General features: G+C 34.2%; 5 protein-coding genes and 1 long non-coding RNA gene across 6 annotated transcripts; 4 read left to right on the top strand and 2 right to left on the bottom strand.

Moving 5' to 3' along the window:
- Positions 1 to 9,366: 9,366 nt before the first annotated feature.
- LOC144424568 (uncharacterized) lies at positions 9,367 to 13,783 on the bottom strand. The gene is made up of 3 exons (XM_078113981.1): positions 13,739 to 13,783; positions 10,652 to 10,818; positions 9,367 to 10,379 (listed from the first exon to the last, which is right to left on the bottom strand). Exons 1-3 carry the CDS (start codon positions 13,780 to 13,782, stop codon positions 10,207 to 10,209), a joined length of 384 nt encoding a protein of 127 aa, XP_077970107.1. The 5' UTR covers position 13,783; the 3' UTR covers positions 9,367 to 10,206.
- Positions 13,784 to 19,098: 5,315 nt separating this feature from the next.
- Positions 19,099 to 25,749, top strand: LOC120330824 (uncharacterized). The gene is made up of 7 exons (XM_039397769.2): positions 19,099 to 19,325; positions 19,646 to 19,698; positions 19,769 to 19,950; positions 20,272 to 23,573; positions 24,322 to 24,453; positions 24,716 to 24,951; positions 25,132 to 25,749. The coding sequence occupies exons 1-7, from the start codon at positions 19,124 to 19,126 to the stop codon at positions 25,225 to 25,227; spliced, it is 4,203 nt and encodes a 1,400-aa protein (XP_039253703.2). The 5' UTR covers positions 19,099 to 19,123; the 3' UTR covers positions 25,228 to 25,749.
- An 18,565-nt stretch (positions 25,750 to 44,314) lies between these two features.
- Positions 44,315 to 51,798, top strand: LOC120331887 (uncharacterized). Its single transcript, XM_039399055.2, has 7 exons — positions 44,315 to 44,566; positions 44,880 to 44,938; positions 47,361 to 47,545; positions 47,722 to 47,843; positions 48,726 to 48,857; positions 49,639 to 49,916; positions 51,167 to 51,798. Exons 1-7 carry the CDS (start codon positions 44,371 to 44,373, stop codon positions 51,281 to 51,283), a joined length of 1,089 nt encoding a protein of 362 aa, XP_039254989.2. The 5' UTR covers positions 44,315 to 44,370; the 3' UTR covers positions 51,284 to 51,798.
- Positions 51,799 to 55,897: 4,099 nt separating this feature from the next.
- On the top strand, positions 55,898 to 58,247 carry LOC144424473 (MAM domain-containing glycosylphosphatidylinositol anchor protein 1-like). Its single transcript, XM_078113814.1, has 2 exons — positions 55,898 to 56,190; positions 57,442 to 58,247. Exons 1-2 carry the CDS (start codon positions 55,927 to 55,929, stop codon positions 57,556 to 57,558), a joined length of 381 nt encoding a protein of 126 aa, XP_077969940.1. The 5' UTR covers positions 55,898 to 55,926; the 3' UTR covers positions 57,559 to 58,247.
- A 4,432-nt stretch (positions 58,248 to 62,679) lies between these two features.
- LOC120331081 (uncharacterized) lies at positions 62,680 to 64,287 on the top strand. The gene is made up of 2 exons (XR_005567925.2): positions 62,680 to 62,740; positions 63,032 to 64,287. It is a non-coding gene; the product is annotated as an uncharacterized LOC120331081 (long non-coding RNA).
- On the bottom strand, positions 64,229 to 71,015 carry LOC120331080 (uncharacterized). Its single transcript, XM_039398109.2, has 8 exons — positions 70,763 to 71,015; positions 70,261 to 70,316; positions 68,984 to 69,132; positions 68,447 to 68,527; positions 67,556 to 67,722; positions 66,923 to 67,063; positions 65,733 to 65,974; positions 64,229 to 64,914 (listed from the first exon to the last, which is right to left on the bottom strand). The coding sequence occupies exons 1-8, from the start codon at positions 70,953 to 70,955 to the stop codon at positions 64,828 to 64,830; spliced, it is 1,116 nt and encodes a 371-aa protein (XP_039254043.1). The 5' UTR covers positions 70,956 to 71,015; the 3' UTR covers positions 64,229 to 64,827.
- Between the last annotated feature and the right edge of the window lie 1,074 nt (positions 71,016 to 72,089).

The raw sequence follows: 72,089 nt of genomic DNA, 5'->3' as shown, positions 1-72,089 counted from the left end.
AACGGTATTAAGTTGATATAAATATGTCATCTATGATGTTTCATGCCGAGCGTGAATTTGAGGGGGAAAGTGATGGGAGGGGTAATGAACCGCAACCTAGACGGTTGACTTTTTCCAAAACTTGACTTTTTAAAATACTACAATTTTAACTATCAATGCGATACAGTATACAAGATTTAGTATCGTAACAAGAGTTTCTTTTATGTGACATGGAGCGGACAGTATGGGGTTTGAGTCGATCATGAGCAGTAATCATGGCTTGAGAACAGGATCGAACGCATTGAACAGGAGTGATTCAGCGATATGAGTGTACATGAGCTCGATATACATTCTTGGCGTTTCACTAATGTCATCAGTTGCTTTTTCAGGAACGTTTTCACTGTAAAGATTTCACAATGAAATTATTGTAAGTATTAGATTGGAATTGTTGGTTTTGTCATACCATAAAATTTCTCTTAAATATTCGATTGTAATCAACACACCATTTCTTCTGTTATTGCTCATATTATTTATAAGATATATAGTGAATTTGCATCCATGTTGCCCTGGCGTGTCTACAATTTAAAACAATTCCAATCGTACCCTTTTTTGGAATGCAGAACAACGGATGTTCAATAACATTTATATTCAAAACGAATATAAATGGAACCATATTAGATTCGGGTTCATTCATTGTGATGAATAAAAATCATAAATCCTTTTTCAATATGGCTGTGTATAAAGCATTCGCTTTTAACTAACGTACATCAAATGCCTAATTCGGATCAGTGACAGTGTTAGCTGAAGAGTGATTTCTCATATTTCTCACGCGCCACCAGTCTTAAACGCTAAGCAATAATAATTTTCTATATCAAATGAGCTAGGGGAACCCGGAAAAATACTATTTAGTTTGCAAATATGTATTCTGTATTCTATTTCCTACGATCTAGTTGGCGTATATATAATTCCGTGAAATTTAGAATCATAACAGTGTAAGTTTCGAAGAATAGTGCATGTTTGTAATTAACGTTCGTGTGATCATCAATATATATTTTTCAATATTTTCTCATTTATAGCATTTAAAAATACTTTCTAAGCTTTCCTTAGGGCGAGGTTTATTTAGGTCCTCATATTTGTTGGCTTTGTCTTGTTCTGGACTGACTTCCGGCTCCGTATCCCATTTAATTTTGTTCTTACCTCAACGACATCCATTATCAATTTTCACCTTCAAGATTCAAAGCGAACTGTATTAAGTTAGTATAAATATGTCATCTAGAATTGTTCATGACTATTGCCGAGCGTGAATTTGAAAAGGCAAGTGATGGAAGGTGAAAATGAAACGCAACCAAATTATTTTTAGATCATGTGAGCAAAGGGCTTACTACGACTATGGTACTTATAAAATCCAGGAACTAGCTCACATACACACTAGGAGAGTGGAAGCAAATTTGAAAACTACAAATAAAGCGGTGTCGGAAATTAGGAGATGATCCAGCCAAGGACCACTCGGAGACTCATGAAATGCAGCTTCGCCACACCCTACGCCTACACCATGCAGGTAAAACTTCTCCACGTCCACATCCAAACGAGTACAAGCAAGCAAACGGACCTAATAAGTTATAGGTCGGAGGGTTTAATGCGAATATACAACCAATGTTAAGATTAATCAGAGTCTAGCATTGCATATTATAGTATAAAAGGTTTTCGAATTTGAGCGCAAACGTCCTACTACTATTTTAACCACCAAGGCACCAAAAAATTTATTGGCGAGAGTAATCAGTTCTATCAACAACGGTAATTAGTCGAATTAAAAAAATATATATTTTATTGAACAAAAAGGATGATGATGATAATTATTTTATGTGTTGGTGAAATGTTAACTTAAACAGATTTTTGTGATTTATCTTGTATTTATCATTGGCTTCTACGCACCTGTACATGTATGACCATACATGGATAGGTGTAAACGGGGAATATACTTTGAAACACTGTTGGAAAACGTTTAGGTGAAATTAATCGGTTTACGTCAATGGGGAAAACGAATAGTATGGTTCTTTCATTGCGCATAATTCTATACAAGTTTGTACAATATTTGGGTATATCTAACTAATAGTAATCGCAAAAATCATTTTTCAAATTTGCATTATTCACTATACTTTTCAATCTTTTGCTTTCGATTTTTTGTTGTTGTCAAAATTACAATTATTCAGTAAGTTATTCAACTCTAGTTTGTAATTTGCAAATAAATTTACACTGCTACACCTCTTCTTCCAAATGAATCATTAGTGTGTATGTGTACCAGGTTAGGGCGAGGCCTTACTTTTATTTTGATTTTCCTTATTTAACATTTTTACCAGTTCTGCAGCTGTCTGTATTTAATCAAATATACCCATGTCTATGGGTTTCTTTGCACAACTTGATGGATAATATGCGAACAAAATGAATTACCTCTTTATCGGTACACACACTCCAGAAACGCCATCCAAACCTTCAAATCAGCACCCGCAATAAACACGTTGGAAAGCAACAGTTAATAAATAGGCAATAAATAGCACTAGAGTAATTTAAATTTTACATATTCTAAGATATCAATCTACTGAGTTTAATATTTGAAAACAAAGCCGGACTTCAGTGATTGGTCGAACAAGTGCTTGCTTAACCGTATACTACTAATTTTATACCACACCAATGCTTGCTTGCTTTTTGTCTGATACAGGACTGGAAACATTAAAACGAAGAAAAGAAATTTTACATTAAATTCAACTTTACACTAATATAGCAAAACCCTGACGAATTTTCACACTTTTCTAGAATTATTGGATCGAGTTGATATTTAATCTTACGCTCATGTTTATAACATGGGAAAATTTATAAGAGCGTTAGCTAGGAACAAGACCTGAATATCTGAGTCGCGAATTCAGCTGAATCACGAGTTACCTCGTCTCGAGTCAGGTCAAGTCCAAGTTGATTTTTAATTTCTGGCCGTAAATCGAGTCTTTGCGCTCCCGAGTATCTGCCATGCCATCCAGATCGGTCCATGTTTGTTTGGCTTCGGTTCCGGAAAGGACGTTTCTTTTTTACGCCTCGGATTTATTTTTTACTAATTGACGTTTTTGCTATGTACGCCTGTAAAGCGCAGTACAAAAATATATTTGGTAAAAATTATGTGTTAGAGTATATAATTAGAAAAAAATTCACTGCTGTTATCATTAACTATGCTGTAACAAGTAAACTACTATGAATTTCATTAATTCATAATTCAATGTTGTATTTACGCAAACACTGCCAATCTGGTAATGAAACCTGTACCGTATACTTTTCGAGGTATGAACTAACAACCCGCTAGTAGTTACATGACACTACATAGATGCGCGAATCTAATACCGCGAACCGCAGTCACTATTTTAGTTATACGTACGTGCCCCTGGATTCAATAGAAAATTATATATGCAAATTCTCTCAAAACCGCAAAGCCACAGACAATAATATTATTTAGTGTATTGCTTCCACGGAATTCTGTGACTGGTGATTACTGTTTCAATCAAATATTCCGATTATACAAAGATTCACAATATGGTTTATTATATCATTGGTTTATAAATTCGGTGTAACGTTGAATTCAATAGAAAGTAAATTATTTAAATTTTGTGAGAGATGATTCCTGTTATAACAAAGTATTCTAATACAACGTTCAGTTTCAAATTGAATTTGAAAATTTTTTTTTTTTTTAGATTTTCCTAATAGAATGATTTTAACCTACTTGAATCAGCATCACTCTACTCAGAATATTAATACCATATCATCTTACATCTATAAAATCGCCCTAACCGAAGATAAATGCAGCAACCACCCACCCAATAAAACTTGTTTTGAAAACGGTAGTTTCGACTTAAAATTCATCGTTTCAGACAAATATAACCCTCGTTGCATCCCAATTCGCTGATGTTTCGAATCACATATTTTTTGAGGCAATGTGATTCTTGAATAAGTCTGAATTAAATGTGTCTTTAGTATCATTTGCCACTAAGTGACGGCCAATCCACAGCCTTGTTTACTTCACAAATCGGTGTAAACAATCACTGTGGTCCAAAACTAACTCTAGGCCAATCATGAATAAATAGAGAGATGAAAAAATACATAAGTTGAAATATCATGAGTTCACTTCACGAGTGAACTTATACGGAGAGATAATAGAATCAAGACCACGAACGGACCATCCTGGTAGCACAAAGTTCAAGTCGTAATCCGGGCTGAGCCATTGCACATCCAAGTATTAATCCACCTCAATTTCACTAATGTTTCGAACAGGATCGTAATGAATTTTATTTTATAAGCAATTGCAACATTAGATGAATATAATTTTCCCCATTTACCAATCAATGCTATTTTAAAATTTGCATCAGGATTTAATCTACAATTTCGAGGCGTTAAATTTATTTCCGAATAAACTTCGGCTAAATAAGCATGCGGTTAGTATTCGAAAGCTAAAACCTGGAATATGTTTGGAGGGCTTATGCACAATTAAGAATAACTAGAAAAAACAATCCATTATGTGTAATTAGTTCCGTTATATTCCTGGTTAGTTGAAATGCAGTCTATTGTAATACATATATCATAAGATACATATATCATTAGTCATATCGCAACTGTTTCACTTTTCAGAATCCAATTATACATCGGATTATATACTGTCAGATTCCTGCTTCTCTGAAATAAAGTATTTTCACTTGAGGTTGGATAACGTGCAGGTTGCTTCCGAGGTCGTTACTATATATAAGTTTAGGGGCCGCTCACAAAATAAATTTATCGACTTTTCAAAAGATGTTTGAAATTGGGTCTATTTTAAATATTTCGATCTGAACACGTATATTATTAACTATTCAAAAATAAGCTGACTGCATTAAGGACGGGCGCTGAGACAACACGGAAGCGGCAAAATCTGAAAAATCAACTGATAAATTATGTTTTCAGATTGACTGGATTTACCTAATTTCATTGAGTTTGAGCACGTTTAGTGTGGTCCAATATCGTCACGCTAATAACCGAATTGCGTTAGTCATTTTTAGCAGTTTTGAGAAAAACGTAAAAAACTTCCTAATAATATTTTTGTGCCATTGAGAGTCAATAATTTGCCATGGTTAAATTTTTTGGTGGTAGCCGGATTTAATTTAATTTGTATGACGCCGTTATGTGACGTCATAATGGCGCACTGTGACTTAGGCAGAAATGTGGGTATGGCTTGGGGACATACGCAATTTTGCACCAGTCCTGAAAACCAAACAATCCAAAAACGATTGTAATTCCCAGTATCTAGGATGTCTAATCCCCAAAATTGCTAATCTGTTTCAGGTCCATTTTTTATGTTTAAAAATATATATTTCATCAATATAACACGCTCTGCAAACCCACCGAAATTTGACTTAGATTAAAGAATAAAGAATAAAACAGCAACGCATCCAATATAAAAGCCAACCAAGGTGAATTGGACTCGGACAGTGAATATCACAAGTGCATACCTCCTTATACTATAGAATGAATTCAAATTTATAAGCGCTGAGTTAGAATCTGATATGCAAAAACTAGAAAATCTTTCAGGCGAGGTTATTTTGCCTTTGTGACGTCACAGTTGTCCTGCGGTAACAACGATAATTCATTATGACGAAACAATTGCACAAGTGTGCATGTCATACCAAATCTCCATTTTTATGAGTTTCGGAAATCCTAGAATAAAATCTGAGTTAACAGACATGTGCGCCGCAGCATTACATAAATACCTATTTTATAAAAAAACTCAAAACCCTCCAAAAATGACTTACGCAATTCGGTTATTAGCGTGACGATATAGTAGCATCTATTCAAATGTGAGCTGATTCCACAGATGCTAGGCGATGATTTAAACGCGGAAGTGCCAAAATACCAATCGACTAATTGTTTTGCAAAGTATTTGTAGAAATAAATTGACGTAATACAATGTTAAAATGATGGACAATTCCACTCGAATAATATCCATGCATGTCGAAGTTGTGCCTTTAATATTTCAATCAATTTTTTCTTTAAATAGAGATTTTCTTTGTGTTATTAAAATGCTTAAACTTGCTAAAAAAAAATAAATTTAAAAAAATTGTCGCGAAAGGCTGGTCTACGCAGTTGGGTTCAAAATAAGACGGGAAAACACTGAATTCGATTACCAATTGTCTTTTATATCGACCCTGAGTGAAATAGTGAATAATTTCTAATCAAGCTAATAATCCCTGTGAAAGTGATGAAATAACTGCAATGGATAATGTATAAGGCGAACGGTATTAAGTTAATATAAATATGTCATCTATGATGGCTCATGCCTATCGCCAGCGTGAATTTGAGGGGGAAAGTGATGGGAGGGGTAATGAACCGCAACCTAGACGGTTGACTTTTTCCAAAACTTGACTTTTTAAAATACTACAATTTTAACTATCAATGCGATACAGTATACAAGATTTAGTATCGTAACAAGAGTTTCTTTTATGTGACATGGAGCGGACAGTATGGGGTTTGAGTCGATCATGAGCAGTAATCGTGGCTTGAGAACAGGATCGAACGCATTGAACAGGAGTGATTCAGCGATATGAGTGTACATGAGCTCGATATACATTCTTGGCGTTTCACTAATGTCATCAGTTGCTTTTTCATGAACGTTTTCACTGTAAAGATTTCACATTGAAATTATTGTAAGTATTAGATTGGAATTGTTGGTTTTGTCATACCATAAAATTTCTCTTAAATATCGGATTGTAATCAACACACCATTTCTTCTGTTATCGCTCATATTATTTATAAGATATATAGTGAATATGCGTCCATGTTGCCCTGGCGTGTCTACAGTTTGAAACAATTCCAGTCATACCGTTCATGAAAAATTTTTGGAATGCAGAACAACGGATGTTCAATAACATTTATATTCAAAACGAATATAAATAGAACCATATTAAATTCGGGTTCATTCATTGTGATGAATAAAAATCATAAATCCTTTTTCAATATGGCTGTGTATAAAGCATTCGCTTTTACCTATCGTCCATCAAATGCCTAATTCGGATCAGTGACAGTGTTAGCTGAAGAGTGATTTCTCATATTTCTCACGCGCCACCAGTCTTAAACGCTAAGCAATAATAATTTTCTATATCAAATGAGCTAGTGGAACCCGGAAAAATACTATTTAGTTTGCAAATATGTATTCTGTATTCTATTTCCTACGATCTAGTTGGCGTAGATTTAATTCCGTGAAATTTTGAATCAGAACAGTGTAAGTTTCGAAGAATAGTGCATGTTTGTAATTAACGTTCGTGTGATCATCAATATATATTTTTCAATATTTTCTCATTTATAGCATTTAAAAATACTTTCTCGGCTTTCCTTAGGGCGAGGTTTATTTAAGCCCTCATATTTGTTGGCTTTGTCTTGTTCTGGACTGATTCCGGCTCCGTATCCTATGTAATTTTGTTCTTACCTCAACGACATCCATTATCAATTTTCACCTTCAAGATTCAATGGGTTTGTTTGCGAAACAAGCTCATTATTCACCATTTTCTAAAATCCCTTTCGCCACCTAAAAGAATTTCGTCTAGTCTGTTATGTTGGTACTGACTCAATTATTTTTGGGTTCCGATTTATGATGTTGCCCAGTTAAGATGTTAAGACAATTTCGAGTCGGCAAATTCCCAGTTTTCGGTCAATCTGGGGAATTAAACTCATTTAAGAACTAATCATGCATGTTTTCATGTTTTGAATACAATGCATTTTTTATGCCAATCATTTAATTTATAATTAATTTCACTGATTCAAGAATTTCTTTTGTAATCTCCGTTGTTTATTTCACTAGTCTGCGGAAGAGATGGTCGTACAATGTTCGCATCTAGGCAACGAGTCACTTAGTTGCGAGTTTAGTAGGTACATAAAAACGGTACTTTGATGTACATATTATACGCTAAAATGATGAGAAAGCGCAAGATTAGTATTCCAAAGTTGGATCGGAAGATACAATAGATGTTAGTAATATCGGCATTTTGATATAAAAAAGATAACGATATGACTGGGAAAAAGTAATTTTTCAGTTTAATTCTATAAATCGACTTTTCAAAGACAAATATATATCGGTCTTCAACACGATTATCCAGTCCTTTTCAAAATGGCATTATCGTTTTTGATATGCATTCAACTAATTACTGCGAAGTAGTAAAATAAAATATCAAAACAAGCTTGTGATTATAGACGACGCTGTCCTTCGTCCACTTTGCCTAGGTTTGATTGCTCGATATCGCAGAAAGGGTGCCCGCCACCTTTATAAGTAGATAGAATTAGGATGATGATCCTTATGGTTTTGGATTTTTGAGTTATTGTTGCTAATAAATTTGATAAAGTACTCGCTGGAATTTTTATGAAAGATGTAATTGAGTTTATGGTACTTTGATTTAGATGTCCGCCTAACAATTTTGAAAAGTTTTCTTTAATTAATCGTTTACCAGGTGAAATTCACCGGTGAACCGTTGTTGTTATATTAGTGCACCACGAGTCAACATCGCTCTGTGCTTGTTTACACTTCTACAAAAAAATTAACATGCTTTGGATATCAAGAAGTATGTTAATGTTACCGTTTCGATGGGGCCGACAGGACTAGGATTTAGGACTGTGAGCTAGATCAGTCTCGCAGCCAGTTGGTGTTTCAAAATATTTAAAAAATGCCTTGTTTTCTTGGAGCTAGTTTTGTTATAGTCGTCAATTGGTTTTGTCAGGGTGGCAGATATTCAATTGGACATCGGAAATATTTATGTTGGTTCTGAAGTATCTGTCGACTTACTCGGATCTGTGCTACGAAGATATCGATAATTATTTTTCTTTCTTGCGGAGTTGGTCGTATGGCGGCGTGACGTTGAAGATTAAACGAATACCAATTGAGGAACAATGACATTGAAAAACGAAGTTTAAAATTCTTCTAATCTCTGGTGCCGACTGACCGACTCATCTCAGCTCATAAATCTACGATTCTAAAGCAAAGTGAACAAACGAACGACTGCGGGGTTTTGGATTTTCTTGACGACGACGAAAGATATGTTGAAATTCTCTCTACACAATGTTCTCATTTACAAAATGAAATGACATTATGTACACTGAATACGAAAGAAAAAGGCACTATTATTTTGTTCTGAGAGCATTGCGAAAGATAGAAAATGTTATCTTAATGATGATTTGGATAATGTGAATTGCAAAAATTTCGCTTTAAGCTCATTTACCAACAGAAACGACACTCATTTCGAATGCTACATGCCATTTTATCCGCTATTGGTTTCTATCTAATTAAGGTAACACTGGTTAAACAAGAAACACTTAAATCAAAATAAATTTTAATCAGCCGACCGGTAATGGCACGAAATAATAAAAAAACAAAAATGAGAAAAAAACACAAAACTGATAAAAGGCTTTGTTTACGCCGATATTCCTGTCAACGAAGAGATGATGAAATTTCCCAATTAACGAGAGTCGTCAAAATAAACCTGGGTCAAATACAAAGTCTATCTCCTCATTGCTAGCTATCTTGCATTCACTGACGATATGGTAACGTACAAACACACAATCTATGATTTTGACCAAAATATATTTAGAAATAAACAAAGAACCTATTTTATCAGGACTATTTCACGACTTAAGAAACTTATACATACACAAGCATTCGAGATAAATGTGACGCAAAATAGTCGGTGCAATAACAACGTGGACATAATATGTCGTTTTTGTAGATTGTGAGAAACCCAAAACTATACTTAACCATGGTTTCATTGAACATAAATTCAAAAAATAATCTTTTTCAGGCATCATTGCTTCCTAAATCTCATGATTGCTTCCTAAAACTAATATGGATTCAGCGCTCAAATGAAGACAAGTTTGCATTCTAACGTCTAAGTTCATGCAAATGAAGAATCAAATTAGATATAGTTTGAAATACTCATATTATGGAAGATTCAAGTATTTAGGTCAAAGCATTCAGAACTTGTCATTTAAAATATTGCTGATATCAAATAAAATATAGTTGAAACACTGGTAACTGCATTACGTAACATAGTTGTGTCGGTTCATGGTTCGTAAAATTTATTAACATGTGGCGTGGCTTGATCACAAATTAAACGACGTAGATTCAATGTTAGTAAGTGTTGTCTTTACATATCCTCAATTCACATTCCGGGTGTTGCTCTGATTTTATGCCCTCGAAATGTTGTTCCCTCTGTTGCAACAATTTCGATCTGATTTTTTTGGATCGACCATCATGTGGCAAGCGGAACGAATACAAAAGCATTCACGCAAGCATTTGGGCCCTCTCAGAATTGCTTTAAGTCTTTGCTGGTCTGCTCCCTTCCATGTAGCGGTAATCTCTGTTAACGATATAAAAATAAGTTAAGTTTATAGGATAACTTGGATGCCAAACTTAGGTAAATTTACGACACCGTGCATTTATAACTATGTTAGATGCCTAATATATTGGGAGAGATAAGAGCAACTCAGAAGAGCAGCACTTTCACGGAGAAAACGAGGAAACGAAATATAATTTGAATCGGATGTTCTGAGATATGATTTTGATACTAAATAATTATAACAAACAAGATTTTAACTCCTATAAGTTTGAAATACTTTCCTTTTAACTTACGTCCATCAAGCGCCCAACCTGGACCAGTATTAGGTGAAGGTGTTTTTTCCATATTGGGCAGCCACATCAGGTCGCCGCTTGTATTATTCCGCCAATAACCAAAATCATGCCTTTCAAATGAGGTCGTGACTCTTGGAAAAATAATTATTGTCGCAAAGTTTTGATCTCTGAAAAAAAGTAAACAGGTTCCATTAACATATGATATCCTAGCTTGAAACAATATTCAAAATGTCAAGCTTTCCTACATGTCGTAGGGAGTTGAAAGACAAGTGAGGTTTAAACAACATATTAACGACATCTAATGAACTAACGAAAGTTTAACAGTAAAACGTATTTGTGACAGAACTGAGATGAAGAGAGAGATAGAGGAGGGTGGGGAGTGGTTCGTCAAACTATAAAAATCATCACAGGAGATCATAACTATAATATCAAGTTGAAAATTAACATAAATCAGATGATGGAAGATGTTGCTTCAGCCTGGACAATTGGATCTGAATGGTTGGTTTAGGTGAAATATATTGTCCTGATGAAAATAATGTTGATTATTTTAAGACATTGGATGTACAGATAGAAAGAAAATACTCTAATTTGTAATTTAATTCCTGATAAAGTACAATTAATTCTTCTGATAGGTAATTTTTCTGTTGAAACAAACGATTTTTTTATTCTTATCTTTCTTTCGGAATATCAGCAGTTACGAATTAATCAAATAGCAACAGCTACTCATAAGTTAAAGAGAAATGACTGAAACATGAGCCGTCGCCAAATCCTTACATATAAATATGCTTTGCGTTAAATGATAATAGATAAGTTCCCTCGGCAGTGTATTAGATAATTATTTATTATAACTTCATTCACATTCTGATTATTTGATTATTTAAAAAAAACGAGATATTCTAGGATCAATAATAAAATAATATTAACTTTTTTGGCCGGTTTTAGCAATCCCCTAACCAGAGCTCAACAAAAAGCATTCGTTGCAAGAAAATGGATTTCTTAAAATCCGAAGTCAAAAATATTCAAAAATAAAAAACTTTGTCGTTAGGTGTCTGTAACAGGTAGATATTTTGAGAGATAAAGCACGTGAATTTTACTAGGTTAATTTGGGGTATAATTACCATTGAAGATGCCGACGTATTTGCAAAATAAGAGAGCGATGCTCAAATATATGGGCACGGAGTCTGTCATACCGGTACCCGCAGTGTTCACGACTTCGCTGGACCACAAGATCGCACAAGCAAACGCGGATTCGCCACAAGTAGCGCTATTCCTAACTGTAATGACAGAAACGAATCTCTCGGAGCCCACAGAAATTTTTAAAATAAATAAAAGTCTTCTAGAGAAAAATACAATCTTCAACCACTGAACATTTCAGAGCAATTGGTGCAGCAATTTAAAAGGAAGGCGATTTTTTTTAAAAGGATAAGACAGAAAAATTCTAACAACAAAAACAACAACAGCAAAAAAACTATCCATAGGTCCACTATGTGTCCAGTAAGAGCAGCAAATAATCCCTACAAGAATACGCAACATGGGAGATAGCAGGAGGTGATATCGTGGTAATAAGCGTGACTAACAATTAGTAGTACTTATTATAAAACGCTGATGTTGTACTTAAACGTCATGTGCGTTCTTGGATATTTTAATACGGTAAATTTCCGATGTTCCAGTTTAGAACTTGTTACAGCCTCGGGCTATGAAATATGCAAGTCACCGTGCCTATGAATAAATGCCTCGTATTTTACGCAAATACCCTGGTTATTTACCTGATACAAGTTTCTTATAATCGATTTTACAATTTTGGATCTCAAATATGTTTTGCTGTTTAATTGTTTATTTTCGTGATGTTTTTGTTACTGTTACGGAAGGATAATTTATTTGAACTTTTATGAAATATCAATTCAAATTATTACGAGCTATTGATGACTTGATGGATAAAGCAAACAAAATTTTTATATAGCGTCACTTGCCAAAAAATCGCATTAACGATACTTCAAGTGAATATAACAACTGAGTGTCCTAGATTTTGTTAGGAATACAAATAAAACAAGATAGTAATTTCCAAGTGAAACAGCAGAAAGGGCTCCCGTATGCCATATAAAAGTGCTTCTATATGCCGTATGAAATTGTTCTCATAAATTTGATCAAATATAGGAGCAAATTGTTGTTCCATGAGACTTGGAGACAATTTGTACTAATGTGTACATTTTTCGTATTGAAAATTTTTTTTTGAGCTCCCGAAGTATGTGCACCAAGATGGCGAACAACCTGGAGTAATCTGGTACACAAACTATGTTCAAGGTGTGCGTTATCTTGGTGCACATATTTGGGGAGCACTCATTTTTAAAGCTCTAACAACAATTAGCAACACCAACACAACGATGACAACAATGATTTGTTAAAAAATGTATACGTTTTCTTTTTGCATCCACTCATGAAAATTATGGACATAATACGATAACACAAAATAAAGTATCATGATAAATGTTCGTCTGTGCTATTTTGTTTAGTAAAGATAAAATTCTCAGCGCGTGGTCACAACACAATATTCTCGTAATTTTCATGAAGCGCTAAATGCCAAGCACTGGCCATGGCCCACTGCTGGGCAGCAGAAATATTTTCAGGTGGGCCACAAACTTATTGAAAATTGCTGTTGTATATTGGAGTTGTATATTCAATTTAATTATTAAAGTCAAGTGTCAAATGAATTTTTGTTTAGTAGTAGTTTTTCCCTTGCATGGAATAGTTAATAGGCCAAAGAATTTTTGAGCAACAGAAATGGGCCACGAAAGCAAAGTGTTAATATTTGGTAAGACTGTTGAATATGAATATAAAAATAAAATTAGTTGTAAAACACTTCATTCTATGATGCACAAAAGGACGCAAGATGTAATGACCAGTGAATAAATCCGAATAAATCTAGTACTTGATAGTAAATCATAGTCGCGTAGCAAGCCCTCAAATTTTGAAAAAAACATTTTTTGTATAATGACGTAATATGATGCTTACTAGTGCTCCGAAAAAGGCTTGATAAAAGCAGCCACTGATATCTAACCATATCTCAAAGAATCTCTCTACAAGACTTACTTTGTTGTTGAAGTCATCCAAGGTGTATAAGCGTGCATTATCATATATCTCGTTTGGTTTATTTGGAGTGAGAATGATTGATACCAAGCCTGAAAACTTCCGGTTTTTGATAAATCGTTTCGGAATATAGCAAAATTGTATTGGAAAATGCGTACAAATCTATGTCTCACTTCAAATGCCCCCAATTTTTTTTTTGGGGGGGGGGGGGCGGCGGCGTTATATACGCGTAATTCACACTGAGAAGATCACAATGTATCCATAGCTCTATAGGCACAGTGGTCGCTGTCAAAACATCTCATGTGTTGTCAATTGCATAGCTGGTCGCACGGGCGGTCAACTGTAAACCGAAAATAACAACTTATGTTTTCAAGGTCGCCTCATATTTGACCTGAGATTAAGTTTAATATAGTAGTCACCGATTGCATGACCTGATAAAATTATTTCTCTCTTTATTTAATCGACCACGAACTGCTAGTCATGCTGTCACTGCAAAATCGTGCGTAATTAAAGTATATTTATTTTGTTGGACACAAACTCAATTCAAGTTTAGTTAATCTGAAAGCCTTAGCTCGAAAAGAGAAGCAACGCAAAAGAAACCTTGTGTTGCAACTTCAAATAGAGTTTTGTCTGCAAATTCAAATATATGTCGGTATTGAATATATTGTTTAATCAGACTGGAATTTTGATCATTTTATGTCCACTATAAAAATAAAAAACAACTTGGAATTAATTACTATTGACGATAGGGAAGAAAATTTTAATTATACCCCGCGAGGGTTCAATAAACTATAATTATAATTCCACGCTTCATCGTTGTTTAAAATTAAACTCATTTACATCGATTATGTCATAATCCAAAGTTTTGTCAAACCTGTCAGCGTTCATGACCTTATCGTGAAATTGATCTTTATCAGCGGCCCAAACTTGGATTTATAATAAAGTAAAATGTAAATTTACATCATAGCAATAAATTGAGCCCGCAAGCCATGATGACTTGCATATATTATTATAAATTAATTAACGTCATATTATTGCAAGCGATTGAATGAAAAACATCCGCTGTATTGTTTGCATTCTTCTCTATACGTTTTTGTAGGAAACAATGAAGTGCAGTATTACGATATGCTGCAATTCAACTTATTAGTATGAAATTACCACTATTTATTATATATCGACTGGTTTTAAAGTGATATTTATCACTCCATACATAGGTCAGCATTGAACTTATAAAATGCTCGCGCTGGTTATTTACATTATATTTTCCATGTCCTTAAAATTGTCGTTAGAGAGACCAGACTTCGAAATCTCAAACGTGGATTCCACGTCTGCTTTTAAAGCAAAGTATTCTAGATAGAAAACTACAACGTAACGGCAATTTAGAAAGCTTTTTTATAAAATTAGGTGCACGACTACATTATTTGAATATGCAAAGTATAAAAAATATTCTGAAAATATACGTGTATCAATATGCCAGCAAATTTCATCGTAGTCTCTTCGTCAAAGGAAAGTAAATTTAATACTTAGCAAAAAGCCAACAAGGACAACAGAAACTGCGAATCATGCCTACCAGAACATATATGTCCCCGGGCATTTAGATAGATGACTTGCTAAAATTTAACTTTCGTTTCCAAATATCTACATTTTTTGTAATTCATTTTCCACGCCTTTTTTAAAGGTAAAAAAAGTTTGAAAAATGAGAAATAGATTAGCAGAATTTGGTAGATTAATGTCGGGCACTTTAATCTGTGTGTTGGATATTTTAGAGAAGTATCTATTGTTTGTTATGTACTTCAAAATTGTAAGCAAAGTCAGCGTTGTACCAAACACACAGAATGAAGCTTCAGTTCGCAATTTATTTTTTCTAGAAATTCACACTTTACTTGGTCATGCCGCCTGACTTAAAACAACTTTTACTGTCACTGTACTTACGGTCTGGTAACAAGGTACGACGAAACAGTATGTTAATGCATATGTGTTGATGTACATCAGGATGAAAGGCCATAGCATAGGAGAGTGGAGATTGGATGTTAGTTGTGCGTATCCCACCCGATTTCGACAGCAAAACTGGTTAGTTATGGTTGTAATAAACATAACATAAACCAAGTCTGGATATGAATGAATGCAGAAATTATTCCCGAGAATTAACGCTTTAACAAGATCGTAAAAGGATTAAAATTAATTGCGGGAATCATCCCTGGTTCTAATGTCATTATACATCAGTGTTTAAGATTCTCGTTTCCTAAACTCGAGTCACATTTTTGAAGACCCAAATTGTTTTCTAAAAAAACTAGTCACCTAAATTAGCACTTGACTAAACACCATATAGACTTTTACACTTGGAAGATATTTTAAGAGATTCTTCGTAATATCAAAAATGTCGCATTGACAGAAATTGAAAAATCACCACTTTGTTAGCACGAATTGATGCCAAAGTAAAGGTTGTCAGCGCCTAATCAGATTCTAGTTTGATCTTTAAAATAACGTTGGTTGAACTCCTAGGGCGCGTCAAGAAGGGGCCATAGGGTAGCCACGCCGGGTGGAACGTTATACGAGTGAGTTCATTGTTTAGTTTGATGACATAAATGATAAGAACGATACAAACATTGAGATCATATTTTACCTTTATTTATTAATCCTCATGCTGAAAATATCTATAATTTGTTTATACGCATAATTATTTTTGAAGCTAGTTATGGCATCATTATCAGAAACTCGCTCCGGCGGCAGGAAAGTTTAAAACGCATCTAATTGTATTCTAAACTAATCAGGCTGGGCCTTCAATTATCCGGCACATAAATCTTGGTTTTAAAATCTAGAATTGGATTGCATCAGAAACTCGACCCTGGCAGCAGACAAGTGTGACACTCCCCTGTTTAACACTACATGGAAGTTTAACAACAAAATAACATTGAACTTCGTGCATGCGGTTAATTGTATTTCCTGGTTTACATAATTCAGTTCATCGATCGACGTATTGGTCATGTAATTAGTTTTTATAACAGCTTGCGCCGATAAGATCAATTCCAATTACGTATGCAGCACTAAATTCAATAACATCTCATTATAATGTGAAGAAGTCAGTGCACTGCAAAGTACCTCAAGGCGTATCTTTACAGCATTCCATGGCAAAAGTACCGAAAGATAGAAAAACATGAAAGGAATTTGGTATAAATCTTATTTTATGATTTGGGTTGCTTCATATTTATATTCCCGTTACAGCCTAGTTGTATACGGTGAAGCGAGCAAAGGCTTGACGAGGTAGTTTTATTTTTAACACAGAATGCCGTAAAAAATAAAGAGAAACGTCCCCGTTTGTCTGATTTGTTTGCCGGCATATATTGTACGTTTTGTCTTAGATACTTTATTATAACCGTCCATTCAAGTATTTTCATCAAACATGTGTTCTCGCACTAGTTTAGACCAAGCAGATACAAAAATTTTAGAAATAAATATAATTCTCTGGTTATCTATCTATAAATTGATCCGTAGTGCATTGATTTGATTTCGGATATATGTATGGCTTTAATTTTGTCAAATCCATTCAAAACCCTAATTTGTTATCGCTAGGCATGGATAAATAAATGTTCATGCATATTCATGTGCTAATCAGAATTTTATTTTAGCATGGAGAGAGTATAATTATGAAAAAACGTGTCCATGCATTCGCGTTTAGATAAAACGTATGTTGAATAAAATTAACATTTGAACGCTTTCATTTTTTTTTCATTCAGCGCTTTTTATTGAACAACGATATTCTCATAATGCTTTTGAATACTTTAATAACACAGAGACATTTAACTCGATAATATAGAGGCATAACCTTCACAGCGGTAATTCGAGACACTCGTCTACATTTTTTTAAGCGCGATGAAATTTTTTTTTGCTGTTGATAAATTCGATAAATTTAGCCCGCAGCATTGGTAGAGTAAATTCTTATAAGCAATGTTAACGTTTGACTTAGCTATTAAGCCTGGTGTTGCTGCTAGCGGTAACGAGTGATAGAACATATAGAGAGAACATGCTCAGAGCCATATGTGTAGATAATATACAGGGTGTACATAAAGTCCCTTTACAATTTGAATTTTGTTATGAAGACAGTTCTCGATATACCTTAATCAGGTTTGTTGTATTTCAATCAGTAATTGTTCAAATACATTTATTTCATTTAATACAATTGTGAGGGTCAAGGCAATATATGTATATATCTTTAATTTCACTTTCAATTTAAAAAAGATTTAATATTTCATGGACATCCATATACTTGTTGGTAATCTACTGCAAATAAGATAGAGTTCATTTAAACATAAAGATTTGGCGTTGGTTAACATCATCGACGTCTTGAAATACAAAGCCCATAACATGTGGTTGAGTGTGTAACATAAGAGCTGCTGGTATCATTACAAAAATTGAAAGCAAGGCTAATGCAGATTTCAAAAGTGCCTGCGATTTTCGAACTGGTTTAAGTTTTCTAATTTACTCTCAACATATGAGCGCTCTAGATATAGATGTGAATTCATACTTCAGGCAGTTTAAGAATTAGACAATGGTGACTACCTCAAATTAAAAGCAGAAAGATATCGACCGACACCAAATCCGTCGCCGCAATACGGCTAAATCGAACCAAGCAGCCTAGTTTTTTTCATAAATAAACATAATTGCACAATATATTAGAGAACACTGTTAATTAAACCCCATTCCAATCGTTTGTGTAACTCAGTGCACACTCAATGGCAATTTGTTGTCGTGTTACGTTATTTTCAAAAGCACGTCAGTTTCGAAATTTCAATGGGTAATGGGTAATCGAGAATTTCCCTTTATATGGAACAGCAATTACTTCCTGAAATAGATTATAAACGATGTTTAAATTAGCTAATCTAATTCTCGACTTCGACTAGATGGTTTCGGGTCTAGTGCAGTTGTCAAAAAATCACAAGTCGTCTTATATCGCACGTGATGTCTGTGAAAGAACTCCTTCAAAAAGATAGTTTCAGGCAAGATTGTAATTATCCATCAAATAAAATTAACTTACCTGACCAGACGACATGACTTGAAATCATGTGACAACTCAATATCAATATTTAGTTATGAGCTATAATGACAGCCATTGCAATTTGTGTCTAATTGTGATGATTGAAAACTGGGCTTTGGGCTTGTGAGACTTGAGTAGTTTACAAAATCAAAAGTATATTGGTTCATCTGGAAGTTATTATCTCTCAACCCTTTGCTATATCCATAAATAAAAACATTGTGATGTTTTAAAGATATGAAACATCGACTCAATCTATTCTATTTTAAACTTGATAACCATAATATTTCACGCAAAGAATTGTTGATAACGCGTAACCGATTATTTTTCACAGTTGAAATTGAGAAGTCTGGTCCATAATGACAAAGGCTTCTGCATTTATTGCCCTTGTAGCTTTAGCGGTTTCTGTTGGCGGACAACAAACATATCCATGGGTTAACGACTTTATTGCTTGCGTTGCAAAAATGCCAATTTTTGATGAAGAACCTATATTGTTGGAGTCTGGAACGTATATGGTTGGAGCAGATAAAACAGAGTTTAGATCTGGAGAAATGATGACATGTGAGTATTTGTGAATGGGTTGCAATGCTTACAAATGTAAAGTTGTCGTTGCTATACAGGGTGTACTGAAAGTCCATTTTGTAAAGAAGTCCGTTATCAATATATCATAATGAGGTTCATGTATTTTTATTCCATTTAACACATGTGAGAGGGACAAAATATTTTATGGTATCGATATATCCCTCTACAGTTTTAAAAAAAAATTCAAGACTTTAATGACACCCTTCAATTTAAGAGAGCATTAGAGATGTGGAGAATGCATTCAATGCTTATGAATCGCATGTTACATTACGTTCTAACTTTCTTCACACTTTTTTCAGTCTTCGTTGACGGCAAGGAACCGACCGAAAAATTCCGTGGACTTTTCATATCGGTAAATATCTGTTATGGTTCATCCATACTGTCAAATAATCGAAATAATCAATTGCCTAATTTCACCTTAGGTTTTGGAAAATGGTCGAGCAGTCGGCGAATGGATGCCTTCCAATAAGTTCATGATGAGAGGCTGCGATGGAGCACAGAATAGTGCTATGACGGAAAGAAATACAGAAGAAAAGTTTGTCAAGAATGACATGCTCAAATGGAAAGCCCCAAATTGCAAAGAGGATAAGAATTATAAAATAAGGTATTGCAATTCCATTCAACTCTTATGTCCTACTCATAGGCCAAGCACCTTGGAGCAAAAAGAAAACAATATTTAGGCGTCGGCATTCGCCGAATTGTCCTCCGTGTTAAATATTTGTCAGTATACGTATTCACGTCTTACTATTCTCATTTACACTGTTTTAAAGTTAGGTATTAAACTTAACATATATTAAAAAGATGTCAGAAAAATACATAATGTGACAAAGTCACCAAACCTAAACAGAGTTAATATGCCGATGATATTCAACAGAGTTAATATGCTGATGATATTCCATTTACAGCGTTATATTCAATTTTACAGCGCAACAGTAATCAAAAGCTCAAATATCTTTGAACGTGGAATCACAATGAACCTTAAATGCATGGCTTCAAAGCCGGTTCCTATGTCAAAACAAGAAGATTTATCGGAATCGAAGCACAAGCCAGCGCCTGAATTTAAACCGGTAGGAGAACCCAAACCCGAAGGCGAACAGGCTGATAAATATCGTGAAAACAAGCCAAAAATGGAGTCAAAACCGAAAGGAGATCCAAAACCCGAAGGTGAACATGATGGTAAATACAATAAAAACAAGCCAGAACCGGAATCAAAACAGGAAGGAGATCCGAAACCCGAAGGCGAACATGATGATAAATACAATAAAAACAAGCCAGAACCGGAGTCAAAACCGGGAGGAGAGCCTACACCCGAAAGCGAACATGATGATAAATACAATAAAAACAAGCCAGAACAGAAGTCAAAACCGGAAGGAGAGCCTAAACCCGAAGGCGAACATGATGATAAATATCGTAAGAACAAGCCAGAGCCGGAGTCCAATCCAGAAGGAGAGCCCAGACCTGAAGGCGAACATGCTGATAAATACAATAAAAACAAGCCAGAACCGGAGTCCAATCCAGAAGGAGAGCCCAAACCCGAAAGCGAACATGCTGGTAAATACAATAAAAACAAGCCAGAACCGGAGTCCAATCCAGAAGGAGAGCCCAAACCCGAAAGCGAACATGCTGGTAAATACAATAAAAACAAGCCAGAAGCGGAGTCCAATCCAGAAGGAGAGCCCAAACCCGAAAGCGAACATGCTGGTAAATACAATAAAAACAAGCCAGAACCGGAGTCAAAACCAGAAGGAGAGCCCAAACCCGAAGGCGAACATGAGGCTGAATATCGTAAGAACAAGCCAGAACCGGATTACAATCCAGAAGGAGAGCCCAGACCTGAAGGCGAACATGCTGATAAATACAATAAAAACAAGCCAGAACCGGAGTCCAATCCAGAAGGAGAGCCCAAACCCGAAAGCGAACATGCTGGTAAATACAATAAAAACAAGCCAGAACCGGAGTCCAATCCAGAAGGAGAGCCCAAACCCGAAAGCGAACATGCTGGTAAATACAATAAAAACAAGCCAGAACCGGAGTCAAAACCAGAAGGAGAGCCCAAACCCGAAGGCGAACATGAAGCTAAATATCGTAAGAACAAGCCAGAACCGGATTACAATCCAGAAGGAGAGCCCAAACCCGAAGGCGGTCATGCTGATAAATATCGTAAGAACAAGCCAGAACCAGAGTCAAAACCGGAAGGAGAGCCCAAACCCGAAGGCGAACATGATGCTAAATATCGTAAGAATAAGCAAGAACTGGAGTCAAAACCGGAAGGAGAACCCAAACCCGAAGGCGAACATGCGGATAAATATCGTAAGAACAAGCCAGAGCCGGAGTCCAATCCAGAAAGAGAGCCCAAACCCGAAGGCGAACATGCTGGTAAATACAATAAAAACAAACCAGAACCGGAGTCAAAACCAGAAGGAGAGCCCAAACCTGAAGGCGAACATGCTGATAAATATAATAAAAACAAGCCAGAACCGGAGGAAACTAAACCAGAAAAAATGCCAACTTCTGAACGAAGTACCGGATTTGATGGTATTCTTTTTGGTGAGGACGAAGACATAATTTTTGGTGGAGGTTTCAATTTGTTTCCCGGACGCACACCATCTGGAGAGCCTACCTCAAAACCCAAACCTGAAGATAGCGATGGAGAATGGCTATTGGATGGAGATGGGTATGAAAAAAATGTTGAACCTGAAGGAGAGCCGAAACCAAAAGGTGAAAATTGGGATGAAACAGATGAAGAATATACAATGAAGAAAACCATGACAAATCCTACAGCAGAAAAAAGTATGCTTCCCGAAATGGGGTTATTATTTCCCGATGACGAAGAAGAAGGGCTTCTTTTTGGAGATGAATCACTTATTCCAAAAATGCAACCATTTGCAAAAATGACACATACGGGGGAACCTGCTTTAGATACTAATTTTGGATTAGATAATGATGATGATGATGATGATGATGATGATGATTGGCTGCTTGGGGATTGGTATAATGTAGCTCCGAGTTCGGAAGGCGAACCAAAGCCAGAGGAAGAACCCAAGTCTAAAGGAGAGGACTGGGCCGAACACGATGGTGGCGGATATGACAAAAAAGGCAAATCTAAGCCAGAACCCGAAAAACAATCCAAGTCTGTTAGTGTCCCAGAAGTAGGAGGTGAACCGAAGCCTGAAGTAGAACCAAAACCGAAAACCAAACCACAGCCAAAGTCTGGAGACGACGAATATATATTGGAAGATGTTCAAAACTCTAATCCAGAACCACAGCCTGAAAAACCAATCCTTTCAACTGGTTTATTATTCCTCGATGACGATGAAGAACTTTTGATTAGTGATTCACTTATTCCCAGCATGCAAACATTTGCTAAAATGACTCCGGAAGGCGAACCAACTCCTGGTCCAATTTTGTTTGGATTTGAAGACGATGATTGGTTGCTAGGTGATGCGTACGACGTGGATACAAAACCGAGAGGTGACGCAATACCGGAGGGTGAGCCAAAACCGGAGGGTGAGCAAAAACCGGTAGGCGAGGCCTGGAATGATCATGACAATAATTATGACAAGAAAGACAAGTCAAAACATATTTCTGAAAACAAAAATAAAGACAGCGAGATGAAAGAAAAATCAAAACCAGAACCAGAGCCAGAAAAAAATACAAAATTAAAAATACCAGAAAATCCGGCTCCAGAATCGGAAGACATATATAAAGGAGGCGACAATAAACACACCGGCGGCCCTGAACCTGAACCAGACACAAAAATAAAACCAAAGAAAGATCCTGAACCGGCAGGCGAAGTTTGGAAAGAGCACGGCGATATTGAAAAATCGAAACCTGATACAAAGCCTCACGAGAAATCAAAACCTGAGCCCGCGATTACTGCGGAGCCCGAAGACAAAGATGATAAAAAGTATCCAGGCATGTCTAAAGTAGATGGAGGTATGAAAACTGATCCAGAACCAGAACCAGAGGACAAAATGCAAAAAGATTATGAAAACAATAGCGATATGATGAAATCACATGAATATGTGGATTCTGACTCAAGGCCCGAACCAGATATGGACAAAATGAAATCAGATACGGAAGCAAAGGCAAACACAGAACAAGACAAAACTAACAAATATGATGGTGTAAATAAACCCTCGCCCGAAGGAAGGCCGAGGCATCTAAAGCCACTCGGATTAAACGCTTTGAAAAAATGCAAGAATCCAATGTTTGATATACCTATGGGTAAGATGTTGTTTATATTTTCCATACGTAATTCTATGCAAGAATTTCCAAGTATATGAATAAGAAAATTGAAGAGGTATACTATTTGAAATTGTATTTTGAGTTATATAAACTGTGAATGTAAGTTGCAATTAGAATGAGTATATTAATTCTAAAAAAGATCAACGTCTGCTAGATTGTAAGCATTTCTATATTTTAAAGTATTACTTTACGATTTGATTTTTCAACAAGCGCCGTGCTAAAAATAACCATTAATATGCTTATTTTCCCTCTCCATATAAACACATACAGATTAAAACCATAATACAAACCCTCACACCGAATGAGAGGGTGTGTACTGTGTAGCCCACCGGTTCACAACCAGCCATAGCCAACGATTGGGCACCAGAAACAATTTCAGTTGGGTCGTAAACTCGTTAAAGTTTACTAGAGTTATTGATAAATTAGTTAAGAGTTGATTGTAGTAGCAATGAATCATGATGCTGTTTTTGCTACTAACTGGTAATTATCAATAAAGTGAAGGAATCTACTTTATAAAAAGATATTTTTTATTGTTTATTTTTGTAGTTTTTTCATTGTATGAGAAAGTTAATGGGCTACAACATATCTTGGGCAACAAAAGTGGGCCACAACGTTATTAACGCTATTTTCTTAAATATCCTCATAGCCTTTAGGGCTTGGATATCCTATGTTACTTGGACATGTTTTACTAAGATCAAAACTTTTCATCAAAAAATTATTTTTTCAGGTGCCACAACCTCATTTGAAAGACATGATTTTGGAGCTTGGCGGAATAATACAAGCGGCGACCTGATGTGGCTGCCCAATATGGGGAAAACACCTTCACCAAATACCGGCCCGGATTGGGCATTTGATGGACGTAAGTTAAACAGAAATGATTTCAAACTTAACGATTTAAAATATCCTGTTTGTTTTATTATTTAGCCCAGAACTTCATATTTTCATTATATTACGTCCCCTCATTTTCTCAATGGAAGCGCTGCTCTTTTGTGTTGGTCTTAACTCTCCCAAGATATTCCCAAGTCATTTAACATTGTTATCAATTTACGGTGTCGTAAATTTACCTAAGTTCGGCATCCAAGTTGTCTTATGCACTCAAATTATTTTTACATCGTTAACAGAGAATTATCTCTACATGGAAGGGAGCAGACCAGCAAAGTATGGACACAAAGCGATTCTGAAAGGACCCAAAGGCTTGCGTGGTTGCTTTTGTATTCGTTTCGCGTGCCACATGATGGTCGATCCCAAAACAACCATCGCACTGCTTGTGAACAGCGAAACTGTAAATTCTAACGGATTTTCTCATATGGGATGGCAGGAAATGGTTGAAACAGTGGATATGCCAGGGGAATCTATGGTAAGATCTTTTTTTGGACATCATACCATATAATGCTTATTTTATAAATAATATAGGAAGACAAAACTTAAAAATACTGATCTAAATACAACTAAAAAATCAAATAGAGGAATAATTATATATGAATTTTACTAATCATAATCCCAATTTCTGACATATTTTGAATTTTAATAATTTCAGATTGAAATCGTTGCCACAAGGGGAACAACATTTCGGGGGGATGTAGCAATTGATAACATCAGGGTAACGCCAGGAATGTGCATCGAGGACATGTAAAGACAACACTTACTATTGTTAAATCAACAATGTACGTCGTTCAATTTGTGATTAAGCCACGTCACATGTTTATAATTTTTACAAACCATGACCTGGCCAAACTATGTCACATAAGGCGATTTTTATTTTCACCCGTTTTTTTCAATGATATTCTGTTTGATAGCGGAAATATGACCTAAATATCTTCCAAACCACAACGATTTTGGAATATAACAAATCCGATTCTTTATTTGCATAAATTTGGACGTCCAAGTACACACTTGTTGTTATTGCGGCGCTGAATCCTCATTAGATTTTGGAAACAAGGGTGCCCGAACAAGAGCAACTTTAGAGTTTATGAAATTAAAATATGATTACGTATAGTATTAGTTTTCACACAATCTTCGCAAAAACAGCATATTATGTCCGCATTTTTCTAGCACCAGCTATTTTGCGTCGTATTTACATCGAATCCTTGTGTACGGGATTTGTGTGATAAAATAAGTTCTTTGTTTATTTCTAAATATATTCTACTCGAAATTATCGATTGTGTGCTTCGTACGTTAACATATAATCAGTGATTCCAAGATAGCTAGCTCTGACGGGAGATATTGACATTGTAGACACAGAGGTCGGGAATATTTTTGGTCAAGAGAGCCATAAAAAGAAGGCATATTCTCAGTTGCATTTCCGTTTGAGCCATATAACGTTTTTTATCACCTAATCATGTTTTAAATTGATTTACTCAAAATTCAACACATACAATGTCTCAATATTTATTTAATGTGACTTCTGATGCTGCATATTGTCGCTGCGGGACCTGAAATCTAGTTGATACTAAGTGAGGTTAAGTTTCATCAGGTGTTGACTGTACGGTTTCATCTGTTGAACGAAATCGTTGGTAGAACAAGACTGAGTTGTGTCCATATTTTGAGATTTCCATTTTTTAATGTTTTAAGGTTTTAAACTACGCTCTTTCAGATGCACATAACCTTTTCTCTTGAAACTGTTTAGTTTAGAACAAGGCTGGCCAATAATTTTTGCTATCGGGCCACTTTGAATATTCCAAATGCAGGGACGGCGGGCTCAGTAAGGTCAACCCACATTGCGCTTCTTTATTGTATTTGATTGCACATTTAAATAAAACAAAGTACTTACATCTAATATACTTTTTAAAATTTTTTATTCGAAGCACAATTGTCAAAACATAAATCTCACGATATCGAGAGAACACGCAGGATCAGAGAAACGGCGCACTTTGCCTAACAATGCCCAATTCAATCATTAACGCTGAAGAGTGAGTAACAATGAGGAGTTAGTACCATTAGGAACGGTGGCCAAACTTCGGGATTCATGCAACCTTGCTGGTATCATGATATTTTTAACGTGAACAGGGTCGAGGAAAATTTTAAATCATCGGCAAGCGTTAAGATATGAAAAGTTTTGAAAGCACTGCTCTAAAATAGAGGAAAGATCGGGCCCAAAAATTCTAGCCAGACCCGACCCAGACCCGTGGGTATTAAACCCGACCCGAAACGAGCCCGACTAATTAACTGAATTTACAGGCCCGAGCCCGAAGCAAATTCGAAATTTTAAATTTTATTTAGGAATTCATTGAATTATCATTGCAAGAGTTTAGTACAATTTGAGTCGTGTTGATGAGGCAACTTCTGTGTTTTTGCAGACCACGGTCTTTCGTGGCTAAAACACGGCCAAAACGCCTCATTTAAAAAAAAAAGTCAGCGATAGAGAATCCCGACCCGACCCGAACGTAATGATTGACATTTCAGGCCCGACCCAGTCCGATTTTCGGATCGGGCTCGGGCTTCAGATCTTAGCTCTACTCTAAAATACCTCCCTCTACTATCTGTGGATATAAAAAATTTGAAATAAACTGCCGGATTATTACTTATCGATTTTAATCGGTAAGTATGTTGATAGGTATTTGTCTGTTTGTCTGTTTGTCTGTTAGATGCACCCGATATCTCACGAAAGAGAGATTGAATCTGTTCCAGATTTTGCATGTGCATTCATTATATCTCGTACCAGAAGCCTATTGATTTTGGATGAATTATGTCGTATAATTAGCGAGTTATTAATTAATTAGTGATGGGACACAGGGTGCCACTATGGAGTAAGAGCGCTGTTTTCAGGGATCCCTTAACTTTCGATCGATAAGTCTTTGGTCTCTGATCGATATTCTCGTATTTAGTTTTGATACCTAGTTTTGCAATCATGCGAATTCGTCATCACTGTTAGATATCTGTTATAAAATCCCAGAGATACGATTTAATACAATAAAAATATATATGATTATTTAGTATTGACGTGGAACGGCTTTTGAAACTTTCGCCGTAGCTACGCCATTCGTTTAAAGAGTCGACTTTTCTATTTTTTTGCGCATAGTAATAAATCCACGACCGGATCTGGTCATATTTAAGATTTCTTGCTTTATTGTTTTCAACTTAATCCGCGGTTGCTTTGACAAAATATAAATCTGAACTCCGAAATACCCTCGCAATCCGCGGAGATAAAAATGTGAGGTGAAGTGCTAAATTATCTTTATTCTTTTTTTGCGTTTTTTTCTTGCAACACTGACTTTAATACACTTCAAATTACAGTTGAAAAAAATCATACCTCTGCGCTAAAACATTAAATAAATGGAAAAGGTCTACACTGAAAAGATAATTAAATACAGAGATGTACTCTTGTGGATACAAAACGAATTCTTTCTCGGATATGAGTCTGTATAGCGGGATCACCTTGCGGGGTCGGTTCCAGAAAAAATTGTCACTGTTAAATTCTAGAAGAAGAGCGAAAAATCATTTGTAGTTGTTTCTGGGACCTCGCGTCATATGCCACGCAAGCCTCAAATATAGGAAAATATGTAACGAGAGTTCCAGTCCAAAAACGAAAGAAGCACAAAAAAACTCCATCACTGACAAGAAAAAACAAATGACACGTCTGTATAGCCTGTTTAAGCCAAGCTCAGATGAAGAATAAGTGCGGGTTTGCTAAAAGTTTTATCTATGTTATATCTGAGGCCAGCGTAAAGAACATAATTTTATTTGGAAGTTGTCTTGAAGTTATTTAGAATTGTTCAGCTGACGCTTGCAGTTTTTCGTTTGAATAAAACACTGTAATGATCAGAATAGACCTATTCATCACAACTGCTGTGAGATATGCATAAGTTTTCAGGAAAGATTCAGCACTGTAAAGTTTAATTCAGAGTTTTTCATCTAGTTAATAGGCTTCCTTTCCTCCTAAGATGAAGGACATTTTCTCAGAATGTTAAAATTGGACATAATCAGTCTTATTCTACGCCAGCGATATGCCGTCACCAAAGGATCCATATATGGCTCCCCAGCCATGGGACCACGACCACTGCTCTAGTCTAGCTAAAATATGTTTCAAATGACCTGACTTCTGTTTTTTTTTGTAACTTTATATAACTTGTTAGTTTATGCTTAATATTTCATGTGCATGTAACGCAAAAAATATTTTGCTTGGAATACCATTTAGTGGTTCATTCATTACTTATTGTTACACTTATCTTTTTATAAATTTGCAAATATTTCATTTTTCTTATAAAACATTCTTTTCGACAAAGCTCATGACATGGTCGGAATGTATCATATTGTATTGGACCAAAAGATTGGATGTAAATTTAACTCTGTACAGATTTTATCTTAACTAGTCATTCTTTTCACTCATTTTTCGTGTATTTTTCCATTACTGTGTTTATTTTTCTGTGGTAATAACAATTTCCCAATTTCCCTCGAATCTCCTGGCCGTCACACTTCAAAAACCAAATGGTAGAAGTTGATGCAGCAAAGAATGAATTTAAAGTAGACTAATATCAAATTCTTACTGTATTTTAATTTAAAATACTGTCAATCATTCAGTGATAGATTTTAATTTTTTGACCTGGTGACTGTTTTTGTTAGTTTATAGATAAACTCACTCGCATTTCTCTCTTTTAAGTTGAAGCTGACTTAGGAATTTTAGTACTTTTTACAACCAACAATATAAATCCCACTTTTTTCTACGTCAAGCCATACAAATCGATTCATTTTCTTTTATTCAAAATGATTACAATTTACACTTTTACACTTTTCTTACCAGCTTCAATCAAACAGAGATATAATGAAGGTTTCACAACAACAAGATTCAAGTTATGTATGTATACCATAATATGCTAACCCGTCAATATTGTTGAGGCGTAGTGTAAATAATACAAAAAACCCTAGATTCTAAGCCCTAGAACTTTAAATGTGTGTGATTTCGATAAAAATGTATATAGACCTAATGCAAGACTTACAAAGTGCATTAATGTTGTGTTCAAATATTGCTAGCTCCGTTAGTTAGCTGGTAATGATAAATATGATGTGTTAAATTGGGTGAGCTTTGTCGTATTTGTAACAATCCATCCCGCTTTCCCAGAACAACAGAGAAGATATCCGGTACGGACATAACTGAACTAGAAACAAAGTCCTTCACGACCCATTATTTTTTGTTCTCATGTGAATAATATATATATTTTATTATTATTTGCGAGTGATTTAATTCTTCAGTGTGTATCTTCAAATATTATTTGCGTAAATTTGAAATTACATTTATTGACATTCCTATTTATTTATATAAACTACTGTACTCAAATGGCGAACAAAATGTGAGTATTATTTCCAGAAAAAGAAAAACTCGCTATAATGTTTACCGATCCGTTTATTCTCCAATTTCGCAGTGAAGTACCAGAATACACTTAAAGCACGTTATTGTGAAAAGGTATAGATTGCCATTCAATTATTTTTTTGACTACAGAGGAGGTGAGAAATTAGGGTGATGTCTTTTTTTTTAATTCTTTGTAATTTGCAAGTGAGTTAAACGTAAAAATCGTCGCTCTGAATTATATGATAATGTTTGGCGCTAAAGAGTAACATTTAAAAAGTTTCACGCGTTGAGTGCTCAGACCGTTTCATTACGAAAACATAATTCCTGTCAAAGTAGGAAATTTCATGCTACAGTACCCAATCTCCGGATCAAAAATGTTGATTACAACTATTAAAATGGATTGTCCAACTTGAATGCCTACAAGATGTCATGAGGCCAGTTCTACCAAGGTGTGATATGAAACCCAACTCGTGACTAATAAAAACTTGAATTATACAACATAAGCTGATGAAAGAGTACTGCATATAAATATGCAACTATCGTAAAATTACAAACCAAAATACAAATTATTATTGTTTATTTGTTTCAATCATTGTTTGCTCCGCTTGAGATACGTTTCTGCATTCTCAAACGGCGCGTATGATCTTCAGACAAATTGGAATAATTGAAAACGAATTCTACTAAATGAAATGAAATGAATGCAAACATATGAGTTATCTTTCAATAATTCCACATATTCATCCTGCACATTAAAAATTACATAATCACAGCTACTTTGTACATTCGGGTTACCTATCCAAGTTGATCTCTGTCAGAACTGAAGTCATCAAAACGCATTGTTACTGAACACTTAATATTTTTTTTTATATACAACTGTATTCTCAAATGAGATTTTTTGCTAAATATTATCCCCTCAATTTCTCAGCTTGAAATACTTTATTCCTGTAGTCTTGGTGTAAGATAGCAATGAATGAATGAAATGTAACTATGTTTCAAATTATTCTTAGTAGTAACTTGTATATTAAGCCGGTGCGTGAACAAGTTTTCATTTTTACATTTATATTTTTTTAGTGTCAAAGTAAACCTCACTTTTACCAAAAGAACCTCCAATCAACAATTTAATGCTGTGCTTGCATCGCTATTTTTGCACAAAAAATCTACACTTTCACATCGAAGGAAACCAATTTTAATCATGACTGCTACTGTTGTGTACAAGTAGTGAAGTAGAAGCGGATGTAAACAATGACAAACAATACACAATGCTGGTCATGATTTTGAAATGTTTGTTTTGGCTTTTTAATCGTTTACGGGATGATGCTTAAATTATTGCTGATTACAGTTTTGTTGGTTTTAAAAACTAATGAACCGAATTCATGAATCTTCGTGCTTAATTATCATCCGTTTCTAACCACTCATTACATTCACAAAATAGTCATAATTGAATCGAATTCTTCTCCAATACAGCAATGAGATTAAGTAGAAATAGAAAGATGCCCTTTTAAAACTTCACTTAAGAAACGATCCAACAGTGATCACAACAATGAAAACCACATTTATTGAATCATTGAGTACCTTTTTAATATTATCCGAAGTCCACGAACAAACAAGAAAATTCGTTATTCGCAATAATTACAGCAACATATCTCATCTGTAAAATTTCTTATTGGTGTCATCAATTTTAATTAAACGTCACCATATACTATCAACCCTCTGAAGAATGAAGTCAGTCATAAGTAATTTCGTAATAATATGTGTATTTATATATATGACGTTTTAAAAAGTATATTTTGGATACAACTTTTAATTCCACTACAATAAACTGAAGCCTGAAGATAACATGATTTCAATTCCACGCGATTTCCGGGATTTGGATATAGAATTTGCTTACCTTGAGGCGCAGCCGCGAAGCGCATTCCAATATTTTTTATCAATCAGCAGGGTTTAATAATTTAAAAATAGATATTCTGTAAATATGGGGTTTTAAATGAATCATTGACGACTCATTACTTTACAATTTCAATTCCACGCGATTTCCGGGATTGGATATAGAATTTGATTACCTTGAGGCGCAGCCGCAACGGCCATTCTAATATTTTTTGGTCAATCAGCAGGTTTCAATAATTTAAATACACTTAAATACTTTATATGTATACACTTGGATCTTTTTAATCAACTCTGACTAATAGTGAGACAGAGTATGAAATGTATCCCGCTATTGTTCACAACATCGCACTAGACAAATAAAAATAATAATAAAAGCGTGGCGGGGGAGGTCACGTGTTTCGTATAACAAAGTTTTCCCATGAATTAGAATAAGAAAGCAGAAGTTCTGATAAAATATCAAGTCCAAGAATAACTTACACGGCAGCCGTCTACTAGCGTCAATTTTGGTGCTTCAAAAGTTATTTATTGGATTTATTTAAAGCGTGTCATGAAAAAGTAGTCTACGTGACAAATATATATTTTTCCGAATAAGAGAGCCTGTTGTTAATGAGTTTGTTACAATAGAGAACCTGTTCTATAAATTTCTGATCCCATCATTAGTAGTGGTCATATTTTTATCAAAGTTTGGGCGTTACTTGCGTTGTCAAGTGCTCTGTAAAATAAGCATTCCCCAAAAAATTATTTTTGTAAACACCCCTGGCTAAGAAGGACTTTAGTCATTTGGTGTAAAATTTAAATGTTTTGTTAAGGAGATTTTTTCCAGTCATTTCATGTATATTTTCATTGAATCTGATGTTATAAGTTGTGAACATAAACATAAACGGATTGAAATATCGGACTAAATTCGACGAGCTCATATGTAACCTAATCATGATTAGTGCAATTACCCACTCATTGATATATGAAGAAAACAAAGCCAGGAAATATTCAAAACGATTATGGCGTCACATGTATAATAAATCATCTAACTAAGTGAAGGCAAACTACATGCCAGCGGTTTATTCAACCCTTACACTTAAAGAAAGTTGTGAAAATTTCTTACAACTACATAGTAAATTTATATTTATATGTAAACTTCATATGAAATACCCGAACAATAAATTCTTTAAAAGTATTGATATTCTCTTCCTCATTCCGGTTAACTGTATGATTGTTAAATGTTAAGTGTTTTTCTCAATGCGGTCCTTTGCGAAAAAAAAAAATTTTTCTGAAATATTTCGTTTCTGATAAATTTGACAACGCGGATTTTAATCTATATCAGCTGCATTTAATACTTAAAGTCTGAATATATTCTTTGGAATATAGAGGAGAGCAGATTCAGTGCAAAACAAAGAAAAGTCTGTTACGGCAACGACTATTCTGACTAGAGCGAAGGCGACATTAAATTATATGGCCTGAAAACCACAATGAGGTTTTTTGTTGGCCGGTTAATCCGTGTTATAAATTATACCGCACATGCAATAATCCTTGCTTTTGATTTGACAAAGTTCCAATGGTTTCCAATGAACTTCATGTACGTTCATTATGTAATATCTTACTATTATTTTACTTTTGTATACTTTTTAATCACATCAGACTTCAACTCTTGCAGGACGAGAATAAGTATCTGAACTAGTTTTAAAAAAATTAGCAGAATAAAATGCGATTGCAAAAATCAAGTCAACAATTTTCTACGCGATTTTCCTAATAAACTTCGGTAACCATGACTAATAATATTACTAATGAAGCGTTATTCTTACCACACATACGACTAAATCGGCCAATCTATGTCTTGATTTTCTATGAACAACATTTGACGTATATATATTTAATCTAGTTTGAATAAATCCAGTATGTGGAATGTTGAATTCATGCATGAAAAACTTGTCGGTTTTAAAGCTAATGAGCTTAGTGGATATTACATGAAATTTGTCACAAAGTTACACTATAATGTTAAAGTCTGAAATAAATGTGTGAGTGTTTACTATTTTTTTTTTACTAAGGATATTTATTTGTTAGAAAGAAAAGTTTCGATGCAACACAAAATCCAGCTATAATACCAAGTCTAGATAAGCCATTGGGCAAATCGTTGAGGATTAGGACTGACTAATTTCTAAATAATGCGGATGCATTTTGTGGCTGGTGTGGACAGATAAAGCGCGTTCAATAACACGAGTTGATTTCCGAACACGACGACATTATAAATGGTTGTTATCAATGCTAAATTAAACGATCATTGTTCATTTTTTACTAAATTCACAGAAATGACAAAGACGTCTATATCCGCAGACGTAATTCCTTGAAATTGATCACGAATTCAGATTATATACAGATCAGTGACTGATCTAAAACTATCATGGTAAATTAGGAAATCAAAACGCCATGTTTGCGAACACTTTGACCGATATGGGCCTTGCAACAAAATCAAATACAATTCCAGAAATTCACCAAAATTGAGCTAATTGTTCAAAGCGCTGATTTCATGCTACTAATACATCTGACGATAGGCACGTTTGGTTCGTGTATGAAGACGAGGTGAAGTTCATTTAGCTAAGTTTTATCGGTGTATTTCAAGTGAGTTTGAATCACCGCTACGAATTCATTACTGGAAGTTATTTAAAGCGTTACTATAACCGCATCACGACAAAGATAATTTTTTGTCCGCAAATAAAATTTATAATTATTTTATCGCTGTCAATCACGATTATTAAATCATAAAATAACGCTGAAAACGACCCCAACGCAATGTCATTGATTATGCAATACTGTATTATTAAGCATTTCAGAAAAATATATTTTGAGAAAGAATGTTTCTTTCAAGATGCGAGTGTTAGTCCTATAATTGACAAAAATATCTAAACTATCGTGTTTCACATTTAGAAAAGTAGAAAGTAACGAAGCCCAAAATTGCTTCTGATAGCACGGTACAGTAAACGATTATTTCAAGAGTGATGCAAGTTTTATTTTCGTAAACTTTCATGCTATAAACGACTTAAAATGGATAAAACGGTATTTCAGTTTCTGCGGTAACTTAGACGGAGCTTAATTGGGTGGAGCCGGTAGCTGTGAGAACTTTTGTTTGGAAAATTGTCACCATGAAGATTTAAAAAAAAACATTAATGTAATAGTTAATTCGAAGTAATCATAGCACTTGGATTCGGGGTTTTGTTATCCCGCATTGTGTAGGATGAATCACAGATAGACTATCTTAGACCATCACAGCATAACCATAAAACCCACCAATCGTATGTCTTTTGGCATTTTAGTTTTAATGAATAACATTGAAATACCGTTTATTTTTTATTTTTGTTTAAAGTTTCTGTTTATGTAATAAATAGACGTCGTGGTTTCGCTACCAAACAAACAATCACACAAGTTCATTCATAATACATTTTCTATCACGTAATGTATTTTGGGTTGGAATCGGATTTAAGAAATATAAAAGGCAGATTTTCTCGAAAAATTATTTAGGTTTAGTATACACCGGTAGTAACATTAAGGTAACCGGCTGAGTTTTCTCATCTCAAATAATTTATGTGTGAATTCAACATTTCGCCGATTGGATTTAGATAGATTAGATTAACTATACGTCAAAATTTGTTCATCAGCAAATTAAATAATCTAGTTCATTTGCGTTTAAGTTGGTGTAACTTGAGTTAACTTACATTCTGTAGCGCATTCTTATCAAAACAAGATCACTGGAGATTTAAATTCTCCAAAGATGTTTTAAAATGATTGACATATCATACACGATAAGAATATGGTTGCTTTGCAAATTTCAGGCTTTATTTTTTTATGATATGAACTTCAAGTTCAAGATATTTTACGCAATCTATTGAGTTCAAATTGATTTAAAGTTTCGGAAAATGTAATACATCGAGAGTACAATGCCCTTATGACCAGAGTGTTGGACATAATCATAATGATAAAGATTTGGGGTTCAAACTTCGTGACCACAACTTTATTGAGGATATTTTGAAGTAGTTAAGCGACACTTAAATTGAAATAATTTTTTTTAATTTTTTAAAATTTTACTCATTCAATCCAAATCCAGAGCTTTTTTTCGGAATAAGGGTATGAAAGAGATTTTATCATATACCAGGTGCTTTCCGTCAGTTCAATTCGACAAAATAAAATTTTAAAGCACCATGCTAACAGTAAGACGTAAATTTGGTTCTAATCTCACTAATTCGGTTCGCAGATCCTATTTTCGTGAAGGTTGGTTGAGTTTGTGTAAAATTATTGCTGAACCGCCATAATATGGTAAACTCGAATAAACTCAAACGCTAGTCAGTGACTCGCATTCAATTTATCTATTTGCAAAAATTAGTTAGCTTGTGCGACAGGGAATATGGAGTAGCATCTGTACAATTCTTCTAGAATGAATATGGAAAACCTTGAATAAATGCGGGAGTGCATAAGCAAGGATTTTATTATCATTAAAAGATAATGTATATCGTAAATTGTCTAATCTGCTATGCACTCATATAGAGGTCAACTTTGGCAAAGCAGAATAACCCATAATATATCTACTGTCATTCGAACTTGTATTAGTTATATAATCAATCATATTGCTCAAAAATGATTATTTTTACATACCTGCCAAAAACGGTAACGAATCATCGATACTCATTACAAGCATGGATATCCTGACATGCGTACATGTATTTAAATAACGACTCGTTTGCCAGAATTCGTAAAACGAAACAAGAATAATTGAAACTTGAAGTAAAATTTTCTAAAAATAGTAACAATATTTATTTTAATGTCAAATTGCCTCAATGCCCTAAAAATATATCGGTATACGCAAATGAGGGCAAAATGATTTATGTAAGCGAATTATAATGTTATAAATTGGTTTTGAAGATGTACTCATATGGGCATAAGAAATTACTTTATATCTTTAAGTTTAATTGTAGTAGCTTCTATACTATTTTTGAATGGCTAATTTAGAGCAAAATATTTACTATTTCAAAAATAAATTCAAAAAGACTCTTTTTAACTGCTTTTTTAGTAAAAAGTAACCTTATTGTATATTTATATACAGAACATTGAGATGTAATAATTATAAACTCCAAATTCAAATAAAATTTGTATTGAGACTAAATAGATAACTTGAATATTCAATGAACCAGTTCATTGAAATTTATTGTTGAAAGTTGGTCGGTTTCACCTCAGCTAGAAAACAAAACCTATTATGCGCATTCTACGTATAAATATATAAAAAAAACACAGGTCACGTTTTAAAGTAACAATTCTATTTTTACGAAACAGGAAATAGGAAGTTTGTTGCCAAATTTAATTTGGAAACAACGTAGAAAAATATGAAAATTCGGGTCGATTTGGAATATTTTAAACAACTTTAAATAGAACATATTCACAGTGCAGTTTTAATTGCCCACGAACTGACGTCACTTCTAGTTGAAAATTTTTTTAAAATATTTTATTTGGCAAATATGTGAAGAAGATATTTCATAATTCATTACTCACGTAAAAACGGTGAATTGGGTGTGTGAATAGTTCTAAATTAAAGAGAATTGCAACTACTACTTGTATAACATTGGCCATCAACGACAGATAAATTGGATCAAATATTACGAAACTTGAGAAAGGCACTTTTTTATCGGTTATCAGAAGTAATGAAATAAATGAGAAACAAACGTTTTCTAATGAAAATGTCCTTTAAACAATCGACAGATATACAATGCGAAATGCGTAGAGTTTCTGAATTTTGATACAATTCCGATTTCCAGAAACGATTATGACGAATATCAAATTTGAATAACAATGTAAAGTTCATTAGTCGTGAACTAATTATCTACTATTTCTGGTATTGCTGTTGTAAAAAAAAATAAAAACTGAAAATAACGAATACTATTCTATAAACAAATATCATTCACAGGCTATATATTTTACCACTCAGGGTTAAGTCTAGTTCTAGTTCTAGCAAATTGTCAGATGTTCGCATACAGTTTTATAAGTTGAAATTTTTATGTTATAATATAGTTATCCTTTACTGATACTCCTGCAAAGAGTTAAAAATAAAAGAGCGAGGCAGAGACAATTTTTAAATTTCTTGTGACAGAGGTTCCTCTCAGGTCACTTCACGTTGACATTTTGAAACAAAATCATGTTAACACTATTATTACCTGCTTTGTTTTAGGCTGATTGATTTTCATTGTGTTTATCGCTTTATTTTAGTCTGTTATTTTATCGAGCTTCCATATGGAATTTCTCATAACAAGTAATTGAGTATAGATGCTGCGAAACTTCATGACTAAGACTTTTCATACGTGAAAACTTTTTATTTTATTTTAGCATTTTTCTTTATAATTTTTACGATGTATTCCCAAATTTTAATACTGAATTTAGGAATTTTAGATTAATAACTTCAAATTAGTAATACGATGTGAATTATTGCTGACAACTTGCGCTTATTCAGGATATGCTACTGTAATAGTTAATGAATGATGATATAACATTGTATTTGACAAACTATAGGCTACATTTCTCAAATTAAACAAGACTGTAACTTCTTTTAAATCTGTAATTCCATCGGAACCGATAAACTATGGAATGTGCTGATGACGGCAACTTTCGATTTAGCTGTAATCATAAATAAACCCGTTGTGAGAAAATGCAACAGTTTTATCAGCATTTTACAAACTTCTGAAGAAATTTCGTGTTATGAAATCTACTAATTTGTGGTATCTACGAACGACTTGTGCACAAAAGACAAATAAATTTCCAGTCATCATTTAATCGACACCATCAAGTTTTTGAACTAACTCACGATTTATAAACAAAGCCAATTCATCATATCGCTTTCGAATTAATTTAAAATGTATGATATCCCGAACCTGAACATAGTATGCGTACCAGGTTAGGGTTCACGTTGTGCGCCATCTTGGTATACATACTTCGGGAGCACTAAAATGTAAAACTGAAATATAGTAAATAGATTGAATTTTATTAATGTATTTATTGTTTTTGTTTTTTCATTTTTTTAAAGTCCCAACTTTAAAAAAACTTTTATTACTTTAATAATTTTTAACTTTCTGACATAATTAATTATATAATGATTGACAAAATTCAAAATAAAAAATAATCTAAAGAAAAATTTGGCTAACCAACCCCAGAAATAGAAAAATTAAATGGAGATAAATAGGCTTAGCGAGAAAAAAGGTTTTCGTCGCGAGCCTTTAAAAGCGGTACAGTCAAAAGCACATAGCCAGAAACTGATACCGTGCTAAACGATGATAAGAAATGGAATTGTGTGTTGGTAATTGAGAACACTAATGAGGCAATTTTTACGTGCGTAAGAGACATACCGCGTGTGAATTTGCAGAATAAATTTTAATAAAATGGGATTCACTCCAGAGTCTAAATCGTCTTTAAAATATTCAGCGTGAGAATGCAATTACTTTTTTTCTGCACTAGAAGTGTTATTATAACACACTCAGAAGTCAAACTAATTGGATAAAAAATTACCTCTTCTAAGAAAAATTTTTTAATAAATCAAAAAGTACATTAAATTAAAGTGGTAAATATTGTATGATAACTATTTGTCTGCAGGCTAAAATGCTCTCTAATTGATAGATAATTAATGATAGGATTTTGGTTAATTAATGTCTATAAAATAAATTTCCTTATATATGTCATGAAGCTTTTAGATAGGGTGTCACTTTTATGCCAGTAATTTCAAAGGTTAGAAGAATAGAAGATTTATGTTATTTTTATATGAAAATGTCACTAAAATTAATAAATTTTATTATCAGTTATATTATTATATTTGACTCATAAAGTGCGAATTATTTTATTTTATATTTAAAAAAATGTACGATTAAAGAAAGATTATGCCTAAATGCACTGATAAATCTGTGATGGCTGTTGACTGAAAGATTTGTACGTAGCGCTGAGTGCTTAGTTCGAGTTCCTTAAGATTTTTGTTATAAAAGTTCGGTGTTATGGAATGAATAATACTTAGGCCTGCTATAATATAATAGATTTTTTTCTACAAAAGAATTTGATCAAATAATAATATGAACTCATATTATCCGTAATTACGAGGAAGAATGCTGTTCAGGGTCAATCAATAAGATATTAAGATTTTGATCTATTTTGTCATGTTTTTGTAAGATGATACCATCGACTAAAGTAAATATGTCGTGACTTCCATTAAACGCTATTTGTAACTGAGTGTTGATTACATTGTTTGTCATCGCTATTTTGAGTTGTTTTTAATTGATAGGAATTTTATACGTAGCCCCCCTGTTCGATGAATGTTTATAGCAGCAGCGTTTTAACAAATTTAAAAAATTATAGAGGCATCAGTCATTTCATTGTTTGAATAAAATTATGCTTTAGCAATCAATTCAAAAAATATTCTTAACATATGTAAATTCCGCTCTGAGAAGTTCTGATTTCACCGAATTATTCAATCCAATGATTGCTATCATCAAACGTATTCAAAATTCTTCGAAAAACCTAATTTTAAATGCTTGTAATCTACGACTAATATAAGCGTGACCCTGTCACACAAGTGCGATTAATTGCAAAGTATTTAACTGTCGCTAAACCGGTATTTACTTCATAAACACACAATAAACAGTACCGTCCGTCATTAATATTATAATGACAGAACGCTATTAAGATAGTATAAACAATCGTTCAGTGCCAATTAAGACTGACTCGTTTCATAGCTTTTTTTTCTTTCAAAACGTAAGATTCTAAGTCAAATAAGCCCTCATTGACTGGTAATTACTTATCTTTCAAGCCTACAGCAGATGAATTTATCGTGGGAACAGCTTACCAATCACGATTAAACAATTTATTCTTGTTAATTATTAACGAAACATAATATGAGATATTTTGTGTCATTTTTAAAAAATTTCATGAGGTTTAGTCTGAGCTAAGTTGAAAATTTGTCCATAGAATGGTGATTTTATAATTCTGAAAGAAATTCACGACAAACCTAAATTGTGCGAGAATTTCAGTATTTCGACCACCATCAAATAAACAAACATCAAAATGCGACATAAAAATGTTGGTGGTTTTGTAATGACTGGAACAAGTTATTATTATGTTATTTTAAGCATCTTCGTCATCTGTTTGCGATTTTCGGTTACAGGTGAAAATGCGCTTAATTAAAGATTAAAGCAGATTTAAATTGGTTTGCGGCATTCTTAAGGTACGAACTATTCCAAAGTAAAGCATTTAGCAAAATTAACAGATGTTTTGCATTGACTTCGGGTACACATATACGTTTTATAAGAGGTTCTTCTATGCAAAATTAGTCATCATTTGCCCTATTATTTATTCGTTACCTATTTCGAATAGGTTTTTAGAACTACTTTTATTTTGTGTATTTTTCTTTAAGGTAGAAGTCAAGTTTGAAATTTATCCTAATTAAAAACTCAATTAAATGTATATAATATAATGAATTGATTTATCTGGCTATACTCATATTACCTACTCTTTCATAAATTTGAAAATTATATAAAAAATAAAATAAACTACATAGAGTTTCATTATATAGTTTTATTATATAATGATAGTTTTGAATTGTCCAAGAATTGATTATTTATTATTTTTGAACCAGCACGATTTTTACTAAAACACCGGAATGACTCATTGATGGCGAAGTTGGTGACCTGAAAATTATTGTTTCAGCTATTATTTCCGGTATTATGATAAAGGTTGTTATATTCTGCTAGCATATAGGTCATGAATTGCTTAATCATAATTTGATAAAATTTGGCTTAGATTAGTAGCAATACAGTAGTTTTTGGACATACTTTTGAAACGCGAAGTGAGAATTTTTACTGTACGTGCAGGCGCGATACTGTTCTTGGTCAGAAAGAAAAAACACTATGAAATTAATGTGGATCAATTTCTTACTCATATTCAGTTAAAAATTTGCAAGCATTTTTACTACTGCTGCAATCGACGATTTTCGCATCGTCAAGTTTGTTATATTTCACTAAATATTGCGACTGCAAGAAAATTCATAATTGGTATTCATTCAAATTTGCACTTAGTAACTCAGTAACCGTGTGAAAACACCGAACTGTTATTTGTCACTGTGTCTCACTTTTCAAAAGAGACCAAAACCACGATGCACTCTCGTAAGATTATTCGGAATATCCTTATTTATATGACCTATATATACAAGTTCAACGTAATTTAATCAATTGAACAAATCTGTTTTTGCGGTTTGCTCCCTTCAAAAAAAAACGTCGATGAATTTGAACTGATTCAAATATTTGAGATGCAAAACCATGGTATACAAACAATAAAAAAAACTCTAAGTATGAAGTTCACGTGAACAAATTCTGTTAATTAATAAAAACTATTAAACCTTTCGCACACTATACTGCCACGTGTGCGTTCATATCTTGAACGCGAAAAGTAAGAAACATACATAGTGCTGATTTAGTTTATTTAGATTTATGTATCACACAAATATTGAGTTCGGTGCCTTGGTACAAGATAAGAAAAATACACAACGACTAAAAACTATAAACGTTTAAAAATAAATAGTAGATAATATCAGATTTTCCGCGGTCATATTTCATTTAAAAAATGGGGAAATGAGTTCAAGTGTTTTGATAGAAATGTTAAACCTAATCATAAGCGATATATATGATTTGTTTCGGTGTCGGCGTCTGTGAGATCGAAATAGGAAATCGTAAACAATGAAAGCCGAAAAAGCGAAAAAGCGTCAAAAAGATAAATTGTTGCATGTGGTGTTATTTTTAAAAATAGGCACAAAAAAATATATGAGAGACTAACTAGCCATAGTCTATTATATTTTAAGAATGCCTTTGCTGTGCGCTTACCGCTTAATACCAAAGAGTATTAGTGACTCTTTGAACGTACGGCAACTGGAGGAAAAGTTTAGAGCGTGTTTGATTCATTCAGATCATTTAAGAAATGATAGCTGTTTACCGAATAATTCTTAGCCTATTTGTCGCAAAAGTCACGTCGAACGCTCTGGCGTCACTTGCAACCAGATGCGTGTCTAGAGGGGTTTGTTGCTTAGTTTGATGATTTATTAAATAAGATTACAAACTTATTCATTCTTATGTCAAACAATATCTATAGTTTGTTTATCTCCCGAATAATTTTTGAAGTTAGGTATAGGGGCCTTATTATCAGAAACTCGTAGAAAAAAAGGTTTGGTGTACTTGCTTGCAATATTTCTGTCACCAAATTTTCTACTATTTAGGAGTCAGTCGGTTCGTGACCTCACATTGAACGATTCTAGTACGTTTACACAGATCGAACTTTTTAAAGTCTAAACGTGATCAGAAGTAGATAATGTACACAAGAAGAAAGTTATATTGAATACTAATAGCTCACGTATGGGGTTTTTGATAGTTTAATACTCAATTCGCGATAGATACTATCATCAGTTTTAGACAATGTGGAAGTGAGTGGAAAATGTAGCCGTGTATCGTATAATCAGATTGATTGAAGGCAAGATAGTGAATACCATATTGCAAAGACGTTGTATTGGGACTGCCAAACTTTATTGTATATATAGGTAAGCAGTTCGATTACTTTCAGATAACAAGTGAATGTAATCTGTATATTATTTAAAGGAGAATATTTCAATAACAATGTGCTCAAGTGAAACATTTTTTTAAAAAAACATGTCTATTTTTGTATTTGTCAATTACCTATATGAATTACAGAATTTTTATAAACATAAAGATTCTTCAATTTGACATTTTTATCCTTTAACACCACTTCGGAGAACTTCAAAAGGAAATTGGTAAAAATTGGACCGAAAATTTTGGTGAAGCACAATGCGTCCAAGAAAAAAGTCTTTTTTAATATTAAATCCAACTATAGATCCGAAATTCCACGGGCCACTTATGAAGATTTCCACTCGTACAGATTTTGGGGGGTAGGCAAAAGCAGTCTTTAGTCGTCGTTAACTTTCTTATACATGTATATTTTGGAATTGCGCTCAAAGTTATCTTGTAAAAAATACGAGATGAACGTAGAAGTGAATTCAAGAGTACAAGTTTACATGTACAATATCTTTATTCAAATTAGCAGCGCCTCTAGCCTATCTCACGTTTTCATCTATCAACGTCACGACAAATCGCTAAAAACCAACATCGTCGGAACAAGATCTTTTTTTTTCAATCGAGTTTACGAATATATTTTTCTCATTAGATATAATCATCGTTTCTATTAGCATTTGCCAAGAAATTTTGCACTAGGAATATCCGATTTCAATTATCAAAAGGAGTGACATATGAGATGAATGAAACATAATAAATAAGCACTGATACAGTTGAAAAATCTATAACTAACTAAATCAAAAATATTACTTATTTTTGTTGTATTTTTTACTCCCTTTGTTTGTATTTTTGTATTTTTACTCAAACGCACTTCGTAGTTCATTTATATGTTTTAAACAAATATCATTAACAGTTTCAACTTGTGTTTTTGAAATTATGAGTGCCAGCCCAAAAAAATTAAACAGCTTCAAACTGTCATCATATTTCCAGATTAGTGCAATATTGAAACTAACACTTAGGTTAAACAGTCAATATGAAGAGTTTATTAGTTCTCATCGTTTTACTCACAACACTATATGAGAATGTTCAATCATACACATGGGGAGTCCCAGACACTGCTTGCGATTTCTTCACCCCTTCTCATATAGGAAGAAACAGAAAACCGGCTGAAGATTACTACAAGCTTTCTTCAAAGAAAATGATGTTTTCACCTGGAGAAACTATCGAAAGTAAGCCAGTTGGCTATTATACATTCATTTTTAGTAGCTCAGTTTCTAATAAAATCAATGGATCGAATTAAATATTAACTGAGCTCATCATTTGTCATTAAAATAAACGTTATCGAAGCAATATTCAGCAAATATTCCCTCATCTTGACTTTTATATTTACAAGAAATTTTTAAAATCATCACTATCACCAATATTTCTCTTCCCCAAGTTTGTTTTTATTTCACTAAATATTACAACGGAAAGGGATTCTACATCGTGTGTAATTTATTCTTCAAATATAAGGATTTATTACAAAACATTTTTCTTTTTTAGTCAAAGTGATGGGAAGATACCTAAGATCAAAATATACATACACTGGTTTTTTGATGTCGGTGAGTTATCTTTTCATAATGCTTTTATTTGAAAGAACGAAAAAAAAACATCAAAATGGGAAATATTTATCAACGTCTTCAACTATATGAAAAAACCTTATACGCACTTCAAATAGACTCGTAAACTCAGCGGAAATAACAAAAATAAAGCTTTCTGATGCTTTCTGGTGGCAAGATTTCATGGTTAATATAAAATGTCGTTATTGTTTGTCTCGTGTTATAAATTCTTGCACTTTATTGTTTTGAACAAAATAAATATTATTCTATTAACTTGCGGCATGTCACTATCGTTTGTTTCGTAAACTACGGATCACATGTCAATGTGCGTAAATCAATTGTGTTAGCTGACAGTTCAATCAATGTTCAGGCTTTGCTTGAACAATATAAATCAATTTTTTATTAATACATCAAACAAAAGACCACTGACATTGGAAAACAAACTATTTTGCATCGAGAAGACGCTTTTAACACAAGAAAATTTGTTTCCAAATATAAAATTTTAAATTTTTTGCAATTGCTTTCTAATGTTCACATTTGATTATTATGATTGCAAGTCCTTGCGATAAGTCCCTATTTATTAAGTTTTGTCACAACCTCTGTAATTATACAATAATGCCAAGAAATTAAATTCTTGAATTTCTGATAAAGCATATGATAAATAAACATGACATTTAACTATAAGATAGAAACGTATGGTTTGACAGACTTTGGAAAGGTTAGCATGGATTACTTCGTGAACTTCAAAATGCCATTGAATCAAGGGTCAAATATCATGCACCTTACGTCGATACGTTTCGCTTACGAGTCGGAACACATAGAACGATTTTTAAAAATGACCCTTACACGAGGGAAGTGTGAAGTAAAAGTGAAGTACTAGCATTCATTTTACCAAATGAAGAATATGTTTTACCAGATTTTTTAACAAAACGATTAGCTTTAAAATATTTCTGTGTGAGCAAATTCCTCTATTATCATGACTCATCATTTTTATCGTTCTAACAAAATGATTACATTTATACTATTTGGTGTGTGAGCAAATGTATCTATTATCATACCTTATCATTTTATTACAAACTTGTTGCGAGTTTCTGAAGTTGTAATAAAACTAAAATAAAGAAAAATGGAATAAAATTATGGCCTGACCCTAACCTGGTACACATACTACGGGAGTACCGAAATTCAGCAGAATATAATTTGGATTGTTATTGAGACTCATTCAAATATAATGTCTGCAATAACACCAATGTTCTCATATGTTTGTTGCTAACATAAAACAGATAAAATCTCAAATGAACACGCAGATGGGTTTATTTATGTCCAAATGCATAACAAACACGATACACATTTGTACTTACGCAGCGAACGTATTCATATTATAAAAACGCTACATATTCCAAAAAATTTGATTCCATATCAGTATTTCAATCTAAAACATGCGTAAATGACAAGAAATACGCTTTAGAAAAAATGCAGTTTATATACTATTGTTTTAGAATGATATTAACTTCTGAAACGTAAGCTTGAGTATAGTTAGTAGCATATGACAATGGTATTGCTGAATATTCTCATATTTTAATAATCTGTTGACATAGAAGTCAAGGCGCGAACACACAAAAGCGCGTGTTTGTCCGTGATGCCGCGATAAAAAAAAAATTTTAAATTCATGATATTACATTTTCAAAGTTTATTAAACCAGAAAATAAGTGGCGAAAAAAAAGTTATTTTTCAGCGATTCAATTCAATTCATTTTAATTTTTTTCAAACTATTTATGTAAATATCAATGGCGGATATGCGAGACTAACTCTCAATTTTTCCTTCATGTATTTGCGCTGTACGTGTGTACCAGGTTAAAGTTAGGGCATAAATTTATTTCGATTTTCTTTATTTTAGTATTATTACGAGTTCGGGAACTTTCTGTGTTAGCCAAGTGAATATACCCGACGGGTTTCAGTCCCTTTACACAAATTGATCTAAAGTAGGCGAACAAAAATATTTACCTCCATATTGGTACACACACTTCTGGAGCGCCGGATTCTATAGTAGGAATAAACATTACCATATTATGCAGTTCCAGTATTGAATTATTGAATTACATAGTATGTATGTAAACTTTACATTTTCGGTGTTTTGAAAGTCAATCCATATCTTTTGTACTCAATACAGGCCTATATTCTGACTGGTATAGAGGATCCTCGATTCAAATCTGCTGGGATAAATTATCATTGTCTCTTTACAAACTTGACCATTAACCCCACCACAAGGTGCAATAATCGCGATGACTATAAAATAAATATAAAGGCAAAAACATGGCTGGTTGACGGAAAAAACTAACCATTAACATCAAATAGCACATTTTGTGGTATGTCGACCTGCTCAAATTTCTGTTTACTGATTTAGTAGAAAAATTATTTCCTATTTCAGGTGCGCAAAGACCAAGAATCCTTTGGGACGTGGGAAGAATCATTTGATCATGAACACATTAACTGTAACAGAAAGATAGGTAGCGCTATTGCTGATTCAAACCAATTTCCCAGAGTAGTGGGACAAGATGTCTACAGATGGACTGCTCCAGACGAATGCGAATATGATCAAATGTATTATGTCAGGTGTGTCTAAATTTTATGATCATTATTTTAATTTTATGATTCTGATTCTGTGTATTCTGTGAAAAAAAAAATACTATAACATAGAATCCAGTTATTTTCAAAAAATTATGATCTTCCAAGGACATTAACACTTCGTAATAAGCATGTGAAAGTAACTCTGCTATCTCAATTAACAGCGCCACCATAGTGAAGTCAAAACGTGAATTTCTGGATGGATTGATGCTTCCATTGAAATGTGTGCACAAGTCAAAAAACGTTGATGATAGCTGTTCAAGACAATTTTATGCAATACCCGAAGGTAGGTGAAAAATATTCCGCAAATTGAGCGCATTTTACAACACGGAAATTTCTAATTGAATAGTCAAATAATATTCAGACACTTACGCAAGTGTTTGAATACGAAAAACGCTTAGTTTCTACGATACTATTCTTTTCATTTTCTTGATAAGTTGCTCAAAGAAAGGCCATTCTCACTCAATTAGAAAATGAATTATCACATCAAAGCAATGTTATAATATATAGACAATCACTTAAATGCCAAGATCTACTGAAATTATTTAGATTTAGATGGCACTACATCATAGTATACGCTAGTTGACGAAAGAGTTTAATCATTTCAGGTCAGATAATAAGAAAACTCAGTGGCAGTATGTTGCCTATTACTGAATTTTCTAGTAAACAAAATTGAGGGTGTAAATTTCACTGATTATGGGGTAAACTGGAAATGATCGAATCAGAGCTTAATGTTTTCTGATAACCATAATGATTTTTGCGATATCGGAATACCGGTATACATTTAACGAGTTCCTGTATCGTGGATTTGTTTATTAAAGATGTAAAGTTTAGAGATGCATATACAGATTCATATAGTACGAAAAAACAATTGATAATATGGGTAAAAATTAATAATCAGCGACAAGTATTCTGTAATCTTATCTAGGTATTTGCGAAATGCAAAAGGTAGTTCAATTGTATTGCAATGCTTCCAATTTGTATAAAAATTGGTGAAACTACACCGAAATCAGCGCAATATTTTACTTGCAATTCTCCTATTAGTAAGTTTTAAATAAATGGCCACAGCCCTGTGTCTGAAAGACTAATTAACTTCTATTGTTAGACAGTAAGAAGAACTTCTTTTGTATGAGCACTAATAACTAAGACTTTATTTTTTACTGAAAAGGTGCCAATACTTCATTTGAGTTGGACAATCCAGGAAATTGGACCGATGATAAAAATTCAAAAATACCTTGGACGTGGAGAACTGGCAGCACACCGTCCCCTGGGACAGGGCCAAAAAATGCCAATGACGGAAGTAAGATTAACCAAGTTTAAGTATTAGCATATTTATTGAACACGAAATGGACCTATAGATCGTATTTCTGTTGGTAAATTTCTTGTTCTTTTTTCTTGGTGTTATTGTTGTTATGAAAAATCAGCTTTGTCATTAAACTACTGGACAAATTGATTTATAATTTTCAGAAAGTTGATGTCACTGGAGGGCTATTACTTTTATTCATTTCGAAAAATATAGTGGATTTTACTGGATTCGTTTCCCACTTTTAATTTTGGTGTACTGAGCTCATCAAAATTAAAAAAACTGCGCACCGTTTCGTGGTTCTACCGGCACTTTAAAAGATTTGATACTACTTTGGCCTCTGGAATCTGGAAGATTTTTCAAATTTCGAACCAGCATGGCGATTTTTGAGTCAAGCTTATTCTAGCTATTCGTCCTCGCCGTATGATGGCTAATAGGCATGCTAACTAGTAAACGGTTATCTCCCCTACTCTGCAAACTGTCAAATATTGGATATTTGTTCACGGTATTAACGGTAGCTGGTTGTTACAGTCGTTTGGCGAATGCATTCATATTTTAAAACGACCTTTTTATACCTCTTTCACCCTGAACAAGTATCTGCAGGCAACACCAAATAAATGGCTATTATATTTTTTGAGAAGCTTGAAAACTCGAAATTTTTGACCTGAGATGCCAACAAAACCAAGCTCATTGATTTAACTATTAGGTCATCACGTCTTCTATTTGATACATATTTTGAATTACATTTCGTGCATTTACATTTCATCTATTTCAACAGATTACTATCTATACATGGAAGCCAGTTTTCCCTCCAGAAGAGGCCAGAAAGCAATTTTAGTCAGCCCTCCAGGACTGAGTGGTTGTCTTTGTTTCCGATTCGCTTATCACATGTACACAGATGAAGACGTAAAGTTTTATTGCTCAGTAAATGGCAAGAATGTACCGTGTCAGCATCCAGAATATTCGTATGAAAACGAGAATTCTGCTCCACTTGACACAAGGAGAGATAAATGGATCAATTCTTGGATTTCAATAAATGAACCAGGAAATGTGGAGGTTTGTAATATATGCGTCGTTGAAAATTGTTAAAAAATTTTGTATATCTTTGTTGGACTCATTCGATAAACATGTACAATGAGAGAATATCAGATATCGACGCGGCGAGTGACGCATCCTGCTAGGCGTTAGAATACGCTTGCCTCCGCATCTCTGATTACCTTGCGTGTGTTCCCACGTTCAAATTCCGAGGGGGGATAATTATGAGCTAGACTGCTATAGCTTTGCTGACTCTTCACCGCCGTATGGTGGTTCACTGTTTACGGTAGGGTGGTTTCACCATCAAGTCGATGCATCTACGCATCAAACAAGAACAACTAATTCCATAACCAATAGGTCCTGGCAACCTGGCGAGAGACCGTGGTACGCCATATGATTAGGTCTCCTTCTCGGTTTTCCTCTCCCTCGGAATAAGAAGAATAACATATTCTATCCTATTCGTTAATATTCACACGATGGACGTTTTCATAACCGTCGACCACAGATAATTCTTCCTATGACTCACCACGGCAAAAGATTGATGCATATTTTAGTGATTACATACTGGTTTACATGTTCATTACCATCATTTAGGTTCAAAATATTTAAACACCTGCCATAAAAAGGATAGCTAATATTAGTATATCGTAGCTTTTTAAAACTAATTTGTGACTGTTTTAAGTAAATTAATCCCATCGAAAAACGAACTGACCACATGGTTATTTTATCTATACCTAAATTTCGGAAACACATCTAAAAACTCATCGATAACTAGCACAAACACAAAAAGGAAACAATGTTTACAACCATGCTTAAAAATCTGGTTAATTGAAAAGACGTCTAGCCGACCCACAAAATTATTATTGTTAAATCACTGTTAACATCCTGCTAATTGGTCATTCTTACAAAAATAAGAAAAGGAGTCGATATTCTGAGAAATATTTACTGTTTGCTATTATACCTGTGCGTGGAATGGCTGTATTGTAGGATGAATCTACAATTTGCAGTAAACTTCGGACAAACATTAAAATTTCAGGCCAGGAAATGTACTTTATGTCATGTTACTCGTTTATAGCATAGATCACAATAATGCTTAGGCGAGTTAAGGACAAACGTTTGTGGTAGAATCGAGACATTTTGACCCGTTTTTAAAAGAAATATAGAAATTTGAACTGTAGGTTATAATAAAATCTCAAAACACGGAAAATGAATGATATTAAATATTGCTGCAATTTTTCTTTTAACCGAACGTTATTTTTAACATTTTTCAGATTAAAATCATTGGACAGCGTGGAAATACATTCCGTGGAGATATTGGATTAGACAACTTTACCTTCACTCCTGGTGTTTGTATAGAAGACGAAAAAATAGATTTAAATTTTGAATAAATTTCTCTTTCTTCCTATTTAACACTAATATAGCTATTTGTAATATATTACAGTATCAAGTTATCCCAATTAGATATTGGTATGAGACATGAAAGTTCGACACATCCCAAACCTCATCTCGAAAAAATTCATTGTTATAATTGAACAAAAGAAATGTTTTTTTGGATTAATTATCTTATAGTATAATTTGCCGAGTACAATTAAATCATATTTTTGATCGTTCACGTCTAAATTGCAATTGTCAAGTAATGTACAGCCAAGCCGTTTTTTAAATTTTTGTTTAAAACTTATTTATGCTTTCGTTGACACAATTTGTCCACAATTTTGTCGTGATAAATTCTTTCACGTCAAACTTTTATCACCGTATTCACTCTAAGTACTACGTTTTCATAATTTAAAAAGACAGCCGAGATAATTTTGATAAAAAAAATTTGAATCAATTAACAATTTTATTTGACAAATAATATTTTTAGCATTTTTAACATAGTAAACCGTACTTCAGAAACTTTCGAACATCCTTTTATATCATGTTTGGTCATCATGATCTTTATCATCTAAAGTCTGTTCTGAAAAGTTCAGCTCAAAAACATGAAAAAAATTAACCACTTTAGTGTCGTTATATGGAGTCAAATATATATATTGAGCTATATTTTTTTTTCTTGTGATTAGTTTTTATAATACACATTGCAGTACTATATACTACGACTTTTTAATACGCAAGAAATTATGAATATCTGTGGTACAAAAAGCGCACAAGGGCGGTAATATCAGTAATGATAAAAAGGTGTCTATATCACGACTTTTAGCTTTACCTGGGCAGCAGTTTCATATGTAAATTAAATTCAATACAAATTTATAAACTGGGACAATATTATTCTCTCAATATTATTTAACTCTCCGTATTAGAGAGTTAAATATTTGAAGAAGTAGATATCAAAACGTATAATTCGAAGGTTTACGATGAGCTATATGTCTATATTACACAAACGTGGAATATGGATCGTTCTAAAAAAGAATGAATTAGGATTCTGACAAAATTATTCTTCCAAATAGAATCACAGAAAAGATAGATATAAGCAATCAACAAATATCTGAACACTAATATATTGTGATCTGCACCGCTCGCCTTCAAAATCCACTAATTCGATGAAATTATTCAGTGAGTAACCCCATGAGAACACAGTTATTTAAAATCAGAAACATTTGAATTAAAAGGAGCTCCAATAAGCCCCGATTATACCAAGTGAATATGTAATCTGGTCGCCTTATCGACTCTTATGGCTGACGTTTGGCGTCGAAATTGAGTAAACGGGACTATTGATTTTTAAAATCGAAATTGAATACAATGCATACAATACGTATTCACATTAATTTAAAGAGCTTTTATGAAGATCTTAACCCAACTTCCTTGTTTTCCACCTGTAACAGTGAACACCCGCTCAACTCATGTTTTACCTCGCTTAACTAAAACGTGGTTTCAAAATTAGGATATTACGAATTTACACTCTTTCGTCAACCTCTCTCTGCGCTATTTAACATAGTGGTGATGCTTGATCACCGCTTGACTCTGTTCAGTTTTTGGATGTACTTGCTCAAACCCAAGTATTCAAAGCATCGGAACTTTGCTGCGCCATTTAAAAACATTCCTGTATATAATCAAATTATTGAGTTGTTATCAAGCTCAGGGGCGGTCTCGGGGGGCTGGAGGGGGGAGAATACGATACAGAAGAAGAACCTGTTTTTGTTCGGCGGGTAGCGCATCGTGCATATAATTATTGTACTCTGCGCGCGTTCGCAGGTTTAAATCCCGTGGGTGATAATCAGACGCGAAATGATTGCTGGACAAAACGGCGCTTTGGACGATATATTAATTTTCTACCTACGTTCGAGGAGTAGAATATAATTTCACGTAATAGAATTGGTGTGTGAAGTATGTTAACCAGGATGGCGGACTTTACTTATTTGGTTATATTACGAGTTCGGGGACTAGCCAAGAGACTTCCGTAGTATCTGTACCTGAATTTATGGCCTAATTTGACAAACCATGCGTAAAACCATTCACTTTGATGTTCGGAAGTAGGCTACATAGTGTGCAAACAATTATTTTTGAAAATGAACATAACAAAGTACACGTAGAGGTTGCGCGAGAATAACTCACAATCCTTCCTCAATGTCTTTGCGCTAGTGCAGGGGTCACCAAACGGCCGGATCCGGCCCGCGACGTCATTTTATCCGGCCCGCGACGTCATTTTATCCGGCCCGCGGCGTCATTTATCCGGTCCGCAATAACACGCAAAAATGGCTAAATTTTTTTCCAAGGAAGATTTTCACGAGCATCGTCGTCCTTGTTTATTTCGTAACATTGGCCAATCGGCAAGATGCAGAAAAGTGACGTAATAACACTTTTGTCACCCTGACAGATTTTCAGTCGTGGTTGTAAACAAAACTTCGTTTTTGCGACTTTGAATGCTACCAGTACGTAACGTTTTCTGCGATACACTTGTACACTCGTGGCGCTTGCTTTCGACGAAACTGTTTGTTTTTCGTGCTAAAATAAACGTCGAATGTGCATTTTGTGCTAACAGTACTGTAATCCCTCGCGTACTGCTCCAATTTCAAAAGCCACACTAACTTTTGTACTGCTTTAATGCGGATATTCATGTAGGTATGTTACAAAAAAATTGAAGTTCATCCGATTTAAATGAAAACCGCTCCAGTGGAAAGATCTGAGTAAAAATAGAAAACAATACCAAGTTTGGAATAAACGGTCAAGAAATAACGGAGATATCGGAATTTTAGTACCGCCCGACAGCCAATTTTTTCCATAATGATTGTATTACTTTTTTGATAAGAACTGTACTAAATATGGAAAAATAACACATATCAATCACTAATCTTTCGATGTGCGTCACATCTATGGTATATTGAGATAATTTCAGGATTTTATTCTGGCAACGGTCATTGACACCGCCGAAAGATCGTCGCAAATAAACGCTGAAGTTGTGCATGATAGTTTGACAGTGGTTCATTGTGGGTAATAATTAACGATGTTCTGATTGTACAAACTTCATAAAAATTGGTAAGTATCAAGTTAGACAAGAAATACACACGTCCATATAAATTTTATTGGTGTCCATAGACAATATCAATAATTTACACTACGTATAACTGGGGCATAATTTTTAAAAGCGTCGAATGTTGGGAAATTTATGCGCTAATGAAATAATTCAAATTCCAGATAATAGTTGTTTATTTTATCTAAATTATGTCAAAATTTCATAGAATTCCAAGCTACAGCAGGCAGTCTGTAGTTTTTATGAGCGGTATTTCAACACGGCGTAACGGTACTTAGCAGACGTGATGCGTACATTTTTTGCCGCGGATTTTGTAACATTTCTAATTCATGAAAGCAACGTTTTGATAACAGCTAAACTCAGGATAGTTGTTTAGATATAGAAATCTTGTTAATTTTTTTTCCTAGGATGTTCTCGATCTATATTCTGCGATATTACCAACTTTTGTAAATTAATTGTATTGCATTGACAAAAATATTCATCCGGCCCGTTTCAACACAATTTGAGTCACACCCGGCCCGCGGTCAAAAAAGTTTGGTGACCCCTGCGCTAGTGGATCCGTATGCACACAATGCAAGGATGCTGTGACAGGAACAAAAATACCATACTACGCAATTTAAGAGTCCTAAGTTGATGTCACTGGAGGGCTATTACTTTTATTCATTTCGAAAAATATAGTGGATTTTACTGGATTCGTTTCCCACTTTTAATTTTGGTGTACTGAGCTCATCAAAATTAAAAAACTGCGCACCGTTTCGTGGTTCTACCGGCACTTTAAAAGATTTGATACTACTTTGGCCTCTGTGTCTACGTATTTCTCTCTTGTTTTATGGTCTTCGAACACGACTTAATTTTAATAATAGGATATAATGAAAATATGCATCTTGCATCAAAAATCTTTATTAATAAGCAGTTCCAAATCAATTTTTCATACTTATGCGGTGTTGAATATGTAATAAGGTTATACAAAAAACTAATAGAAATTTGATATTTTTTGAGAAGGCAAGTGCAATAACCATACCAACACATTTATGCCATGCTGACCTTAGCTGTGCTAGATTGACCCTAGAGTTAATTTAATTCAAAATTCTCGCGTAATTGAGTTTTTAAAAACTCAAAATAATCTGGAAGATTTTTCAAATTTCGAACCAGCATGGCGATTTTTGAGTCAAACTTATTCTAGCTATTCGTCCTCGCCGTATGATGGCTAATAGGCATGCTAACTAGTAAACGGTTATCTCCCCTACTCTGCAAACTGTCAAATATTGGATATTTGTTCACGGTATTAACGGTAGCTGGTTGTTACAGTCGTTTGGCGAATGCATTCATATTTTAAAACGACCTTTTTATACCTCTTTCACCCTGAACAAGTATCTGCAGGCAACACCAAATAAATGGCTATTATATTTTTTGAGAAACTTGAAAACTCGAAATTTTTGACCTGAGATGCCAACAAAACCAAGCTCATTGATTTAACTATTAAGTCATCACGTCTTCTATTTGATATATATTTTGAATTACATTTCGTGCATTTACATTTCATCTATTTCAACAGATTACTATCTATACATGGAAGCCAGTTTTCCCTCCAGAAGAGGCCAGAAAGCAATTTTAGTCAGCCCTCCAGGACTGAGTGGTTGTCTTTGTTTCCGATTCGCTTATCACATGTACACAGATGAAGACGTAAAGTTTTATTGCTCAGTAAATGGCAAGAATGTACCGTGTCAGCATCCAGAATATTCGTATGAAAACGAGAATTCAGCTCCCCTTGACACAAGGAGAGATAAATGGATCAATTCTTGGATTTCAATAAATGAACCAGGAAATGTGAAGGTTTGTAATATATGCGTCGTTGAAAATTGTTAAAAAATTTTGTATATCTTTGGTTGACTCATTCGATAAACATGTACAATGAGAGAATATCAAATATCGACGCGGCGAGTGGCGCATCCTGCTAGGCGTTAGAATACGCTTGCCTCCGCATCTCTGATTACCTTGCGTGTGTTCCCACGTTCAAATTCCGAGGGGGGATAATTATGAGCTAGACTGCTATAGCTTTGCTGACTCTTCACCGCCGTATGGTGGTTCACTGTTTACGGTAGGGTGGTTTCACCATCAAGTCGATGCATCTACGCATCAAACAAGAACAACTAATTCCATAACCAATATGTCCTGGCAACCGGGCGAGAGACCGTGGTACGCCATATGATTAGGTCTCCTTCTCGGTTTTCCTCTCCCTCGGAATAAGAAGAATAACATATTCTATCCTATTCGTTAATATTAACACGATGGACGTTTTCATTACCGTCGACCACAGATAATTCTTCCTATGACTCACCACGACAAAAGATTGATGCATATTTTAGTGATTACATACTGGTTTACATGTTCATAACCATCATTTAGGTTCAAAATATTTAAACACCTGCCATAAAAAAGAATAGCTAATATTAGTATATCGTAGCTTTTTAAAACTAATTTGTGACTGTTTTAAGTAAATTAATCCCATCGAAAAACGAACTGACCACATGGTTATTTTATCTATACCTAAATTTCGGAAACACATCTAAAAACTCATCGATAACTAGCACAAACACAAAAAGGAAACAATGTTTACAACCATGCTTAAAAATCTGGTTAATTGAAAAGACGTCTAGCCGACCCACAAAATTATTATTGTTAAATCACTGTTAACATCCTGCTAATTGGTCATTCTTACAAAAATAAGAAAAGGAGTCGATATTCTGAGAAATATTTACTGTTTGCTATTATACCTGTGCGTGGAATGGCTGTATTGTAGGATGAATCTACAATTTGCAGTAAACTTCGGACAAACATTAAAATTTCAGGCCAGGAAATGTACTTTATGTCATGTTACTCGTTTATAGCATAGATCACAATAATGCTTAGGCGAGTTAAGGACAAACGTTTGTGGTAGAATCGAGACATTTTGACCCGTTTTTAAAAGAAATATAGAAATTTGAACTGTATGTTATAATAAAATCTCAAAACACGAAAAATGAATGATATTAAATATTGCTGCAATTTTTCTTTTAACCGAACGTTATTTTTAACATTTTTCAGATTAAAATCATTGGACAGCGTGGAAATACATTCCGTGGAGATATTGGATTAGACAACTTTACCTTCACTCCAGGTGTTTGTATAGAAGACGAAAAAATAGATTTGAATTTTGAATAAATTTCTCTTTCTTCCTATTTAACACTAATATAGCTATTTGTAATATATTACAGTATCAAGTTATCCCAATTAGATATTGGTATGAGACATGAAAGTTCGACACATCCCAAACCTCATCTCGAAAAAATTCATTGTTATAATTGAACAAAAGAAATGTTTTTTTGGATTAATTATCTTATAGTATAATTTGCCGAGTACAATTAAATCATATTTTTGATCGTTCACGTCTAAATTGCAATTGTCAAGTAATGTACAGCCAAGCCGTTTTTTAAATTTTTGTTTAAAACTTATTTATGCTTTCGTTGACACAATTTGTCCACAATTTTGTCGTGATAAATTCTTTCACGTCAAACTTTTATCACCGTATTCACTCTAAGTACTACGTTTTCATAATTTAAAAAGACAGCCGAGATAATTTTGATAAAAAAAATTTGAATCAATTAACAATTTTATTTGACAAATAATATTTTTAGCATTTTTAACATAGTAAACCGTACTTCAGAAACTTTCGAACATCCTTTCATATCATGTTTGGATCTTTATCATCTAAAGTCTGTTCTGAAAAGTTCAGCTCAAAAACATGAAAAAAATTAACCACTTTAGTGTCGTTATATGGAGTCAAATATATATATTGAGCTATATTTTTTTTTCTTGTGATTAGTTTTTATAATACACATTGCAGTACTATATACTACGACTTTTTAATACGCAAGAAATTATGAATATCTGTGGTACAAAAAGCGCACAAGGGCGGTAATATCAGTAATGATAAAAAGGTGTCTATATCACGACTTTTAGCTTTACCTGGGCAGCAGTTTCATATGTAAATTAAATTCAATACAAATTTATAAACTGGGACAATATTATTCTCTCAATATTATTTAACTCTCCGTATTAGAGAGTTAAATATTTGAAGAAGTAGATATCAAAACGTATAATTCGAAGGTTTACGATGAGCTATATGTCTATATTACACAAACGTGGGATATGGATCGTTCTGAAAATGAATTAGGATTCTGACAAAATTATTCTTCCAAATAGAATCACAGAAAAGATAGATATAAGCAATCAACAAATATCTGAACACTAATATATTGTGATCTGCACCGCTCGCCTTCAAAATCCACTAATTCGATGAAATTATTCAGTGAGTAACCCCATGAGAACACAGTTATTTAAAATCAGAAACATTTGAATTAAAAGGAGCTCCAATAAGCCCCGATTATACCAAGTGAATATGTAATCTGGTCGCCTTATCGACTCTTATGGCTGACGTTTGGCGTCGAAATTGAGTAAACGGGACTATTGATTTTTAAAATCGAAATTGAATACAATGCATACAATACGTATTCACATTAATTTAAAGAGCTTTTATGAAGATCTTAACCCAACTTCCTTGTTTTCCACCTGTAACAGTGAACACCCGCTCAACTCATGTTTTACCTCGCTTAACTAAAACGTGGTTTCAAAATTAGGATATTACGAATTTACACTCTTTCGTCAACCTCTCTCTGCGCTATTTAACATAGTGGTGATGCTTGATCACCGCTTGACTCTGTTCAGTTTTTGGATGTACTTGCTCAAACCCAAGTATTCAAAGCATCGGAACTTTGCTGCGCCATTTAAAAACATTCCTGTATATAATCAAATTATTGAGTTGTTATCAAGCTCAGGGGCGGTCTCGGGGGGCTGGAGGGGGGAGAATACGATACAGAAGAAGAACCTGTTTTTGTTCGGCGGGTAGCGCATCGTGCATATAATTATTGTACTCTGCGCGCGTTCGCAGGTTTAAATCCCGTGGGTGATAATCAGACGCGAAATGATTGCTGGACAAAACGGCGCTTTGGACGATATATTAATTTTCTACCTACGTTCGAGGAGTAGAATATAATTTCACGTAATAGAATTGGTGTGTGAAGTATGTTAACCAGGATGGCGGACTTTACTTATTTGGTTATATTACGAGTTCGGGGACTAGCCAAGAGACTTCCGTAGTATCTGTACCTGAATTTATGGCCTAATTTGACAAACCATGCGTAAAACCATTCACTTTGATGTTCGGAAGTAGGCTACATAGTGTGCAAACAATTATTTTTGAAAATGAACATAACAAAGTACACGTAGAGGTTGCGCGAGAATAACTCACAATCCTTCCTCAATGTCTTTGCGCTAGTGCAGGGGTCACCAAACGGCCGGATCCGGCCCGCGACGTCATTTTATCCGGCCCGCGGCGTCATTTATCCGGTCCGCAATAACACGCAAAAATGGCTAAATTTTTTTCCAAGGAAGATTTTCACGAGCATCGTCGTCCTTGTTTATTTCGTAACATTGGCCAATCGGCAAGATGCAGAAAAGTGACGTAATAACACTTTTGTCACCCTGACAGATTTTCAGTCGTGGTTGTAAACAAAACTTCGTTTTTGCGACTTTGAATGCTACCAGTACGTAACGTTTTCTGCGATACACTTGTACACTCGTGGCGCTTGCTTTCGACGAAACTGTTTGTTTTTCGTGCTAAAATAAACGTCGAATGTGCATTTTGTGCTAACAGTACTGTAATCCCTCGCGTACTGCTCCAATTTCAAAAGCCACACTAACTTTTGTACTGCTTTAATGCGGATATTCATGTAGGTATGTTACAAAAAAATTGAAGTTCATCCGATTTAAATGAAAACCGCTCCAGTGGAAAGATCTGAGTAAAAATAGAAAACAATACCAAGTTTGGAATAAACGGTCAAGAAATAACGGAGATATCGGAATTTTAGTACCGCCCGACAGCCAATTTTTTCCATAATGATTGTATTACTTTTTTGATAAGAACTGTACTAAATATGGAAAAATAACACATATCAATCACTAATCTTTCGATGTGCGTCACATCTATGGTATATTGAGATAATTTCAGGATTTTATTCTGGCAACGGTCATTGACACCGCCGAAAGATCGTCGCAAATAAACGCTGAAGTTGTGCATGATAGTTTGACAGTGGTTCATTGTGGGTAATAATTAACGATGTTCTGATTGTACGAACTTCATAAAAATTGGTAAGTATTAAGTTAGACAAGAAATACACACGTCCATATAAATTTTATCGGTGTCCATAGACAATATCAATAATTTGCACTACGTATAACTGGGGCATAATTTTTAAAAGCGTCGAATGTTGGGAAATTTATGCGCTAATGAAATAATTCAAATTCCAAATAATAGTTGTTTATTTTATCTAAATTATGTCAAAATTTCATAGAATTCCAAGCTACAGCAGGCAGTCGTTTTTATGAGCGGTATTTCAACACGGCGTAACGGTACTTAGCAGACGTGATGCGTACATTTTTTGCCGCGGATTTTGTAACATTTCTAATTCATGACAGCAACGTTTTGATAACAGCTAAACTCAGGATAGTTGTCTAGATATAGAAATGTTGTTAATTTTTTTTCCTAGGATGTTCTCGATCTATATTCTGCGATATTACCAACTTTTGTGAATTTATTGTATTGCATTGACAGAAATATTCATCCGGCCCGTTTCAACACAATTTGAGTCACACCCGGCCCGCGGTCAAAAAAGTTTGGTGACCCCTGCGCTAGTGGATCCGTATGCACACAATGCAAGGATGCTGTGACAGGAACAAAAATACCATACTACGCAATTTAAGAGTCCTGCTGCACACTTACACGGATGAAAAACCTTTTTCCGTCATTGTTGTAAACTGCTTGTCTGAGGAAGTCTGATTTTGGTCAGACGAAACGTTACAGCAATACATTTGTGTTAGTGTGCAGCAGAGAACTAGTATTAGTGATACTTATTTAGAAAATGTTCCAATCTTGGCTTCATTCAGTTTGCCGCCGATGTCGAAAAGCTATCAAGCGTGATGCAGCAACAAGACAGCGTCACATTGAATGTCATTTGTAATTTTTTTTCTTTTAATAAGACGACTGAGTTGAGTTCACGAATTGTCGTAGTCTTCGCGCGCTGTTTCGTTTTTAACTTTCACCAAATATGAGCGGCCCGCCAAGACTTGCAACCCTTAATTTTGGCCCGCGAGCGACAAAAGGTTGCCGCCCCCTGGCGGAGCCGATCGTCGGTTACGGCTTCCCTCACTATCAAGTCCATGAATCCGAAACAAATAAATGGCTGAATAAGTTGAATTTTAGCGAAGATCGTTATGATGTATTTCGGTGCAGATCATCACGCAAGTACCCGGCTATTTTTGAGGAGGGGGAACTCTCGATTCTTTCATTTCCGACCTCTTATATGGTGGATAAAGGGTTTTGAGCTGTGGCACTATTGCTATCAAAACAACGAAACCGTCTTTTCATCAGTAAATGGTGTGATTTGAGATTGTGCCTGGCGAAAATGTCACTAATTATTCAAAAACACGCTGAAGACCACCAAGCTCATCCATCCTATTAAAATACAAAAACAAATTTTTTTGTAGTTACGGCGACAGTAAGTAAATTACTGTAGGGGGGCGATGATACAAAAAGTTTGGGTACCATTGATCTAGCAGCGTTTCCCAAACTTTTTCCGCCACGGAACACTTACACTTTTATCTCGCCCCGCGGAACACCAAAAATGGAAGGGTAACATTGATAAAGAAAAACGGTGTAATGTAACGGTTCCCAATGAGTTCGTCGTGATGGCGAGTTGCCAAATGCGCCGCGAATTTTAACAGAATTGTGTTAAACATACCTAAAATATGTTTGAATATTTTACATATTTCATTTATTATAAAGTTTTTATTGTTTCTTAATTTGAATGCTTAATATGGATCAACAAAATCATTTACCTTCTATGTCGTTTACTGTCCATTACGTAGTGTTTGCCTCTAATGTTACGTCTAATAGAGATAGTGTAACAAATTAACCAATAATTTTGGAAATAATGAGATCAATACTAAAAATAATTCTTAAGTCATAAATATTGGAGAATGTTCTAGAAGATTCCAATATAATATTTCAACATAACATGCGAAATAGCGAATAATTTCCCATGTGATATGTTGAATGACCTTGTTTTACATGAATAATCAATGTGAGAACGGTCTCGAATAATCGAGAAAATTGTGTACCCCTTTAAATTGCGATCTCAACATACAAGAGATCGTCATTCTTATCGTCAAATATCAATAATTCTGATCAATAATTCTACGCTACTGTTATGAATAATAACTTGAAATTGTAAGTTGGTTATTTGATTTAATTTATTGTAATATATTTATCGAAGGAAATAAAATCTATACAGGCAATTGTCTAGATCATTTGCTGTTATATCAAATTAACAGACAACAAGTAACAACCGATTATATTCTGTTTGGAGTCAGATTGATATCTAGCTAGTTTAATTAGCCTAATTAGCAACTACAACAGAAGTCGTCTCAATAGAAGCACTTGCTGCAATTTCGCGAACTGCAGACGTACAGTTCATTTATCTGCTGAATCGAGTTTCGCTAACATGAGTAATTTTTTCAGCATTTCAAAGTAAAACCAGGCAGAGATGGCAGAGGAAGAGTTGAACATTTTCCTTTAATCTTTAGACCTACTTGGGTGCCTAAAGTAAAACCAAAAGGATTGCTGCAAACTTGATTATGAACTTAAAAGTCAAAAAACTAGGCCAACGGTTAACGAAAATTCCACTACTCTACCTTAGTTGGTCCGCTTTATGCCGACGGCGACTCAATATTGAACGGTCAGTTGGGCGACAACTTCATGATCCCTAGATCGCCATGGCGACCCAATTAGAAGTATGTTTGATTTATTTTCCACGGAACACTAGGAAGACGCTCGCGTAACACTAGTGTTCCGCGGAACACAATTTGGGAAACACTGATCTAGCCCATAAAATCAGTTGAAACGAAATGATCATTTGGTGATTTTAGGCTTTGTTTTTTCATATTTCCATGTCCATATTTGTCATATGATGTATGCAAATTACATTAGGCTATCCTGTTTTGCATAATTTTATGTTGCCGCTATTCTTCCGTCAACTACATCTCGGGCTCGCCGCTCAAGTTTTCATACTTTGCTAGATCTTATTCGTCGTAATTTTTTTTAGAATGTGTTTTATCCATTTATCTCAATTACCAGATGTCGCTAATAAGCCATCCTAATAATGAATGAATCATAATAGATGTTCCTGGAGTTTATTTTGAACGCAATATTGTTTTTCCGTGATTGTGCATTTTTTTATTATTATTCACCAGGTTGCTTCGTCGCTATATTTTTACTGTAATTAATTAAGTCTCGCGACTCCTTCGCGCTCAAGAGTCAATATTTTCCGTTTTTTAGTTTTATTATGTTTTTCTATTTGCTTTATATTGATTCTTGCATGACGAAAATAAATATCTGATCTGAATCTTACAAAACAATGAATAAGCAAAATTCAGAAGGCCCATAAGAGTGAATTGCATATTAATCTTTATCCTTCTTCACAAACAGCGCATTATGGTTTCATCCTAGTATAGCATATATAAAATGATGTGGATTTTGCACGGGGAACTCTGACAGTCATGGTTTATAGTGGTGATGTTTTTCAAATATAAATCTTTTCACTAGAACTGATAGAAGTCACCAAAAAAATTGCATGGTACTAGATTTTATTTAGGGCGAATACCTCAAAAGTTTTAGCGGAAATGCATTTACCAATGTCATTGTGGATAAATATGAAAACACTGTATTTGAAGTTTTATTTGGTCGTAACGAAACTGGTACCTCTTACATAAAATTTTTACAATACAAAACATTTACGTCTTGCGATGAATCAACATTTTTCAATTTTATAAAATTTCTTTATCCGAATATACAATATATATCAATTTTTATCGACACTTATTAAAATTTATTGAATATTCCAATCAAGTTTTATATCAATATATTCGACATATCTGTTATATATTTCGTATCAGTAATGTTAACGCGATATTGCAGATTTAAAATTGCAAAATCATAAAATATAAGAATAGAAGGAAGTTTTTACATCGAAAATGATGGCATATTCTTGGTGAAATTCGAAATTGCAATCAATATAATTCGTTAAAATAAATGGACTATAAAGAAATTGTGAATTAGGGGAATTGTATATTTTACTATAATTGATGAATTATCACAAGATGCAGGTGAAAGATGTATTTGTTACAGAAAAAGGATTTCGAACAGCAAAATTTAACATAAGTCTCAATTTCAAGTATGTCAAAAAGTTTAAGAAAATTATGGCTGATAAGTATATATGGCAAAACATGACGTCTACACTATACAGAAAATCGTGTGAATTATGAGCATTTTCCAGGTTGAATGCGCAAGTTGTCAATTCCGATATCTCCCTTTTCACCTCCGCTGCTGAACACTTGGATAACAATCTGTACAATAATTAAAATTTGGATTATTAAGGGTAACACATAGCAGTCACATATTACCTATATTAATTGATTGCAATTCGATTTGATTGGCTCCCATGTCATAATTAAGGCTAGGAATTTTCGAATACCTGATGATTTCAGAATCGAATATTTTATTCCAATCGAATCGAATCTGGAATAATTGTTTGCGACTTTTTTATTGTAACTGGTCGTGTAAAAAAATGAATGACTATAAACATAGAATAAATCACTACTCATACGTTTTATCAATAACTCATCACATAAAATAGTCATATGTCTGAATTGCGTTGAAAAAATAGGGCTTCAATGAAAAAAAATTGAGGAATTCACCTCGACTATTGGCGGAAAGAACAAAAAACAAGGTGGAGGCGATTCGAAATTTCGCTCTGAACCGATTCGAATAATTTCCTATTCGATTCGATTCGAATATTTGATTCGAAATGCCAAGTCCCAGTCATAAATAATGTCTGGAGGGAGAACAAACTATTATTTATCAGTGGTCTATATTGATCACATTGAATCTGGCGGTTCGAATTAGCCCGAGTGGTTTTTAGGTGTTTTGTCAAATGGATTGTCCAGTGCATTTTTGCTCTATTCTTCAAATCGGCAGATATGTGTATGCTGTAATCACCAATCTGTGGCATCTGTCTGGTCTGTGTCGAATTGAGTTCAGCGCAAGTTTTGTAACCATATTATTACCAATAGATTTGTTTGCAGAGAACTTAGTTACCGATGGTAATAACATTTCAAAAAACGAGGCACACTTTTCTAAATTTCATATTGTTTGATGAACTTACCGTAGCGGGAGTAACTTGTTGAAAGTCAAAGGTCACTCGACTCCACTTTGGATTTACAAGTACGATATCGGAAAGAGTCCTGGGTTCGTCTCCGAGTACACTAATTCGGAATTGCGTTCGTTTGTCGGTATCCATGTGACACCACAACGAAAGACAGAAGCATCCCACAAGACCATGGGGACTTACAAGACCAGCCGAATCAAATTTACGAGTACCGGAGGCTTCGAAGTACAGGTAATAATCTGCAAAAATAACACCAAGAAACATTATGGAACACGAATATTTTATGCAGTGCAATATAAAAAGTAAACAAAGTGAAATTTAAAAAATATAGAAAGAATATAAAGAAGAAATGGTACTATGTGAGCGTAAGATCTACCCTCCCGTTAGCACCTTAGCTGTATTATTCGCTGTATTTTCGTTTACGCGGTATACCTCAGCTTTAGTCTGCATATGTCTCCGAGGAATGTTTTCTATAAAACGAGGCATGCATTCAGCATGTCTCCACACTAGGGATGGCGGAATCGAGTCTAAATTCGATTACAGAATCGATTCTCCGCGGAATCGACTAAAATCGATTTCGATGCATTGGAATCGATTCTTGAGGTTAAAATTTAGTTTGCAAACAATATGTACGTTTTATGGCAAACTCTTAACATATATGTATAAACTGCTTTACTTCCATGCTGAGTTGCTACGAGGTCGCAAACTTCACTATATCTATATATATATATATATGTATTTTTCGCTAGAAGCCTTTTACGTTTATATATTTCAACAAAAGTCTCTGTGGTTTTTGAAGGATTCGTTTTTTTGTGCAAATTTGTCTACTGTGACAGATATAATACCCGTACTACTTAGTTTTGGCCTTCTTGACCGTCCACATATTTGGACATAGCTCTCGTGTTTGATTTCATATAGTGTTGTTTAAGTGGGTATGTTTTCTCGGTAAGATATGTCGAAGAATCGAGATTCGGAATCGAAAATTCAGGAATCGGATAATAATCGATTACTTGTAAGTAGTCATACTTGGCATCCTTACCCCATACACGGCAAAGAAAGCCAAGAAAGAAGATATTAAGGAGCACAAGGGGAGAGAGACGTCACAGATGGGAAAATCCGAAGAAAATGATAGAGAAAAAGGTGACGATATTGAGTATTAACAATGAGGGGAAGAAAAAATGACTTACCTCCGTCCTGAGCTTCCGATGCACCGGTGCCTTCAGTTGGTGTGGGTCCCATAATTCTTTTGAATTGGTGTGCAGGATCACTGAACATATGGCTCCAGCCACCCATTGGCAACGTCTCGCTTTCAAATGACTCACTGGAATCTAATGAGAAGAGTAAATTGGTAAAAATTTATTTTTATTGAACATGTTTCGCTTTTTTAGCATTCACGAACATGAATAGTCGGTGGATAGGGTCAGCCAGGGTTCCAGAAAGTACTGTACCTCCGCAATATTACATTCAATAGCGAGTGTCCAGATTATTATATGTAGATTTATCTTTAAATATATAACCGAATACACAAAAGTGTGCTTCACTATTTTTTTTCGTGAAAACCTTCAAGTATTCCTGGGTTCCGCATTGAATTGTTGATTCACATATTTTTGATTGGCGTATTTTATGATAACAAATATAATCATACAATCAAATATGAATATAATCAAATGCGCTGGGTTCTTTGAAATGTTTTATTGTGGTTCCGATTCACCAAAAAAGATTAAAACTATGGGTGTAGTACATACTTGCAAGACGACTTTTGAAATACCATGCACATGTAGCTTAATTATTGCTTAGTGCGGTATATAAATGTTTCTTACATTCAGGAATAATGGCCCAAGAACCGCGTGGTGGTGTACTACAATAGAGTGCATGATGGATTGGTCGGATTTTCTCCATAACATCTACATCAGATCTATTTGCATTGCATATTATAGGAACGACGATATCAGTCTGGAATTCGTGGAATAATTTGACCACCGTAGCTCTGAAACATTGTGAAGATCAATTACTGAAGTATGGACCTTCGATAGTGATTTCATACTGGTTCCATTATTGAGAACCGATTACATTTAAGACACCGTGTGGATGAAACAGTCGAGAACGATTTTATTTTTTAAAACCATAAACTAACAGACGATGCTAATGATACAAGTGACAAATCACTAAACGTGGATTCTCAAATTTTATACGATACTCTCCATTGATAACAGTAGTTTTAAAACCCCAAAATACCAATTTGTTTAAATTAGATATTTTAACATTGGGTGCCGCTGCTCGATACCGTTTGTGATTTTCCTTTCCAATAAAAACTGTGTAATTATTATTTTCTCGTAATTTGTGTACGATTGTCAACACCATAGAAGGGATGTCAGACTGCGGCACAATACGTATATTTTAGATTAAACTATATATATATAAAATATATTTTATGCCTACAATACCCTTGTTTCTGACTACAGAATATAAATATGAATATAAATTGCCCTGAATGTATGCTCCGCAAAATATATTTTCCACTATAAATTAATATGGAGTCTGGAGATAGCAATTGATTGTGGATATATCAGCAAATGATTGCAAAAACTTATGAATGCTTATTATTTCGAACCTCAGGGTAAACTTAATTTGCGCTTTTGAACTGTTTTCATAAATTTAAACTTTCACGGGACTTCTATAAACATGTCAGTATTTTAACCTATAATATTTACCTGATGTAAAATATTTCGTTTTGTTTGCATGTTGCTGGTCCTTTCCATGTGACAAACGTGGATTCAGCTATTTTCAGTGATCTAAAAGTTAGTGTAACATTTATTCGACATCTAAACCTTTATTTAATTACTATTTGAACTATCAATGGAACCCTGTAAGTAAGTTTTTCGTTGTAAATGCCTATTTGAACGATTCCAAGCATCGCACAAGGTCTCACGTCTTTATTACAACCTTTTTTTTTTGAATTCATTATGCAAATTAAATTTGAATAGCGATATATCAAAAAAAAAAAAATTTTTGTATTTTGTGATGACAGATTAGTAAATCTACATCGGCAATGTAAGTATAGGTTCTACTATACCATGGCCTTGTTTAGGACAGCCTGCTAATGCCCCATCGGTTTGCAATATCAAATAATTAAATAAGATTAATTAATATAAAAAGATTCCGGTTTGAAACTCGGCAGTTTTACGTATTCAGCGAGACAACTGCAAGATTCTTATCACTGTCGATAACAAATATGGAAGACAACTTACGGATTTTTATGAGAGACGGCGGAATTGTCTATACCAAAGCATTTCATTGGCTGGAAGTTATCTGCTGGATTTTGACTCTCGCCAGGTTGATCGTTGACAATAAATTCACCAACTGTGTCTGTTTTTTTGATATTTTCTTCTTTTCTGACCTTTAACAAAACATTTATATATATATGTGTAAGAAAAACAAAGAACAAAAAGAGAGATAATGGCGGCAATGCAAGCAGTATTTTCAACTGTTTGGAACATTTTTTCAACGTTCCTTTGGAAACCTCGCTCTTACCCAGGTTAAATTTAGCTAAAGATTGTTAAACTTAGTTCCAATGATTTAAAGCAGGGGTCACCAAACTACGGCCCGCGGAAAAGATCCTTCCCTTTGGTGTCTTTTCATCTCGCCCGCAATAACACGAAAATGGTAATGGCGAAATTTTTATCAAAGGGATGTTTTCCCAGCATGTTTATTTCGTAACTTCGGCCAATCAGCAAGATGCAAAAAGTGACGTAATCATAAGCCTTTTCGCATCCGCTCATACACTTTTGTTTTGTCAATCAGACAGATTTTCAGTCGTGGTTGCAAACATTACCTAGTTTTCACGATTTTGAATGCTATTCGTTAGTTTTTAGTTGTGTTCCGGAAATTTAAGTACGAATCAAATAAGTCAATCATCATTTTGTCTTCGTATGAATTGTAGTTTATTTGCAGTAATCAAACATCTGTCTAGAATAGCTGTGATAAAATAGGCTAAAATTTTCTGCCGGTACGCAACGTTTTCTGCGAAGAATGCACTCGTACAACTGTGGCGCGTAGAAATCTTGTATATTTGTATTGCTATGATGTTCTTGATCCATATTCTGCGATATAGAATTTAATATTCAGGACTTCTAAAATGTAGAATATATATTGTTGAATAAATTGAATGGATTTCCCAACCTATGTAAATTTATGGTATTGCATTGACAAAAATAGTTGTCCGGCCCGTTTTCAACACAGTTTAAATCATACATGGCTCTCGGTTAAAAAGTTCAGTGGACTCTGATTTAGAGCAAAGCGCTTAATGTCGCGTTTGTGATATGATGAAGTCTTCCGTTTGCTCAATTTCCCGAATCGTCAATAAGGAACAGATAGTAACGATTAACTTTTTTATTTAAATTTGTTATTACGTGTTGGGAGTAATACTTGATTTGAGCGTTTTGAAGAATATGATATGTACGTTGTATTTTTGAATTTTTTTTTTTATTTAAACCAGAAACAAACAAAAAAATACTATTCAACTGACCTGCATAAACATTCCTTTATATGGTCCACCTCCTAATCTGACGTTTTTCAGTCTCACTAAAGAAAAAACACAATGAAAGACTTATGACATGACCTGACAACAGTTCATTTGAGTTTTTCTCAATACAAAAAGTTACTATTTTTATATAAATAATTATTTGGTCCTGCGTGGGTGTCTTTTTCAAATAGTTAGATTAACTTTAATATATTTTTAAGTATTTTAATAGGATTTTTTTAATATCGTCAATGCCCATTGAATAATTTGTTTAAACATAATACAGCCTGATTGTAAGGAATAAATTATATAGATTGTTCTATTTATTTACTATAACTTGCATTTGATCACACACGGCATTTCACAAATACATTAAATTATCGGCTAAAATCATTTTTTTGTTTTACCCATCTGCAATTATCTTTACAGTGCTACTAATTCCTATGAAAACAAGATAGTGATGCATACGGAGTAAAAATAAAATGAAGAGGAATAAAACGCGACATACTTTGCATGATTTCATTCTCCTCGAATACATAACAAGCAGGTATAACATGGTAAGGTTTCTTAGCCCCCGGCTTCACTCCGGCATGACTCGGCGTCATGCTTTTACACGCTGCCAGAGGAGGACCTTTTTTTTTCGCACTCACAAAGCATATCCCAACAAATAAGGCAATAGCTGTGAATATAACTCGCGCCATCTCTGTAGCGGCAAATCAGTATTTTAGCAGAAGTTTGGTTCTATCAAGATAAAAAATAATATTTAGATAATATACAGACGATTGTCTTCAAAAAAATATGTATGACACCAATAGTGGTGTCCAGCAACTGAGAAAATGAATACATAGGGTTGTTTCAAATGATATTATAGACGGAAAATAACAGAAAGAGTTTATATATTAGTGTATAATGAAGTGGGACTATTCAGATTCGTACTGGTCTTAAGAAACTTTCAGTATTTTGCCAGTTCCTACCAACTACATTTTATCTGGTATTATGGGTGTAGCGTTTTTAAATTGCGTTAATAAGCCCCAAAAAACTGAAGTAGGTTCAGTTTACAGCGTCGAGTTTGCGATGATTCTATTTGCAAAATTAACAGTACTTCCGAAATATATGAACCAAAATGGCGGACACGGAACGTAGTATGTGTACCAGGTCAGGGTTAGACAATAATTTTATTCCAATTTTACTTATTTTAGTTCTATTACGAGTTCGAGGACTAGCCAAGTGACTCCCATAGTATTTGTACCTGAAACTATAGCCCAACCCTGGCCTGGTACACATACTACGTTCCGATGTCCGCCAGCTTGATACACATACTTCGGGAGTACCAAATTAACTATCTATCTTCGCATCCCACATCTTTCACACAATCTATATTTTAAAATCAATCAGCAATATTGGTGATAACATTTTTATTCTCCTATCTTCAACTTTATGAATGACTAACATTGTCAACTACTAAGTTACGTATGGTAGTCACTCTGACATTGCACATAAATTTATATTGAGATATACTAAAAGCTGCTGCAGGGCATACCATACGTTGAGACGTGTTCAGTATTTATATTGAAGATAACAGTGTGTTATTGCCTTACATCGCGTGTAATATTACCATGTATAGCCTAGTATGAACCAGGTTTAAATCTGGTGTTTCAGTGCCATCCCACACATAGACAATTCTTGATTTGTTTTAGTTTGTAAAACCCGAATTCTAAAATAACGAAAGTTGCGCGATTATTTTTAACATATCTCTCGTGTTCTCCGGTACCTATTAAATTACTTCAAATTTTTGTTTTTCTCAAAACGACATTATAATTAATGGCTCTAAAAAT

Source organism: Styela clava, chromosome 6 (assembly GCF_964204865.1).
Source record: "Styela clava chromosome 6, kaStyClav1.hap1.2, whole genome shotgun sequence".
NCBI lineage: Eukaryota > Metazoa > Chordata > Ascidiacea > Stolidobranchia > Styelidae > Styela > Styela clava.
Note: the sequence above shows the minus strand (reverse complement) of the source record. Positions and strands in the feature narration are given on the sequence as shown.

Coding starts and splice junctions, on each gene's coding strand:
- LOC144424568 (XM_078113981.1), bottom strand. CDS start 13,782: ATGATAATGCACGCTTATACACCTTGGATGACTTCAACAACAAA. Junction 10,819..13,738: donor TGGATGACTTCAACAACAAA/GTAAGTCTTGTA, acceptor ACTTTTTTTCAG/AGATCAAAACTTTGCGACAA. Junction 10,380..10,651: donor AGGTTGGGCGCTTGATGGAC/GTAAGTTAAAAG, acceptor TATCGTTAACAG/AGATTACCGCTACATGGAAG.
- LOC120330824 (XM_039397769.2), top strand. CDS start 19,124: ATGACAAAGGCTTCTGCATTTATTGCCCTTGTAGCTTTAGCGGTTTCT. Junction 19,326..19,645: donor ATCTGGAGAAATGATGACAT/GTGAGTATTTGT, acceptor CACTTTTTTCAG/TCTTCGTTGACGGCAAGGAA. Junction 19,951..20,271: donor GATAAGAATTATAAAATAAG/GTATTGCAATTC, acceptor TCAATTTTACAG/CGCAACAGTAATCAAAAGCT.
- LOC120331887 (XM_039399055.2), top strand. CDS start 44,371: ATGAAGAGTTTATTAGTTCTCATCGTTTTACTCACAACACTATATGAG. Junction 44,567..44,879: donor ACCTGGAGAAACTATCGAAA/GTAAGCCAGTTG, acceptor TTTCTTTTTTAG/TCAAAGTGATGGGAAGATAC. Junction 47,844..48,725: donor ATTTTATGCAATACCCGAAG/GTAGGTGAAAAA, acceptor TTTACTGAAAAG/GTGCCAATACTTCATTTGAG.
- LOC144424473 (XM_078113814.1), top strand. CDS start 55,927: ATGGAAGCCAGTTTTCCCTCCAGAAGAGGCCAGAAAGCAATTTTAGTC. Junction 56,191..57,441: donor ATGAACCAGGAAATGTGAAG/GTTTGTAATATA, acceptor AACATTTTTCAG/ATTAAAATCATTGGACAGCG.
- LOC120331080 (XM_039398109.2), bottom strand. CDS start 70,955: ATGGCGCGAGTTATATTCACAGCTATTGCCTTATTTGTTGGGATATGC. Junction 68,528..68,983: donor GCCGTCTCTCATAAAAATCC/GTAAGTTGTCTT, acceptor ACTAACTTTTAG/ATCACTGAAAATAGCTGAAT. Junction 65,975..66,922: donor ATCGGAAGCTCAGGACGGAG/GTAAGTCATTTT, acceptor TTATTTTTGCAG/ATTATTACCTGTACTTCGAA.